Source organism: Cetorhinus maximus, chromosome 33 (genome assembly GCF_964194155.1).
Source record: "Cetorhinus maximus chromosome 33, sCetMax3.hap1.1, whole genome shotgun sequence".
Lineage (NCBI taxonomy): Eukaryota > Metazoa > Chordata > Chondrichthyes > Lamniformes > Cetorhinidae > Cetorhinus > Cetorhinus maximus.
Genome location: NC_135911.1, coordinates 6,890,950 through 6,963,038, shown reverse-complemented (window position 1 = coordinate 6,963,038; position 72,089 = coordinate 6,890,950). Strand labels below are relative to the sequence as shown.

Sequence of the window (72,089 nt, the reverse complement as noted above, 5' to 3'; positions counted from 1 at the left end):
ATGAGCACCGCCATAACAAAGGGGCCCTCTGGCACTGGCAGCCACAGAGAGGTCATCACACTGAAGCAGTACTAACCTAGGGGATCTGATGCAGGACACAGTGGTGTGCGGAGATCAGAGAAGTTGGCATGTTCTCCTTAGAACAGGGAAGGAGTTTTAATAGATTTGAATAATCGTTCAAAATCATGAATGGTTTTGATAGAATAAATTAGAATCGATTGTTATGACTGGCAGGAGGGTGGGTCACCGTGGAACACCGATTTATGATAATTGGCTAAGGAAAAATAACGGGAACTGCAGATTTTTGCGCATTGGTTTGTTGTGATCGGAAATACACTGCCTGAAAGGGCGGGGAAGGCAGATTCAATAATAACTTTGAAAAGGGAATCAGATAGCTGCTTGAGACAGGGAAATTTGCAGGGCTATGGAGAAAGAACTGATGGGACTGATAGGATAGTCATACACGGTCTGGTTCATTGCTGTTTTGTGGAGATTCTAGTGTTTGTACGATTCACTGAGATGGGATGAACTTTCCAGAAACTTCCTTTTGCATGCCAAACACTTCCTATTCAGGGGAAAAAAAAGCTCAGCAACTCAAGGGCATTGTCAAGTGTAATGTTAACCTTGACATATAAAGCTAATATCATTGATCATGTCCGCAGTGGTTGTGTGACCATTACCTGTGGAAGTGCTCACTACACCGTTGCACAGGTTGCCCTCACAGCATTCCAGCGTATTCAGCATTATGGAAAACTCTACCAAATTTAGCATGCGGCAGATATTCTCAGAAACGCATCCTTTGGTAATAAAATTCAGCCCAATCGGTACTAGAAAGAGACAGAAAAGAGATACGCCTCAGTAGAGCAGATCCTTATTTTTTAAAAAGTGGTCCATCATCCAGATGTGGAAGTCACTGAAGGACAGCGATAAACTAGATGAAACATTATGACAATTCAGTACCTTCACTGTCACTTTTAATGTCACCAGCATTTCATTCTTAGATTCATTTTTACCGCAATTCAAACCCTCAGTTTGCCTTTCGAGGGATTTGAACCATGGCCCAGATATGTCAGCTTGTTTTTTGGAATGTTCACAAACTAACCAGTGCACTCCCTTGCCCACCAAGTAGTCCCCAGAAGGACAGCCAGTTAACTGGGGATGTTGACTTACAGCCAATGTTCAGTTTAAGGTGTGCGTGTGCATCGGAGAGAGGCAATCTGTGATTGGAGGAACTATGAGCTCGGAAAGAAGGGAATCTGTGATTGGACGAGCTGTGAGCTCGCGCTGGGGGAATCTGTGATTGGGGCAGCTGCGAGCTCGAGAGGCAGGGAATCTGTGATTGGAGGAGCTGTGAGCGCAGGAGAGAGGGAATAGGTGATTGGAGGAGCTGTGAGCTCGGGAGAGAGGGAATCTGTGATTGGAGGAGCTGTGAGCAAGGGTGGAAATGGGTGTGGGGGGCGGGGGGGGTAAGAGGAGGGGAAGCGTGAAAGGCAGGTGAGGTGGGAATGGGGAGGTGGAGGTGAGGTCTGCCCAGAAGTGTGCAACGCACTGGGGCAATGGTGGGAGTCTAGAGCTGGACAAGGGCACCGAGCTTCCAATGGACTCAGCTTCAGGGGGTGAGAGTCGGTTAAAAATCATCGATCAAGATGCGCGGGTAGTGGGAGAGCCTAGGAATAATTCCATTGTAGCTGGAGACTGAGGGTGACATGAAGGGCTGAGCTAGATCAAACTGACAAGGCCCAGGGAGTTTCTGGTTGGCAGCCCTGGGTTAGAGCGGGATCACAAGAGCCCCTCCCTTTCAGCAGCCCTCAATGGTCACGGTCTCAATCTGGACCTGAAAGACCCAGAGCAGCCCACATCAACTGCAGTTTACAAACCCAGTGGATATGGCCATCATGGCTCGATAAACACACACACACAGAGTCTGGGATAAAGGTGATCAATGGATTTAGTCTGAATAAGCACCTTACTGCTTTCAGACAGGCTATGGCGAAATAGCCGGGGGACCGGGAATCCTGGACAGCTTTCAAAAAGCCAGCATAGGTACAATGGGTCGAATTGCCTCCTCTCCTGATGTGTTGAGCATGATTCTCTTTACCAGAAAAGAATTCCCTTCAAACTGACAAGAGTGGGACAGGCCTGAATTTCGAAGGGGAAGTTAAATGGTGTATCTTAGCAATGGAAGAGAATAGTTAAACATACACAAAATCTGCTGGCCTGCCGCTTCTATGCAGCGGCTCTCTGCTCCCGTGCACTTCACTCTTTGTTGGCTGTTACTGCAGGACTCGGACGAGTTGTTATAACATCCGATACATTCCAGTCCATTCAGTGTGGTATTGGCGGGCTCTGAAACACAAAACAAATAAAAGGCAATATTCATTGGATGGAACCAATCTTGTCATTCCCCTCAGAACCCCCTTCATAAAATTTCAGTTTAACAATCCCATCTGATTCGCTTGAAATCGGCCACCTGCGTCAGTCCCCGCCTGATATTCCTTTCCAGTTGGCTGCAATGCTACAAATTTCAAACTCACGACCACTACCATCTCGATGGGCAAGGGCAGCAGATAGATGGGAACACCACCACCTGGAAGTTCCCCCTCCAAGTCACTCACCCATCCTGACTTGGAAATATATCGGCCGCTCCTTCACTGTCGCTGGGTCAAAATCCTGGAACTCCCTCTTTACCAGCACCGTGGGTGCACCTACGCCACATGGGCTGCAGGGGTTCAAGAAGGCAGCTCACCCACCACCTTCTGAAGGGCAACTAGGAATGGGCAATAAATGCTGGCCCAGTCAACGAAGCCCACATCCCGTGAATGAATTTTAAAAATTTAAACAGGGGCAGGCGCGGATTTGGGGGTAAATTCGAATCTGACTCGCCCATCTTGCCCGACGGCCCAAGATAAAGTCTACCCCAGCCATATCGGCTAGGAATTCCTTAATGCGGGGTGGTGAGGATTCAGATGGAGCAACAGTGCGCCATGAATTATTACCCAGTTCTCACACGGGCCAAATGCCCTCTGTGGGGCCTGGAGCAAGGATGGATATGGGGGAACTCTGGCTGACCTCAATGAACGGTGATTTTTAAGGGCGTTGCACTAAACTGTGTCCATCAACCGGTCAATCCAGGTCATGACAGATCGTGTATTCATGACGACAGCTGATAAGTTATACATAGTGCCATAATACAGTAAAACCAACCATGACTTTTACAGGCGAGTTATCGAACATAATGCAGAACCCAGCCACAGAGAAATTTGACCAAAAGCGTGATCAAAGGGATAGGTTTTCAACGACGTGAGAGAGGTATTGGTGGGGCGAAGTGGGGGATGGGGCGGGAAGGGGAGTTGGTGAGCGCGGGAGGCGCGTTGGGCTGGAAACCCCATCGTTTCGGGACCTGGAAACTGATAAAAAAAATCAAGGCAACGCATTGCCACGTTCATTAAATGCATCCCCTCGGATGCGAATCAGAATATCAGGCGCTGTGACCTTACCTGCGACTATCTGATCATTACAGCGGGCAGACTGACAGAAACTGCTCCTCCGGGAGATGAACACCACTCCACTGTTGAAAGAGCAGTCTTCCAAGGAACTGCGGCACTGTTGTTTAATTCGACTCTTCGTTTTTCCCTCTGTGAAGATGCAATTGGAACTTGACACCTTATTATTCAAGATTCAGGCTTTGATCAATGTGATTTTTGTGGATAGTAATTCAGCTCAGCACAGCACATACCCCGGGCGATGGGGAGGCGGTGGCCTAGTGGTGTTGTCACTGGACTGGCAATCCAGGGATCCTGGGTAATATTCTGGGGACCCGGGTTCGAAGCCTAATGATGACTATGAAACCATTGCCGATTGTTGTGAAAGCTCATTTGGTTCACTAATGCTCAATGGGGAAGGAAGTCTTCTGTGCTAACTTGTTACGGGCTTCAGGTTACTCCAAACCCACAGCAACGTGGTTGACTCTTAAAATGCCCTCTTGAACAAGGGCAATTAGGGTCAGCAATAAATGCCGGCCTAGCCAGCGACCCCCACATCTCATGAACGAATGAAGAAGAGACCATTCGTCAATTCCTGGCCTTTGTCCAGGTGTGTATCTAGTTCTGTGTCTCGCTCTCCTTGAAGCAAAGAACAGTGAAGGGTAGGAGAAGGTCTTTCAGCCCATTGAGTCTGCTCTGGCTCTTTCCTGAAGCAATCTCACTGATCACACTCTCACCAACACCACCCAACCCGCCATATCACTGCAATGTTTTTCTCTATTCAATAGTATACCAATGATTAGAAGGGAGGTGAGGGTTATTTTGCCCCAGAGGTTGGCAGAGTGCATGGAACTCACTGTCTGAAAGAGTGACAAAAAGGCAGAAACTCTTACCTACTCGGATATGCACATCAAGCTCAACAGTGGGATTGGGTACAGGTATGTGAGTCTGAAAGGGTTCCTTCAGTCGGGTAATTTTCGAAATTTTTTCCTTTGTTGCATTTTCCTATTTATTTTACTTAGACCCGTATGCTCCGATTACCAATCCTTGTGGTGCTGGAAAGAATTTCCCCTTCCTTAACCAACGACATTCACATCTCCCCCGATAACAAGGTCACATTATATCCCTTTAAACCACCAATACATTCGTTTCATGGAATGTGTCCCCCTCATAATCCTCACTGGGTGTTGGGTTACAATTCACTCAGGGAGTCCGGGTTGTTGGGGTAATAGGCACTTTTACATGCATGTTTTAAACTGGTGTTATGGAGATCTATGGTAGAGGCTCGAACTCTCTTTCCATCCTTGGCTGACCAATGCTCCAACTTTTGCCTCGTCTGTGGGATGGATTTGCAGATGGATACTCAACCCTGTTTGGGCCACATTATGAATCAACCTCCCTTGGCCATCAAGTCCTGGGGTGGGTCTGAATCCCAGAGTTAGGGACACTACCCACTGCGCCACAAGACCTCCTAAATCCTGCCTCAAGTGACTACACTCACCACTGATGGGTGAGAAGCCAAGGAAGAACGATCAAAAAGAATAATGAGGATCGCCATTTTCACTCAATTTGGAATGGGTTTGTTGAAAAGCAGCATTACCGACAGTGCTTGTAGTTGAAATTGTCTGGCAGCTTGTGGTCCCAGGCTTGCAAGAAACTTCTGATAAGCTGCAGAAGCCCGAATTTGCAGAGCAGGAGAAACAGTTCAGAGATCACACTGGAAAACGAGAGATTGAGACAAATTCAATGATTTTCTGAATTTCAATTTGAGGAGATATTAATTGAGGCACATTATTCATATTGTTCCATAGAACATACAGAAATTACAGTGCAGAAAGAGGCCATTCAGCCCATCGTGTCTTCATGGCCAAAAATAGAGAAAAAGTAAAGTAGCCGCTCATTTTAATCCCACTTACCAGCACATGGTCCAAAGCCTTGCAGCATTTTGAATGCAGATCCAGGTTACTTTTAAACGAGTTGAGCATTGCAGCCTCAACCACCAACTTAGGCAGTGAACTCCAGATGCCCACCACCTTCTGGGTGAAAAAGGTTTTTTCCTCCTGTCCCCTCTAATCCTTCTGCCAGCCACCTTAAATCTATATCCCCTGATAATTGACCTCTTAGCTAGGGGAAACAAATATTCCCTTACTACCCTATCTTGGCCTCTCATAATCTTGTGCACCTCAATTAGGTCCCTCCTTAGCCTCCTCTGTTCTAAGATAAGCAAACTTATCCTATCCAATATCTCCTCATAGCTGCAACTTTCAAGCCCTGACAATATTCTTGTAAATCTCCTCTGTACTCTTGAGGCTTAGAAGCTGGAGGCTTATCACACTTGTCAAATCTTAGAATGCCTTTTCTTACACACAACCTCATCTCCTTTATACAAGTTTCTCTTTTTTTTTAATGTAAATCCTATTGTCCCAATGTGACGTTTCAACTTTACTTCTCTAATTATAAAAATCTTTCAAAGTACCAATTTTATCAGTAAGCTTTGGGAAAAATAAACAGACTGTTTGGCTGCTTCTGGCTAAGTATAACATTTCACTGCCTCTTTTGAAATTCAAACTACTCTGGTTTATCTGAAAATGCAAATGCTCTTTTCCAACTCGTATTCTAAATCTTCAGCGAAGTTAACTTATTTGGCATTTCAAACCGAGCTTCACTTCTGATACATCAAAGCCTTCATATCAGCTGTCTTTAATTCAATTAAGTCACACGCAGGTACGCATACACATACACCCACTATCCAGACCCACTTCCTACTTTACAATAAATTGCAATGCAATTATGAAAATTAATATATTTTCCTGACACTGTACTGCGCTGACCAGAACTGGACACAAAATTTCAACCATGGCCTAATCATCATTTGATACAGTTCCATAATTACATCCCTGCTTTTGTATTCAATACTTCACCCGTTAAAGGGAAGCATTCCATATGCTTTCTTGACCACCTTGTCCACCTGCCCTGCCACATTCAAGGACCTGTGGACATGAACTCCAAGGTCTCTCACTTCCTCAACTCCCCTCACAAACTTCCCGTTTATTAAGTATTCCCCTGCTATGTTTGCCCTCCCCAAATGCCTTAACTCTCACTTTTCCTGCTTGACTTCCATTTGCCACTTCCACACCCACGCAGCCAAATCATTCATATCTTTCTGGAGTCGATAACTATCCTAGCTGGCCAATTTTTGTGTCAACCGAAAATTTTCCAATCATGCCTCTGACATCAAAGTCTAACCTTTGGTCTATTCTCTCCTTTTTGCTGCAATGGCTTGCACTTTCATATAACAGGCCCGTGCTTGCTGATCATAATCTCAATAAACACTACATTTACCCGCGTATCCAGGGGAGCTTGATAGATTTAATAAAATCTAAGTATTGCGGATGCTAGGAACCTGAAAATAAAACGACCGCACTGGAAAAGCTCAGCTGGTAGCATCTGTGGAGAAAGAAACGAGTTAACAGAGTTAACTGAAATATTTACATTTCGAGTATGTATGGCTCTTCCTCAGAGCTAAAGAGAATTATAAATGTGATGTGATGGGTTTTATACTGTCTAAGAGGGATTGGAGCAGGTGGAGCAAGATACGGGATCAGGGATAGGTGGGAGCTAAGGAGAGATTGATAAAGATGTCATGGACACAAGACAAAGGGATTGTAAATGGTAGTAGTAAAGAGTAAGGAAGGTGCTGATCGGGGCATAAAGGTAAGCCAGCAGAATGTGTTAATAGCAGAACAAGAGTCAGCACTCTGTGAAAACACAACATAGAAATAAGGGACAGGTGGGCCTATAAGGGGAGGGGGAGGTTGGGGAAAAACGATTAAAAAATTGTTAAAACAGGTAATTAAAAACAAGTTTGATAGATTGACTGAAGAAACAGTGGGCTGTTTCTCTGTAGTTGAATTCCATCTCAACTTCAAAAAGTTTCAAGTGAATTTTACACTCAACTGAATTTATTTTAACAAGTTAACCGGCGAATGGTAAACACACATGTCGACAACAGCAGACAGCAGCAGAGCCTAGTCTAGAATGCGAGCAGGAGAGTAGGTTAAGACTGAGTGGGACAGTAATGGGTCTGGGGAGTGAGAGGGTGGGATTGGACTAAGTGGGTATGAAAGGGTTCTGGGGAGTGAGCAGGAGAATGGGATTAGACTGGGTTGGACATCAGGGCGTCTGGGGATTGAGGAGGTTGGGATTAGATGACAGTGAGTTATAAACATGTCTGTTTCATTACAGTACACACCTCAAAAACTGAAACCCAACTGGTTAACAAACTGATTCAAGGAAGACAAGCTGCTGCCATTCAGCGCCCTGGGCTACATGTAGCGACATAGCGAACTGTTTAATGCCTTCAGGGAAGATAGAGTTTGGGGTATCAGCTCAGTTTCACACACACAACGATAACTAATAGAACAGAAACCATCTTACCCACAGCAGTGCATGTACTGACAATGACAATGGCAAAAAACAGCTTCATTTTGTGTCTAGGTGTTAGAGCCTCTATAGATCAGGAGCTGCTGTCTGTATCAGTGAACTGCTCTCTTTCAGTTTACTGAGCAGGATAAAATACTCAAAGTTGCCAATCTCAACCAGTCATCATCGCTCAAGTATATATCCTGTGTTTATTGTTTACCTAAAGGACCGAGTCAGGTTTTACATGTTTTTAAAAACTCGTGAACATTCCTGTCCAACTACATTGCAAAAACATTCATCTCTCACACTCCCTCTGAACTTTCCATGATACTCTGAGTTAAGGATCAGAAATTTAACCATGGAATTGCGGCCAGCGAGTGCGAAAAATGGCAATAACAGATTAGTGGCTCCATTCACACACTGCAGAATATACCAGCTTGGTGGTCACACTGCCCGATATACCAGCATGGGGTGGGTTACAAAACAACAGGGCATTAGTGTGGGAAAATTAACGACGGATAGGGTGGGGGTGGGTGATCAGGAAGGTGGAATTGGGTTCAGTGGGACATGAGAGTTCACGGGTTGGGAACAGGAGTGTGGGGATGGTCTAGGTGGGATATGATAGGGATGGGGATTGAGTGGCAGACTGGGATTAGGCTAGGTGGAATATTAAGGGATTTGTTGAGTGAGCAGGAGAGTGGGATTAGACTGGATAGTTTATTAAAGGATTTGGGGAGTGAGCAGGAGGGTGGGATTAGACTGGGTGCGATATTGAAGTGTGTGGGGAGTGAACCAGATAATGGGATTAGACTAGATGGGGTATTAAAAGTTGCAGTGAGTGAGCATCAGGTTGGGATTAGACTGGGTGGGTAAGAATGAGTTCTGGGGAGTGAGCAGGAGAGTGCGTTTAGACTGGGTGGATTATTAAAGTGTATAGAGAGTGAGCAGGGGAGTGGGAATAGGCTGGGTGGGTATTAAAGTGTATGGGTAGTGATCAGGAGAATGGTATTAGATTGGATGGGATATTCATAGGTTCTAGGGAGTGAGCAGGAGAGTGGGAGTGGGCTGGGGGGTTATTAAAGGGTTTGGGGAATGAGGAGAGTGGGATTAGACTCAGTAGAGTATTAAAGTCTATAGAGAGAGGGCAGGAGAGTGGGATTAGACTTGTTGGGTATTACAGGGTTTGTGGAGTGAACAGAAGAGTGGGATTAGACTTGCTGGGTATTACAGGGTTTGGGAGTTGAGTAGGAGAATGGGATTATACTGGGTGGAATATTAACAGGTTTGGGGGAGTGAACAGAAGAGTGGGATTAGACTGGGTGGGATATTAACAGATTTGGGAAGTGAACAAGTGAGTGGGATTAGACTGGGTGGGATATTAACAGGTTTGGGAAGTGAACAGAGATTAGATTGGGTGGGGTATTAACAAGGTTTGGGGGAGTAAACAGGAAAGTGGGATAAGACTGGGTGGGATATTAAAGGGTTTGGGGAATGAGTTGGAGAGTGGGATTAGACTGGGTGGGGTATTAAAAGGTTTGGGGATTGAGCAGGAGAGTAGGATTAGACTGGGTGGGATGTTAAAGGGTTTGGGGATTGAGCAGTAGAGTGAGATTAGACTACATTGTACATTAAAGTGAACAGGGTGTGAGAAATCGAGTGTAATTAACCTGGGTGCGATATTAAAGTGTTTTGGGGAATGAGCAGGAGAGTGGGATTAGACCGGGTGGGATATTAAACTGTATTCGGAATATGGGGTATAACGAGGTAGAATGTTAAAAACTGTGGAAATTGAACCGGAAAATAGAATGGCAGTCTCAGTGATGAAAGCACTAACAAAGGCCTGTTGTTGTAAATAGCCCTTGCTGGAGCATTTTTATTTTGGGAAATACCTTTTATGGATCACTTGTTGTGAATCTTAAACCTGTATGTTAAGATGTTTTTCACATCTCCTTTTATTTTATGCAAATACACCAATTCCAAGAAATCTCAGACGTGATCGAGAGGCACTAGTTCATACAGCATTGAGACTATTATCCACCAGTCACCTCCCCTCTTTTACCCACATTACATTAGTTTGTCTATTTTTACCTGCTGCGGTTAACAGTATCTCACAGGTTTACACGAGGTTCTCCTGAAAGGCACGTTGTTACAATAATAACTACGCAGAAGGAGCGGTGTCGATTTTCCACATTCCACTACCAAGAATCCTTGAAGTAACAGCACATTTGAAAAATCCCTCAAAATCTGCAGTCTCATCACAATTCCTTCCCCCAGCACAACTCTGAATGAAAATAAAGGAACAGAATCCAGACTTAGATGAATCACAAACCCAAAACCTTTCATGTATCTAGGCTTAAGTGCGTAGCATTGTGTATTTGTGTGTATATGTTTATCTTTGTTTGACTGTGTATGTGTGTGAATTTGTGATAGTGCGTGTGCCTGCACGTATGCCTGTATGTGTGTGGATTTGTCTCTGCGTGTCTGTTTGTGTCAATGTGTGTTTAGGAACACGAGAGTTGGCAATGTTGTGCGTCGATGTCTGTGTGTGCATCTGCATGCGCGTGTGCATGTTCTTTTTGTGTTTGTCAGTGTGTGGATGAGTATTTGGATTTATTTGTGTGTGTGTGTGTGTGTGTTTATATCTATGTGTCTTTGTGTGTCTCTGTGTGTGGATGTGTATATTTCTGTGCGAGTGTGTGCTTGTGTGTATGAGTCTGTCTCTGCGTGTGTGTACGTGTCTTAAGGCTCGTGGTGTAGAGTCTCAGTGCATATACTTGGGTATTTCCTCTTTCATGGTTTTGTGCATTACGGTGTGTTTGTGTGTCTGGTTGTGTGCCTGTATGTGTGTATGGGTGCGTGTGAGCATTTGTGAGTACATGTGTTCTTGTGTTTCCATTTGTTTGGGTCTGTTATGTATGTGTCCGTGTGTGTGTGTATCTTTGACCGGGGGGTGGGTGGTGGTGAATTCATGTCTGCATTTGTGTCTGTATGTGGGTGTGTGTCCATATCTCCAGCTTTTGTTTTCCCAGAATCTGGTTCATTGTTGTCCAGTTGTCTGGTTTATGATTCATCTTTACCTGATAATTAAATGGCCACTTCCCCATCCTTGCATCTCTCTAACACTATGCTCAGCACAACTGAAATTAAAACAGAAAATGCTGGACGCACTCAGCAGCTCAGAGAGCAAGATGTGAAAAATACTTCGCAAGTCAGTGATAATTTAAACTGAAAGAGTGAAAAACCAGCTGTCATTTCACGGCGAGGCTGCTTTGTACTGCAGAGGGAGACCAATTTCATTCAAAACTCACACACTTGCACAGATTGAAAATCAGGTTTAAAGTTCCAGCTTGATGTTGTCCTCTATCGCCATCTGCAGGTTACACTCTGTATCACGTCGAATTATTCCCTTTTACCCACTGTATACTGCACAAGTAGATAAGCTGACATTAAACTAAAATTAAAGAATATTAATCGATTAACCCAATAGCATGTAATATTTTTTTAAACTGGAACGAATAGAGGGCTTCATCATTTAATATCATGTGACTCTGCTTACTTTCATTTGACAGAGAAAGGCACCATTGGAGGTAAGACAGCATCGAGGTAACATACTAATGAGGGCGGTGTTGTGCGGCAGTGCCGAGCTCTGTCACCTGAGGGCGGTGTTGTGCGGCATTGCCGAGCTCTGTCACCTGAGGACGGTGTTGTGCGGCAGTGCCGAGCTCTGTCACCTGTGGGCGGTGTTGTGCGGCAGTGCCAAGCTCTGACACTTGAGGGCGGTGTTGTGCGGCAGTGCCGAGCTCTGTCACCTGAGGGCGGTGTTGTGCGGCAGTGCCGAGCAATGTCACCTGAGGGCGGTGTTGTGCGGCAGTGCCGAGCTCTGACACTTGAGGGCGGTGTTGTGCGGCAGTGCCGAGCTCTGTCACCTGAGGGCGGTGTTGTGCGGCAGTGCCGAGCTCTGTCACCTGTGGGCGGTGTTGTGCGGCAGTGCCAAGCTCTGACACTTGAGGGCGGTGTTGTGCGGCAGTGCCGAGCTCTGTCACCTGAGGGCGGTGTTGTGTGCCATTGCCGAGCTCTGTCACCTGAGGGCGGTGTTGTGCGGCAGTGCCGAGCAATGTCACCTGAGGGCGGTGTTGTGTGCCATTGCCGAGCTCTGTCACCTGAGGGCGGTGTTGTGAGGCAGTACCGAGTTCGGTCACCTGAGGGCGGTGTTGTGCGGCAGTGCCGAGCTCTGTCACCTGAGGGCGGTGTTGTGCGGCAGTGCCGAACTCTGACACCTGAGGGCGGTGTTGTGCGGCAGTGCCGAACTCTGACACCTGATGGCGGTGTTGTGCGGCAGTGCCGAACTCTGACACTTGAGGGCGGTGTTCTGCGGCAGTACGGAGCTCTGTTTCCTGAGGGCGGTCTTGTGCGGCAGTGCTGAGCTCTGACACTTGAGGGCGGTGTTGTGCGGCAGTGCCGAACTCTGACACCTGAGGGCGGTGTTGTGCGGCAGTGCCGAACTCTGACACCTGATGGCGGTGTTGTGCGGCAGTGCCGAACTCTGACACTTGAGGGCGGTGTTGTGCGGCAGTACCGCACTCGATGGAGATGCTCTTCTGCAATACCTGGCGATGCCACCAGTTGTCAGGAGATTTCATTTGGGCCATTCAGTCCCTCCAGCCTGTGACAGAGGAACAGGAGGAGGCCATTCAGCCCCTCCAGCCTGTCACACAGGAACAGGAGGAGGCAATTCAGCCCCTCCAGCCTGTCACACAGGAACAGGATGAAGCCATTCAGCCCCTTGAGACTGTTACACAGGAACAGGAGGAGGCCATTCAGCCCCTCCAGCCTGTTACACAGGAACAGAAGGAGGCCATTCAGCCCCTCCAGCCTGTCACACAGGAACAGGAGGAGGCCATTCAGCCCTCTGACCCTGTTACACAGGAACAGAAGGAGGCCATTCTGTCCCTTGAGCCTCTTACACAGGAACAGGAGGAGGCCATTCAGCCCCTTAACGACTTAAAACTCTTATATTCTAAATGAAACTTCAAATATCAGTGCAGGAAGTAAAGGGATCTTGAAGGCTCCACCCCCAGGGACAATCAAACTGCCGAAAGGTCACATTTCCCCTGCTCCTATCTGTCAATGCTGGGTACCCCCCCTTTTCTCTCTCTCTCTCTCTCTCTCCAGCACAAGCAGCTCTTGTAACTTAGACCAATTCATTTTGTTAAGTTACAGAAAATTCAGTAGCAGACCTTTCGGGTCTCAATCATCCTTCTACATTTTCAGGAAAATCTCCTCATCCCACACGGGACATTATACACTCCCAATTCATCTCTCGCTCCCCCAAGGCTTCCTTGACTGCCCTCCTCAAACTCCCTGTGCAGGGCTGTCGCCTTCTCCCGCCCGATCTGGGACGTCCCCAGGTTTCGCCCAGTCTCCACTCCTAGACTGCAGGGGTAATCTTCCCCAGATACCCCCTGGGCATTTAGCCTTCACCAGTATGTGGGTATCAAGGGGGTGCATTGCATGGAAATCTTGCATTTCCCGCAGTTTGGTCCAGAAATCTGGGTTGTTTTGCCGGGTTTTAAGTCTCATCAGTTCTTTAAGCAAAACCTGCTTCTCCCCGGGGCTGAATGGTACCTGCTTAACTTCCCCCGAAATGTTCATCCTCTCCCATTCCCCAGCCCCCTTTCTCCATAGGGGCCGTGGGGTTCAATGTGCACAGTGGGGCGGTTGCTTCACATGAGGGCGGAACTGCCTCAGCTTCTTCATAGGTTTCTCCTTTGGAGTTTCCCCCCTCTTGCTCAGTGTCACTGCAGACTGCTGCTGCTGCCGCCACTGCTCTGATCTGTCCTGGATCTGACTTTGTTTCTCTCTCTCTCTAATCGACTGGAATTTAGTATTAACCCTTCTGCACAACTGTAGGTGCAGTGTGATCATAACCATCATCCCTTTCTATTCCTTATCCTTTTTTTTTGATCTATCCACCACTGTTTTTGTTCTCCGGGGGTTCCCTGTGGATTCCACCCCCTCCTTCTGCATTTTAGTGATTATTTTTGACTGTTGTTCCGCTATGAACCTGGTAATGGAGTCCGCGGTTCCCCAGTCGGGTTCCTTGGCGCTATTCTGTTTCCCTGATGGCATCCTATCCCTATTTTCCGTATATCTCTGCGCGGTATGTTCGCACAGTCTTAACAACTTAGTTATCTGAGGTACGTATGTGCGGTTTAACTGGGTTCCGGCCTCCCTGCGCGGCTTCGGCTAAGGTTATATTTCAAACTGTAACCATTCCAGCACGGCTCTGCCTCCTCTTACTGGGTAATGATTCCGGCCTCCCTGCGCGGCTTTGGCACCACTTGCCTGCCTGCCCGGCTCCCCCTATTACCCCTGGTGCCTCCTATCTCCTGTCCTGAGTCCTCCTCTTGATTCTTTGATACTTGACCGGACCGTTCTCGGGTAGGCTTACTGCACTAACTACGGGTGGTAAATAAATACACTCACCCACTTTGCAGAGACGTCCCGAGGATCCGATCCATGTATCCTGCCGACTACGCCAAATTGTTGTGGTGTCTTTGATGAACGGACCATAGGAGACTCAGGTACAGGTTACGATCGTTTATTCGAGAAATTGCAAGGAGGGCACCATCTCAATGCAGCTTGAGACAGCACTCTGCTAAACTACAAGTGTTCACCATATTTATACATTATTAGTCACGTACAAGAACAGTTTCCAGACTCCGATCTCGTCAACATATAGGTTTACATTAAACAGACAAGTCTCTGGTACGAAGGTACATGCATCATCTGACCCTACCTTCACCCAGGCAGAGACCTGCCCTCCTATCTAAACTGGGATTATCTGTCCTTCCCCTATCTGTTGAAGAACACACTATGTTATTGCCATCCTCTGACTCCAGTCTAACTCCCAGGACCTTGCTGGTGATTGCAAACCCTGAGGATGTACAAAGTTTGAGAGTGTATAACGTTCATCTGGTTTAACTGTTTAATTGGTGATTTACTGATTTGCGCTGGCCTGCCTATAGATTCTAATTTAAGTAATTCATTCCCTTATAATGAATTATCATAAATTACCATAAATTCTCATTTACTTTCTTCCCCCTAACAAGGCCATTCAGCCCCTTGAGCCTGTTACACAGGAACAGGAGGTGTCCATTCAGCCCCTTGAACCTGTTATGCAGGAACAGGAGGCCATTCAGCCCCCTTGAGCCTGTTACACAGGAACAAGAGGAGGCCATTCAGCCCCTTCTGCCTGTTACACAGGAACAGGAGGTGGCCATTCAGCCCCTCCAGCCTGTTATGAAGAAATAAGAGGAGGCATTTAGCCCCAATAGCCTGTGATAGAGGAACAGGAGGAGACCATACAGCCCTGTGAGCCTCTTGCAGAGGAACAGCAGGCGGTCGGTCAGCCCCATAACCATGTAACACGGGAAGAGGAAGAGGTTGTTTCGACTCGAATCTATTCCATCATCTGATTAGAATATGGCTGACCTGTATATTTGTGGGAGTGGGAAATGGGCCTCACACCCGCTCTCTCTCCCCCAACACCCTCCCCCCACAATTAAAATAATGACAAATCACATTGGTGTTTTTTTACATTTTATTGAAAGGTGAAATATAGACAGAAATGGCTGGAGAGAGAGAGAGAGAGAGAGAGAAAGCTGGAGAGACAGAGACTGGGGGCTGCTCTCCACCCCCCAGCCCCACCATAAACCCCCCACCTCGGATTGACATTAAACTGAATTGAAATGGCTGCTGCCCCTTCCATTGAACCCTGGAAATGCCATGGCCCTGCCTGTCTAACACACACAGACATGGCTCTGCAATGAGAAGCAGCCTTTACACAGGCTCAGGATTTTCATTCCAGGCTCTCTCTCTCTCTCTCTCTCTCTCTTTCTTTCTCTCTCTCTCTCCCTGTCTCTCTCTCTCCCTCTCCCTCTCTCTCTCTCTCTCTCCCTCTCTCTCTGTCTCTCTCCCTCTCTCTCTCTCTCTCTCTCTCCGACTGCTTCACCCTCCATCAACCCCGTTTCTGAAGTGTGGTCACTGCTGAGTTTCAGGAAAGGCTGGCGGCCTCTGGGTTTTACTTACACAGCAGGATCCCACGACTTTCCCTATCTCCACACCTGCTGTGACTCCCTCTCTCTCCCCCTCCACCCCCCTCACCCCCCCACTGTTCCGTGTGAATTCCCCAGTCTGGGATCAGCCCCTCAGTTCCCCCCCAGCCCTGCCCCCTGAAAGGGCTGAAATTCCAACTGGGAAGCAGCTGGATTCTCTCAGGAGACATTTTAAAATCACAGCCTTGGGATTTCAGTCGGTGTCAAATCCCACTTTCTGGAAGGCAGTGACTGGGAGCTGGACAGTGACTGCACACGGGGAGACCCCTCTCTCTCTCCCCCGACCCCCAGACCCTGTGTCTTTTAAGCCCCCCACCCACCCCAACTCTGCACTGTTTTGTTATCTCTCCCCCTCTTTCCCCTGACCTCTCCTTTCTCTCTCTCTCTCTTGTGTGGGAAAAGGGCACAGGCCACTGTGCGCACAGCAAGATTCCAGCAGCAGCAATGTGAACATTTCCAGATGTGAAATAGTCCTCCCCACCCCCCAACCTATCCCACCCCCCCACCACCCCCAATCCTCACACCTAATGCAAACCCCCTTCCCCATCCCACCGGACCCCACCCCTGCCCACCGTGTGTGTGTTTTCCCCAAGTCTGGAGACATCCCTTCAGACCCCAGAAAGGATTAAACTCCCTCTTGTAACTGAGGAAGCTTTTTAAACAGATCACCGAGCTGGGATTTCTCTCTGAAAATCACACTTTGTGGGAGGGTGTGAGTGGGAGCCGGGCAGTGGCTATACACGGGAGACCCTACCCCACTGATCCTGTGTCTCTTCACCCCCTCCCCACACCCTTTAACTCTTGCTGTTTTGCTCTCTCTCCCTCTCTGTTCCCATCACTATCTCTCTCTCCGTCCATTCAGGAGGATGGAGAGAGAGAGAAATCGACAAACAGAAGCTGCATAAACTGAATTAAAATGCTTCCCCCTGTTCCCCCATCAGTCTCCAGAATGTGCTAAACTCCCTCTTTCGGTTTGGGAAGGGGCTGTTCATTCCTTTGGGACACTTTTTAAAATCACCGTCCCAGGATTTATTTTTACATGTCATTCTATCTCAGAGGATGTGAGTGGAGGCGGCCAGTGACTACACACTGGAGACCCTCAGACCCTGTCTCTCTTTCCCACACCCCTCCACACTCCCTCCTGTTTTTACACCTCCACTCACCTCAGCTCCCCTCTCTCTCTGTTTCAATCACTCCCTCCCTTTTCTCTCTCTGCTCCCGTCTCTCACATTCAGGGTTAAGATGGATGCTCCTATCTAGGCCCTTGTCCCTGTCCCCTCTTTCTCCATCCCTCTTCCTCGCTCGTTCTCTCTGTCCATCTTTCTTTTTTCCTTCCCTCTGCCTCATGTACTCTGCATTGAAATGAGAGATGAAATGTTCCTGTCTCCCCATTTAAAATATAATGACAAATCACATTGCTGTTTCTAGGCAGTTTATATTGATTAAAGGTTTAAATGGACACAAAGAAAGCTGGAGAGAGAGAAAGAGAAAGAGAGAGAGGGAGAAAAGCTGCTGAGGGAGATAGACACACAAAAAATCACAGTTAAATCTAAAGTCAGAATCTTAGTAAACTGAACAGTAATGGCCCCTGTGAATCTGATTTAACAGATTCCACTTCATCGCACTGTCTCCCCACCTGTCTTATTTTGGAATTATAACAAGCTTTTAAACAGCTTCAGATTTCAGATTTTAACCTCCTCTTTGTCACACACCAAAGGGTTAATGTGTTTGTGACTAATCGCAAGGCCAGGATATTTTAAGCCCAGGGTTTCAAAATCCAGCACCCCATCATCTAACAGAAACCGCTTCATCGATGAACCAAACACCAGGGTCCCTCCGAGATTAAAATTAAACCTCGGGGTCATAAAGAGACACAACTCACGTGGGTGGGTCAGGGGGTGTGGAACAGGCCTGAGTCCATCCATCCAAGCTGGGGAAAAGCTCCTGCCCATGGATTCATAGTCACATTGCAGTCTTCAAACTCCAAATTCCTGGGGAAAAGAGAGTGGGAAGAGAATTGACTAAAACACAAAGCAAGAACATTTCTAAACAAAATAGCACAGCAAGAGCCCAGGATTCCATCCACCCCACTTCACAGTTACACAATCTCTCAGCCACATCCAAATACAAAAGTATCCCAGTTATAAACCAAAGGCTAAAACAGATTGAGAGACAGTTCCCTTCCCCTGTTTCTCTCTGTATCTCTCTTCCTATCTCACTCACATCTCTGTCCCCCTCACACTCTCCCTCTCTCTCTGTCTCTCAGAGATGAAAATTAAACCTCGATCGGGGCAATAAACAGACACAACTCACGGGGGTGAAGCCTGTGGACCAGGCCTCAGTCTATCCCCCTCTGGAAGAAGCTCCTGTCCTTGTCCTTGTCCCAGAATTTCCCTCTTTGGATCTTCACCTTCCAGTTTTCAGAATACAAATTTCTCAAGAGAAAAAGAGAGAAAATTGGTTAAAATGACAAAAGCAAGGACATTTTTTAAAAGCACAATATAGTACAGCAAGATCCCAGAGTTTCCACTCTCAAGTCAATCTCTCAGCAACTTCCCAACACAAACAAATCACAGTTCGAAAGCAGATTGAGACACACAGAAACACACACACACACATTGAACCAGAGTGGGGAGTGTGTTCACTCTCTCCAGAGAGAGAGGGTGTACAAGGAGTTTGTTGGTTTGGGAATATCCTGACCCACATTTATCCTGAGTTATCCAGACTTCACCCCCTGATTCTCAGACATGTTTGGATTGTCTCTCAGTCTCTCCCCTAGGAGCCCTGTCCATTGAGGTGTTAACCCCAGGACAGGACACCTTGCTGATCCTGTCCATTGAGACGTTAATCCCAGGACAGGCATGGTTTCAACAAGGGTTAATTTTAAACCTTGATTTCTTTCCCCTGTTGGTTATGTTCCTCCAGTTCCAAACCCTGGTCTCACACAAACACCTAAAACACTCTCAGTAACCCCCGCTCCCCCCAAGAAACATAGGGAGCGGACAGAGAATGGGGTTTTTTACTGAGATTGTTCCTGTGCACGTTTTACTGACCTCACAGTGGATTGTACAGTGAGTGTGCATGTGTGTCTGTCTGTGTGTGTGTGTGTGTGTGTGTGTGTGTCTTTGTGTGTGTCTCTGCGTGTGTGTGTCTCTCTGTGTGTATGTGAGTGTCTCTGTGTGTGTGTCTCTGTGTGTGTGTGTGTGTCTGTGTGTGTGTGTGTGTCTCTGTGTGTGTGTGTGTGTGTGTCTCTGTGTGTGTGTGTCTCTCTGTGTGTATGTGAGTGTCTCTGTGTGTGTGTCTCTGTGTGTGTGTGTGTGTCTCTGTGTGTGTGTGTGTCTCTGTGTGTGTGTGTGTGTGTGTGTCTCTGTGTGTATGTCTCTGCGTGTGTGTGTGTGTCTGTGTGTGTGTGTGAGTGTGTGTCTTTGTGTGTGTCTCTGCATGTGTGTCTCTGCGTGTGTGTATGTGTCTCTGCCTGTGTGTGTGTGTCTCTGCGTGTGTGTCTGCGTGTGAGTGAGTGTGTCCATGTGTGAAATCCTGACATTATCATTTAGAACTGATTAATTTAGATTCAATTAAAACTGTGCAGTATCCTCTCCCCAGCTGCTTTCAGTTAACCCACATGATTGCTGTTGTTTGGGATCTTCCTGTGCTGTCACTCCTTGATTTCTCCTCTGTTTGATTTCGCTTGGGAGAATCCACCCGTCTCTCCCTCTCACCCCATCACTCTCTCCATCCCACCCATCTCTCCCTCCCTCTCACTGCAACTCTCTCCATCCCACTCATCTCTCTCCCCTCACAGAATCACACAGTGCAGAAGAGGCCCTTCGGCCCATCGAGTCTGCGCCGACACGTGTGAGAAACACCTGACCTACCTACCTAATCCCATTTACCAGCACTTGGCCCATAGCCTTGAATGTTATGATGTGTCAGGTGCTCAGCCAGGTACTTTTTAAAGGATGTGAGGCAACCCGCCTCCACCACCCTCCCAGGCAGCGCATTCCAGACCGTCACCACCCTCTGGGTAAAAATATTTTTCCTCACATCCCCCCTAAACCTCCTGCCCCTCACCTTGAACTTGTGTCCCCTCGTGACTGACCCTTCAACTAAGGGGAACAGCTGCTTCCTATCCACCCTGTCCATGTCCCTCATAATCATGTACACCTCAATCAGGTCGCCCCCTCAGTCTCCTCTGCTCCAACAAAAACAACCCAACTCTATCCAACCTCTCTTCATAACTTAAGTGTTTCAGCCCAGGCAACATCCTGGTGAATCTCCTCTGCACCTCCTCCAGTGCAATCACATCCTTCCTATAAAGTGGCGACCAGAACTGCACACAGTACACCAGCTGTGGCCTCACTATGGTTTTATACAATTCCAACATGACCTCCCTACTCTCGCCCCATCTCTCTCACCCCAACTGCCCATCCATTCCACCCATCTCTCTCCCCCTCTCGCCCCATCTCTCTCACCCCAACTCTCTCTCCCTCTCACCCCATCTCCCTCCCCCTCTCTCAGTTCTCCCTTTTACACACATATAGAGAAACACATACATTCTCTCATGCACACACTCACACAGATATATTCTCTCTCACACACACACTGCACACACAAACAAACAGTCACACTCACAAGGGTATTTTCGCTCTCACATGCACACACATTCTCTCTCTTACATATAGTGATTCTCTCTCTTGCTCTTGCTCTCTCACACACACACACTGCACACACAAACAGTCACACTCACAAGGGTATTTTAACTCTCACATGCACACACATTCTCTCTCTTACATATAGCGATTCTCTCTCTTGCTCTTGCTCTCTCACACACATACACACACATTCTCTCTGTCTCACCTCTCTGTCAGTCACACACACATGCACAGATATATTTTTTCTCATACACGCACACAAACACATACATTCTCTATCACACACACACTCATACAGATATATTCTTTCTCATATACACTCTTTCTTTCTCACACACACTCACACAGGCATATTCTTTCTCATACACACACACAGAAACACACAATCACACTCACACAACTACATTCTCTCACACACACACAGATTCTCTCTCTTACAGACACACAGTCATACTCACAAAGATATATCTTCCCTCTCACACACACATTCTCTCTCTCACTCACACACACACACACACACAGATATATTCTCTCTGTGACACACACATTTTCTCTCTCTCTCTCACGCACAAACATTCTCTCTCTCACACACAAACACATTCTCTCTCTCTTACACACACAAACACACCCACACAGATATATGCCCACGCACACAAACAAGCACACATTCTTTCTCTCACACAAACACACCCACACAGATATCTTCTCTCTCACGCGCACACACATTCTCTCTCTTACAGACACCAATGCTCTCTTTTTTTCTCTCTCATACACACAGTCACACACAAACAGTCAAACTCACCAAGATGCATTCTTCCTCTCGCGCACACACACACACATTCTCTCACATTCTCTCTCTCTCACACACAGAGGATCACTCACACATATTTTCTCTCTCACACACAAACATAGACACACGCAGATATATTCTTTCTCATACTCCGACGCACACACAGTCACACTCGCAGATACATTCCCCCTTACACACACATTCTCCCTCTCTCTCCCTCTGTCTCTCAGACACACACACTACAGATATATTCTTTCTTATATGCGAAGACACACATCCACACACAGACACATCCTCACACAATGACACTCACACACAGATATATTCTTTCTTTCACTCACTCACACAGATATATTCTTTCTCATGCACACACACAATCACACTCACACACATTCTCTCTCTCTCTCTCACACACACACACTCTCATGGACATATTCTTTCTCATACACAAACACACACAGTCACACTCACACAGATATATTCTCTCACACGCACACAGTTTCTCTCTTACAGACATAAATTCTCTCTCTCACACATACAGGCACACACACACAAACATGCTCACACACAGTCACACTCAAAAAATTACTCTCCCTCATGTACAAAAACATTCTCTCTCTCTGTCTCTCAGATACACACACACACACCACAGGTATATTCTTTCTTATGCACAAAGACACACACACACACACACACACACACACACACAGAGACACATCCTCACACAGTGACACTCACACACACATATATTCTCTTTCACACACTCACACAGATATATTCTTTCTCATACACACACACACACACACTCACACTCAGAGATACATTCTCTCTCACACACATACACACATTCTCTCTCTTACAGACACCAATTCTCTCTCTTTCTCTCTCTCACACACAGTCAGATGCACATTCTCTCACACAAATACACCCACACACATTCTTTCTCATACATACACACACGTGCGCACACACACAGTCACCCACACATTATGTCTCTCCCTCTCTCTCACTCACACACACACATTCTTTCTCATACATACACACACACACACGTGCGCACACACACAGTCACCCACACATCATGTCTCTCCCTCTCTCTCACTCACACACACATTCTCTCTCACACACACACACGTGCACAGATATATTCTCTCATACACGCAGACACACACATGTACCCTCATACACAGTCACACTCACAGAGATGTATTCTCTTTCTCACACACAAACACACACACAAACTCACACAGATATATTATTTCTCATACACGCCACATACAGACACACACATTCTCTCCCTCTCTCACATACACACTCCCAGAGGCATATTTTTTCTTATTCACAAACACACAGTCACACTCACACAGATATATTCTCTCTCATGCACACACATTCTCTTACAGACACCAATTCTCTCTATCGCTCTCTCATACACACAGTCACACACACAGTCAAACTTACCAAGATATATTCTACCTCTCGCACCCATACACACACATTCTCTCTCTCTCTCTGTCTCACACACGCACACACACACACACACATTTTCTCTCTCTCCCCCTCTTGTTGTTGTGTGTGTCTCAGTGTCAGCTTCAGCTTCAATCTCGAATAAGCTTTCCTCTTTGCTCCATTGTAGGTTCCAGCACTTCCACATCACAAGTTGGGGAAGGGGTCTCCCTCCATTTTTAAGTTGTAGAAGGGATCTCCCTCCTACACACACGCGCGCACACACACACACATACCCACTGCCACACACATACCCACTGCCACAAACACCCACTGCCACACACACACAGTCACACTCACAGATATATTCTCCCTCATGCACACATACACACACATACACACCCTCATACACACACACAGACACACACACACAAACAAACACCCTCACACGCACACACAATAACACTCACAGATATATTCTGCCCCACACACACACACACACACACATCCTGTCTCTCAGGCACAGGCACACACATTCTCTCTCACTCACACACGCTCGCACAGATATATTCTTTCTCATACACACAGATGCGCGCACACACACACGACACACATACCTTCACGCACACAGTCACACTCACACAGATATATTCTCTTTTTCACACACACTCACGCACATTCTCTCTCTCACACACACTCACACTGATATATTCTTTCTCATACACACACAATCTCATACACAGATATATTCTCTCTCACACACACACACATTCTCTCTCTTACAGACACCAATTCTCTCTCTCACACACATACACACAGAGACACACAGAAACACTCTCACACAGTCACACTCGCAAAGATATATTCTCCCTCTCACACACATACACACATTTTCTCTCTCTCCCACAAGCGGGCACACTCACTCACATATTTTCTCTCTCACACACACCAACACAGGCACACAAACATATATTCTTTCTCATACTCCAGCACACACACAGTTACACTCACAGATACATTCTCCCTCACACATATGTTCTCTCTCTCTCTCTCTCTCTCTCAGACACAAACACACATACACCACAGATGTATTCTTTCTTATACACACACACACACACACAGACACATCCTCACACAGTGACACTCACACACAGATATATTCTCTCTTTCACACACTCACACAGATATATTCTTTCTCATGCGCGTGCACACACGCACACACACAGTCATACTCACACAGATATATTCTCTATCACACGCGTACACATTCTCCCTCTTACAGACACCAATTCTCTCTCTTTCACTCTCTCTCACACACAGACACTCACACACACTCACAGATATGTTCTCTCTCACACACACAAACACAAGCACATTCTCTCACACAAACACACCCACACAGATATTTTCTCATACATAGACACGCAAACATACACACATGCACACACTCAGTCACACTCACACACATTCTCTCCCTCTCTCTCTCACACGCAGACACACACACACATTCTCACACACACATGCACAGATGTATTTTCTCATATATTTCACAGGAACACACACCCTCACACAGATACATTCTCTCTCACATGTACAGACATTCTCTTACAGACACCAATTTTTCTCTCTCTCTCACGCAGACAGACAGACACAAATACCCTCATACACACGTTGTCACACTCAAAGATATATTTTCCCTCTCGCACACATACACACACATTCTCTCTCTCTCTCACACATATACACACCATTCATATATACACACATTCTCTCTCACACACATATGTGCAAAGATATATTCTCTCATACACACAGACACACACACAAACACCCTCACACACACTCACACTCACAGAGATATATTCTTTCTCATACACAAACTCACACTCACACAGACATATTCTTTTTCATACACACTACACACACACACACACACAAATTCTCTCCCTCTCTCACACACACACTCTCACAGACATATTCTTTCTCATACACAAACACACACAGTCACACTCATACAGATATATTCTCTCTTACACGTGCACACATTCTCTCTCTTACTCTCCCTCCCTCTCTCCCTCTCTCTCTCACACACACACACACACGCACAATCACATTCACGGATATATTCTCTCTCACACACACACACACACACAGTCTCTCTCTCTTAGACACACACACACTGGCACAGATATATTGTTTCTCATACACGTGCACACACAGGCACCCACACACCCCCTCGCACACACATTCACACAGATATTTTCTTTCTCACACACGCACATTCTCTCTCTCTCACACACACCCTCACAGATATATCCTTTTTCATACATACACACCCACACACACAGTCACACACACACATTCTCTCACACGCACACACATTCTCTCTCTTACAGACACCAATTCTCTCTCTCTCACACACAAGGAGACACATACACAGACACACACACAAACACCCTCGCATGCACGCACACACACACAGCCACACTCACAAAGATATATTCTCCCTCTTGCACACAAACACACACATTATCTCTCTCTCGCACACACACACATGCACACGTGGGCACACTTACACAGATATATGCTCTCTCACACACACATTCTCTCCCTCACACAAACAGACCCACACAAATATATTCTTTCTCATACTAAGACACACTCACACAGTCACACTCACACAGATATGTTCTCTCTCTGACACACACAAACATGCACACATTTTATTTGCTCTTTCACACACACACACACACATTCTCTCTCCCTCACACACTCACACAGATATATTCTTTCTCATGCATACACACACACACACACACACATTCTCTCTTTCTCTCACACACACTCACACAAGTATATTCTTTCACACACGCACCCAAACACACACACATATTCTCTCTCACACGCACACACATTCTCTCTCTTACAGACACCAATTCTCTCTCTCTCACACATACACACAGAGACACACACAAACACCCTCATGCGCACGCACACACACACATATATATACACACATACATATACACACACACAGTCACACTCACACAGATATATTCTCTCTTTGACACACACACATTCTCTCTCTCACACAAACACACCCACACAGATATATTCTTTCTCATACATAGACACACACACAGTCTCTCTCTAACACAAACACACACACACTTGCACAGACATATTCTTTCTTATAGACACAAGCACACACACACACATGCCGTCAAACACACAGTCACACAAATATGTTCTCTGACACACACAAACACACACACATACTCTCTCACACAAACACACCTAGGCAGATATATTCTTTCTCATACATAGACACACACACACACACACCCACAGTCACACTCATACAGATATATTCCCTCTCTCTCTCACACACACATACACTCTCTCACTCTATGCTTTCATATATGCAGGCACATACACACACACACCCTCACAGACAGTTACACTCACACAGATATATTCTGTCTTTCACACACATATACACACACACACACACACATACATTCTCTCTCTCACATATGTGGGCACACACACACAGATATATTCTCTCTCTCACACAAACACAGACACATACAGATAGATTCTTTCTCATACAGAGACAAACACACACCCTCACAGACAGTTACACTCACACAGATATATTCTGTCTTTCACACACATACACATATACACACACATACAAACACACACATTCTCTCCCTCTCTCTCTCTCTCTACCTCACACACACAGATATATTTACTCACTCACTTATTCTCTCACTCACTCACTCTCATACTCTGTCCCTCACTCACTCACACTTCACTTCTCCCTCCATTCCAAAGATGGAGACTGGATCTCCCTCCATGTTAAAGACGTAAAAGGGATCTCCCTCCATTTTAAAGATGTAAAAGGGATCTCCCTCCATTTTAAAGATGGAAAAGGGATCTCCCTCCATTTTAAAGATGGAAAAGGGATCTCCCTCCATTTTAAAGATGGAAAAGGGATCTCCCTCCATTTTAAAGATGGAAAAGGGATCTCCCTCCATTTCTCAGACTCACTCACATTCACACCTTCCCACACACACACACTCACACAAACTCTGCCTCACTCTGGTGTTCACACTCTCTCTAACACACTCCCTCTCACACTCTCTCACTCACTCTCACACTCTGCCCCTCACTCACTCATGCTTCAGTTCTCCGTCCATTTTAAAGATGGAGATGGAATCTCCCTCCATTTTAAAGATGGGGAAGGGATCACACTCCTGCCCTGGGAGTGTTTGGTGGGGACAGTGTAGAGGGAGCTTTACTCTGTATCTAATCCTGTGCTGTACCTGTCCTGGGAGTGTTTGATGGGGACAGTGTAGAGGGAGCTTTACTCTGTATCTAACCCTGTGCTGTACCTGTCCTGGGAGTGTTTGATGGGGACAGTGTAGAGGGAGCTTTAATCTGTATCTAACCCCATGCTGTACCTGTCCTGGGAGTGTTTAATGGGGACAGTGTAGAGGGAGCTTTACTCTGTATCTAACCCCATGCTGTACCTGTCCTGGGAGTGTTTGATGGGGACAGTGTAGAGGGAGCTTTACTCTGTATCTAATCCCGTGCTGTACCTGTCCTGGGAGTGTTTGATGGGGACAGTGTAGAGGGACCTTTACTTGTGTATCTAACCCCGTGCTGTACCTGCCCTGGGAGTGTTTGATGTGGACAGTGTAGAGGGAGCTTTACTCTGTATCCAACCCCGTGCTGAACCTGTCCTGGGAGTGTTTGATGGGGACAGTGTAGAGGGAGCTTTACTCTGTACCTAATCCCGTGCTGTACCTGTCCTGGGAGTGTTTGATGGGGACAGTGTAGAGGGAGCTTTACTCTGTATCTAACCCCGTGCTGTACCTGTCCTGGGAGTGTTTGATGGGGACAGTGTAGGGGGAGATATACTTTGTACCTAACCCCGTGATGTCCCTGTCCTGGGAGTGTTTGATGGGGACAGTGTAGAGGGAGATTTATTCAGTATCTAACCCTGTGATGTACGACCTCTGGGATTGTATAATGGGACCGTGTAGATGTGGAGAATTATTCCTTTAAGTGCATATTCCAGTGTTTTTAAATATGATGAGGGTTTCTGCCTCTCTCACCCTTTCAGGCCGTGAGTTCCAGTTCCCCACCAGCCTCTGGGTGAAAATATTACTCCCCAATTCCTCTCCCATCCTGCCACCATTTACATTCAATCTATAGTTACCGACCTCTCTGCCAGGGGAAATGGGCATTGCCATCCACTCCATCTAGGCCCCTGACCATTTTATACAACTCCATTATTTGGGATCTTGTGAGGGTGCAGAGGAGATTGAAATGAAACAGATGGACACACGACAGTTAACTTCAATGCTGAGAAGTGTGAAGTGATGCATTTTGGACAAAAGACTGAGGAGAGGCCGTATAAACTAAATGGGACCAGGTTAAAATGGGTGCGGAGAGATCTGGGGTTCAGTTTCATTTTTATATCTTAAAGATTCAATTTGGGGCTCAGAATCTGTCGGCTGAAGCTACTTTTCTCATCCTGAGAAACTGTTAACTATGGTGTTGGGGAATGTGACAAAAGCTGACATTCCTGCATAGTGGAATTGTGAGTTCTCTTTAGACAGACAGACAAGGTTGTTTGAATGGAGATTCCGGGTTTGGTTGATTGCAGAAGCTGTGGATTGTGTCTCTTTGCAGAAGCTGTTCACAGGAAATGTCCCTAAAGAATGAAATGGTTTCCCAATGTCTGACTGACTTTCCAAGTCTTCAGACACTTGGAGCAGGGCAGAGAGATTGTAATTTACAAAACATGCAATGTCAGAGAATCACAGAATTGAAGTTGCGAGGCCCTCTTCTATTTCACAATGTGAATTTTTATTTTTTAATCTGTTAAGCTGGGCTAGTGATTCAGAAAGCAGCAGGTTCCAATCCCACACTTTGCTGTTGTGATTTTGAATTCTGAATTTTCTAAAATTGAATCTGGAATGAATAAAGCTCCAGGGTGGAATGGTTCACGTTCTGTCTGCTGCTGCAAAGCCCGTGTGTGTGTGTCTCAGCTTCTCTGTATTTATTAACGATTTAAGGTAACGGGATAGAATGCCACAAGTTTGCCAAAGCGCACAAAGAGAGGCAGCATTGTCAGCATTGTAGCCGGAAGCTCCACATGACAAAGAGAAATGAATGTCTTAAGTGAATGGGCAAAATAGAGAAAGATGGATTGGAATAGATTCCTTTATAAATGGTGAGAAGCTGGGAACAGTGGAGGTCCAAAGAGACTTGGGAGTCCCTGTCCATTTGTTTCAGTGTATATTTATCAGAATGATACCTGGACAGCAAGGGTTAAATTACAGAGAGGTGTAATAACACAGACGAGGGTTATTTTCCCTGGAAATTCGACGGATCAATGTTTTCAGGAGAACAATGGAAACTGATAGGGTAGATAGAGAGAAACACTTCTTGCGGTTTCTGGAGACTAGGACTAAGTTCACAGTCTAAATTTTTTACTTCAGTCAGAATCCTTTTCAAAGATGACATAAAGAAATAATAGTGATCAGAAAAGGCTCCGAGATAGAGTCTTAGAATATTGGAGCACTGGAGGAGGCCATTCGGCCCATCCAGATGAGCTGGCTCTTTTGATGAGGAATCCAATGAGGCCTCAGTCATGCCTGATACAAGTTCAACATAACCTCCTTGCTCTTGTACTCTATGCCCCTATCAATAATTGTTGCTCCATGGTTATTGACCTCTCTTTCTCTCTCTCTCTCTCTCTCTCTCTCTGGGAATCTGTAAAAAAAAAAATTTAGAAACATCAGCCAACCATTTTAAGATTCTTCACAGTGGCCATTTTCTCCCCAAATCCCTGTCACATCGGAGCAAGATTTACTCTTGTACACCACATATCTGGCAATGAAAAACAATTGCAAACAGCAGTTGATTCTAAGTCATTTGTTAATGTTTAAATCTGATGTTGATAGATTTTTGGTAGCTAAAAGTGTAAAGCGATATAAAGTAAGATCACAGATCAGCCATGATCTCATAGAATGTCAGAACAGGGTTGAGGGATTAAATTGAATTCCCCATCTTCCCATGTGCTATGACCAATATCCTTCTTTCACTCTCTGTCACTCGGTCCCCCTCTCGATTGGTGTCTCACTCTCTCTCTTTCACACTTGCTCAGCCTGTGACTTCTCTTCGTCTCTCCCCTTCCCTCTGTCTCTCTCTGGGAATCTGTAAAATATCCACAAATGTCACTCAGCCATTTTAGGTTTGTTTACAGTGGCCATTTTATGTGAGCACAGCACTGACACATTAATGACAGATTTGTCTTCTCACTAAGGTATCATTAGTACTTTAAACGTGACAGAGACACAGATGTGCAGACACAAACGAGAATTGTATTCCCTGGAATATCGAACGATCGGGGCAACTTGATCAAAGTTCTCAGGAGAATAATGGAAAGTGATAGTTAGATAGAGAGAAATGCTCACTGGTTGTGATCCTAGGACTAGGGCCGTAGTCTAAAAATTGAACAATAGTCTGAACCCCTTTCAAGAGTGAAATTAAACACTTCTTCACACAAGGGGATGTAGAATTCTGTAAATGGCCCCTCCCTATCTCCTCCTGTCCCACCATCCTCCGATATCAGTTTTCCTTTAACTCGTGCTCTCTGAGCATCCCCAATTTCAATCGTTTCACCATTGGTGGCTGTGCCTTCAACTTCCTGGGCTCTAACTCTGGAATTCCTTCCCTAAAACTCTCTGTCTTAATACCTCCCTTTCCTCCATTGAGACACTTACTAACACCAACCCCTTTTGACCATAACTTTGGGCATGTGTCTCCAAACTCTCCAATGCCTTGGGGTTAAATTTTTCATGATAAAACTCTGGTGAAGCATCTTGGGACAATTCCATCCCAGGTGCTATATAAATGCAAGTTGTTGTTTGTGTGTGTCTCAGTGTCAGCTTCTGCTTCAGCTTCAATCTCGAATAAGCTTTCCTCTTTGCTCCATTGTAGGTTCCAGCGCTTCCACATCACAAGTTGGGGAAGGGATCTCCCTCCAATTTAAAGTTGGGGAAGGGATCTCCCTCCATTTTAAAGATAGAGAAGGGATCTCTCTTCATTTTCAAAATGGAGAATATATCTCCCTCCATTTCAAAGATGGAGAAGGGAACTCCCTCCCCCATGCAATAGTTAAGTTTAAGAGATTGGAGTACAGGAGTATGGAAGTCTTGCTGCAAGTGTTTTGCTGAGACCACGCCTGAAATACGGAGGAGAGTTTTCATCCCCAGACATAGGGAAGGTAACAGATATGTGACATATGGCAATTATTCTCTCCTGTGTGTGTGTGTGTGTGTGTGTGTCTGATCAGACGCTGCAATTGTTGTTACACTCAATACACACACATACTTTTTCCCTGTAACTCTGTCCAGGCTCATCATGATTTTGAATCTCTCTCTCATCAGGTACCATATCCTAAGATGGCCTTGGCCTTCCATGTCTTGCTCCATGGTTATGCTTGACAAGGTACTGCAGTGGTTTGCTATTGCCTTCTGCAGGTTCTGGCTGACCAGGAGTCTCTCCCACTCTTACCGCCTGCCATCAGACGTATTGGAAGGATTTCCAGGCGGATCATCGACCTGTCTGTCCACGTTATGAACACACCTTCCATGGCCATCAAGTCCTGAAGTGGGACTCGAACCCAGAGCTACTGGCTCAGAGGTAGGGGCACTAACCAGTGTGTCACAAAACCCCCACCAAGATCTTGTATACTTCCATCAATTATCCCCTCAGCCATCTTTTCACCAAGGAAAACAGTCCCAACTTCTTCAAGCTATCTCCGTATCTGAAGTTCCTCATCCCTGGAACCATTCCCGTGAACCTCTTCTGCTCTCTGTTCAGTGGCTTCACATCCTTCCTAAAGTGTGGCACCCAGAACAGGACACAATACTCCAGCTGAGGCCTAACTCATGCCTGATACAAGTTCAACAGAACCTCCTTGCTCTTGTACTCTATGCCCCTATGAATAATCGATGATCCCTGGTTTTTAACCTCTTTTAATTATCCCCCTCTCTCTCTCTCTCTCTGGGAATCTGTAAAATACATCCACAAACATCAGTCAGTCATTTTAAGTTCCTTCACAGTGGCCATTTTCTCCCCAAATCCCTGTATCATCGGAGCAAGACTTACTCTTGTACCCCAATTCACTGGCAATAAAAAACAACTCACCATTTGCCTTCCCACTTGTTGGCTGCACCAGCAGGTTAACTTTCTGTGATTTGTGTACAAGAACTGCCAAATCCTTCTGGACAACAATGTTGAATAGCTTCTCACCATTTCAAAAAGGTTCTGTTGTTCTATTCTTCCTCCCAAAGAGAAGCACGTTTTTCCACATGATATTCCATCTGCCACTTCCTTACCCACTCAGTGAACCCGTCCATATCCCCTAATGCAACCTCTTTGGTCTTTCTTGAGTTGGATGATCAGCCATAATCATAATGAATGGTGGAGCAGGCTTGAAGGGCCGAATGGCCTACAACTGCTCCTAGTTTCTTTGTTTAAGAGTTTCCTTGTTTGATTCTCCCTGGTCCGATAGATTCCTGGTGCTTATCCTCCACATGAGCAGTCATCTTAATCCCGTGTGCCTGTCCTGCTGCCAAACACAGCATCCGACTACAATAAGGCAGGTGGTACAGGAATGTCTGAGTGACTGAGACAGGGTGAGTCTTGATCCTGACCCGGCTGTCTGACTCTTCCCATGTGCTCTGGCCAATAACCTTCTTTCACTTTCTTCCTGTCTCTCTCTCGCCTTGTCTCTCTTTTTGTCTTGTCCCGTTCTCTGTTGCTCTCTATCCATCTCTCTCTTCCCCTGTTTGGTACTGTGTGTCTCAGTGTCTCCATAGCTGTGTAGAGGGAGCTTTACTCTGTATCTAACCCCGTGCTGTACCTGTCCTGGGAGTGTTTGATGAGGACGTTGTAGAGGGAGCTTTACTCTGTATCTAACCCCGTGCTGTACCTGTCCTGGGAGTGTTTGATGGGGACAGTGTAGAGGGAGCTTTACTCTGTATCTAACCCCGTGCTGTACCTGCCCTGGGAGTGTTTGATGGGGACAGTGTAGAGGGAGCTTTACTCTGTATCTAACCCCGTGCTGTACCTGCCCTGGGAGTGTTTGATGGGGACAGTGTAGAGGGAGCTTTACTCTGTATCTAACCCCGTGCTGTACCTGCCCTGGGAGTGTTTGATGGGGACAGTGTAGAGGGAGCTTTACTCTGTATCTAACCCCGTGCTGTACCTGCCCTGGGAGTGTTTGATGGGGACAGTGTAGTGGTAGCTTCACTCTGTATCTAACCCCATGCTGTACCTGTCCTGGGTGTGTTTGATGGGGACAGTGTAGAAGAAAAACACATATAGCCAGAAACTACATAACACATGAACACACAGAGACAGAAACATGCTGAGTCAATGGCTGATGTTTAAATCCAAAATTGACACTTTCAAAATCCCTTTCTCAGTCCAAATCACCTTGTGAAGGGGCAGATGTGGATGGAGCTTTCATCACTAACTCATAAAGATATATTTCTAAAATTCTCTCGAGCCTTGGTGAGACCTCACCTGGAGAATCATGAGCTGTTTTGGTCTCCTTATCTAAGGAAGGATACACTTGGCATTGAGGGAGTGCAGCAAAGGTTCACTAGACTCATCCCTGGGATGGTGGGATTGTCTTATGAGGAGAGATTGAGGAAACTGGGCCTGTATTCTGCGGGCTTCCAAAGAAGGAGAAGTGATCCCATTGAAGCTTAGACAATTCTTACAGGATGTGACAGGGTTGATGTGGGTAGGATGTTTCCCCTGGCTGGGGAGTCTAGAACCAGGGGACACAATCTCAGAATAAGGGGCAGGCCATTTCAGACTGAGATGAGGAGGAATTTCGTCACTCAGAGGGTGGTGAATCTTTGGAATTCTCTACCCCAGAGGTAGTGGAAGCTCAGTCATTGGCAATGTTCAAGGGAGAAATCTTTAGATTTCTGGAGACTAATGACATCAGGAATATGGGGATGTGGGGAAAATGGTGGAGCGGTAGATGATCAGCCTTAATCAGTTTGAATGGTAGAGCAGGTTTGATGGACCGAATGGCCTCCTCATGTTCCTATGCTCCCATGTGACAGAAATGCACACAAACGCATACACACACATACACACACACACACACACACACACACAGTTTTGCTGTATTTATTAACCATTTCAGACGATGTGATGGAATGCTCCATATCCTAGTTTGCGAATGACACAATAAATTAGACAGCATTGGAAGCAGTGCAGCTGGAAGCATCAAATTACAAAGAGACATGAATATCTTGTGAATGGACTAAACTGTGCTGGATGGACTTCATTGTAGGTAAACGTAAGATAATGCACTTTGTATTGAAAATGGATAGAACAGTGCACTGAATAAATGATGAAACTAGAAACTGTGGAAGTTCCAAGAGACTTCGGGGTCCATGTCCATTTGAGTGCAGCATAGGTTTCACAGAATGATTCCTGGACACCAAGGGTTAAAAGCAGGGATGTGCTGCTGAGGCTTTATAAGGCTCTGGTCAGACCACATTTAGAATACTGTGAGCAATTTTGGGCCGCGTAGCTCAGGAAGGATGTGCTGGCCCTGGAGAGGGTCCAGAGGAGGTTCACGAGAATGATCCCAGGAATGAAAGGCTTAACGTATGAGGAAGGTTTAAGGACTCTGGGTCTATACTCGATGGAGTTTAGAAGGATGAGGGGGGATCTGATTGAAACTTACAGAATACTGAAAGGCCTGGATAGAGTGGACGTGGGGAAGATGTTTCCATTAGTAGGAGAGACTAGGACCCGAGGTCACAGCCTCAGAGTAAAGGGAAGACCTTTTAGAACAGAGATGAGGAGAGACTTCTTTAGCCAGAGAGTGGTGAATCTATGGAATTCATTGCCACAGAAGGCTGTGGAGGCCAGGTCATTGAGTGTATTTCAGACTGAGATAGATAGGTTTTTGATTGGTAAGGGGATCAAAGGTTATGGGGAGAAGGCGGGAGAATGGGGTTGAGAAACTTATCTCGATGGGCCGAATGGCCTAATTTCTGCTCCTATGTCTTATGGTCAAATTACAATTTGTGATCACACTGTTGTATTGCTGGAATTGAGAAGGATCAGGGCTATTTGATCAGAGTGATCAGGGGGAACCAGTGGCAAATTTGTCAAAGTTTTAAGAGGAAATGATGGGCTATTAGTTTGGAGGTGTCTCCCGCAGGCTGCAATTGATGTTGAGTCACGGGCTGATTTTTAAATCTAAGATTGGCCTTATCTTCACATGCCTGTCAGCACATCACAGTAAAATGTACAAATATTTCATAGCTGGATTCACACAATACAGACAGCAATGTGTGTTATATTTTGGAAATGCTGCAAATGTTGTTAAGCTCAGTATGCAGGGTACCTTCATGTTACAATGTAATTCTGATAACTTCCACCTCACAGGGTCAAAATTTCTCTCTGATGTGATTGAATCATAACTTCAAATAGTTCAGTTTCACTGTTTAAAATAAGCAGTCACTTTTCTTAAAGTTTCAGTTTGGGGCTCAGTGGAATGTAGTTTCTACAGTCAAGTGTTATCAATTGTACTGGGAAAAGATATGAAGCAGTTAGAATTCAGACATTCCTGCATTCTGGAAATGTGTGTGATCTTTTCAAAGTAGGAAATGGGGTTGATGAATCAAGGTGCAGTTTTTTTGTGAACTGCATTAGATTGCTTCTGTAGCAGTTTCACAGGAGTTTACATTTTCATGAGAAAGGAATGATTAACCAATGTCTATAATTCAAATACTTCAGGCAAGTGAAAAAACAGGAGAAAGGGAGAATACACAAATGCTGGGACAGAGAGTAAACTGTATGAGGAAGGTTATAAGTATCTGCATGTTTAATGTGAAGCCCTGAGCTAATGATTGATATATACAAGAGTTTAAATCCCAAACTGAGATACTGTGAAATTTGAGTTCTGTTCATCCAAACAACAAAAATGAATATCTGCAATTAAAAATTCCTTGGACAGAGCGGAGGGAATTTTACTCTGTATCTAACCCCATACTGTATCTGGCTTGGGAGTGTTCACACACATTTCCAGGATTGGCGGAAATGTGGGAGCGTATCTGTGTGAGTGTGTGCGTCTGTGTGTGTGTGTGGGGAGTGTTCGATGAACAGTGCAGTCTAAGTTTCACTCTGAAACGCCAGAATTTAGGTTAAGGGGTGATTTGATCAAACACTTCCAAGATAATAATGGAAAGAAATTAGGCTCATAAACAACTTTTTTCTGCTGGTTGGGGAGTCTAGGAATTGGGGGCATTGGATTTGAGACTGTGTTTAGAATTTTACACTTTTAGGACTGAAAATAAGAAACACTTTTCCACACCAGGTGTGGTATGACTTTGGAACAATCATCTGCAAATGGCAACTGATGCTAAGGCACTTGTTAAAGTTTAAACCGGAGGTTGATAGATTTTTGTTAGCCAAATGTGTAAAGCGATGTAGAGTTAGATCACAGAGCAGCCATGATCTCATAGAATGTCAGAACAGGGCTGAGGGATTAAATTGTCTCCCCCTCTTCCCATGTGTTATGACAAATTTCCCTCTTTCTCTCTCTGTCACTCGGTCCCCCTCTCGATTGGTGTCTCTCTCTCTCTCTTTCACACTTGCTCAGCCTGTGACTTCTCTTAGTCTCTCCCCTTCCCTCTGTCTCTCTCTGGGAATCTGTAAAATATCCACAAATGTCACTCAGCCATTTTAGGTTTGTTTACAGTGGCCATTTTATGTGAGCACAGCACTGACACATTAATGACAGATTTGTCTTCTCACTAAGGTCTCATTAGTACTTTAAATGTGACAGAGACACAGATGTGCAGACACAAACGAGAATTGTATTCCCTGGAATATCGAACGATCGGGGCAACTTGATCAAAGTTCTCAGGAGAATAATGGAAAGTGATAGTTAGATAGAGAGAAATGCTCACTGGTTGTGATCCTAGGACTAGGGTCGTAGTCTAAATATTTAACAATAGTCTGAACCCCTTTCAAGAGTGAAATTAAGAAACACTTCTTCACACAAGGGGATGTAGAATTCTGTAAATGGCCCCTCCCTATCTCCTCCTGTCCCACCATCCTCCGATATCAGTTTTCCTTTAACTCGTGCTCTCTGAGCATCCCCAATTTCAATCGTTTCACCATTGGTGGCCGTGCCTTCAACTTCCTGGGCTCTAACTCTGGAATTCCTTCCCTAAAACTCTTCGTCTTAATACCTCCCTTTCCTCCATTGAGACACTTACTAACACCAACCCCTTTTGACCATAACTTTGGGCATGTGTCTCCAAACTCTCCAATGCCTCGGGGTTAAATTTTTCATGATAAAACTCTGGTGAAGCATCTTGAGACAATTCCGTTCCGGGTGCTATATAAATGCAAGTTGTTGTTGTGTGTCTCAGTGTCAGCTTCTGCTTCAGCTTCAATCTCGAATAAGCTTTCCTCTTTGCTCCATTGTAGGTTCCAGCACTTCCACATCACAAGTTGGGGAAGGGATCTCCTTCCATTTTCAAGATGAAGAAGGGATCTCCCTCCATTTTAAAGATGGAGGAGGGATCTCCCTCCATTTTAAAGATGGAGGAGGGATCTCGCACCATTTTAAAGATGGAGTAGGGATCTCCCTCCATTTTAAAGATGGAGGAGGGTGTATCTTGTGCCCCACATCCTGACTACTGTTCAGAGGCCTGTACATAACTCCTATTATGGTTTTTTTACCTTTGCGGCTTCTCAACTCTACCCACACAGATTCTACATCATCTGACCCTACATCATTTCTTGCTATCGATTTAATTTCATTTCTTACAAACAAAGCAACCCCACCCCTCTGCCAACCTGCCTATCTTTTCCATAGGATGTATATCCTTGGATATTTGGCTCCCAGTCCTGATCCCCTTGCAGCCATGTCTCCATAATGCCCACCACATCATACCTGCCAATTTCAATCTGCGCCACAAGCTCATTTACCTTATTTTGTATACTGCGTTCATTCAGATACAACACCTTCAGTCCTGTATTTCCCATCCCCTTTCTCATTGTCGTCCCTTTATCTGATGTGCTTGAAGTTAGATTCCTTGCCCTTTCCAAACACTCTGTCCTATTTTGTGTTCTGGAGACTTTAATAGCCTCTCCTGGCCTCTCCTTTCTTTTCAGTTTTTTCATAATCTTCCATGAAGTTAAATCCCCACACACTAACCTGCTGCTTTGTTTCCCATTAGTCATACTTCTTGGAGTTTTACCCTTCCCTCCCCCCTCACTTTCTAGTTTAAAGTCCTGTTGACCACCCTATTTACCCTTTTCGCTAGAACATTGGCCCCAGATCGGTTCAGGTGGAGACCGTCCCAACGGTACAGATCCCACCTGTTCCAATACTGATACCAGTGCCCCACGAAATGGAACCACTCTTTCCCGCACCACTCCTTTAGCCACGTGTTTACTTCCCTTACTCTCGCGTCCCTATGCCCATTTGCACGTGGCTCGGGTAGTAATCCGGAGATTATAACCCTTGAGGAACCTGTTTTTTAATTTAGTTCCTAGTTCCTGATAATCCCCAAACAGGTCCTCTTTCCTAGTCTTACCTATGTTATTTGTCCCGACATGGACCACAACAACTGGATCCTCCCCCTCCCTCTCCAATATCCTTTCAAGCCGGTCAGAGGTGTCCCTCACCCTGGCACCGGGCAGGCAACATACCATGCAGGAATCTCGATCCTGCTTACAAAGATTGCTGAATGTGTGTGTGTGTGATTATGACAGTGTCACACTCCAATTGGTCAGAGGACCAGCGCTCCTGCTTGGTCCTCCAGTGCTGTCCCCTTCTTCTGTTGGGATTGAGGCTGCCACCAATGACCGGAGATATTGTGAGCGCGAGCATGTGCAGCGTGGGTATGAAGCTGGACTCGGGTGGACGTGTGGAAATTCACAGCAGGTGAGAAAACCGCTGGAGGCGTGGAAGGGTTGGAGCCGATGGGAAGACTTCATAAAGACCTGGCGTAGACCCCAAACCCTGAATAAGAAGCCGTTGGTCCCGTGTTGGCACCAAGCGGGCGGCAGCTGCCAGGTTTCTTTGGGTGACAGGCCCGGGTTAAAGGCTGCCATCTCTATAGGGGCAGTGTGCAGCATGGTGCATGTGCAGCCGCCATCTTTATAGGGGCAATGTGCAGCCGCCATTTTTATAGGGGCAGTGTGCAGCATGGTGCATGTGCGGCCGCCATCTTTATAGGGGCAGTGTGCAGCATGGTGCATGTGCGGCCGCCATCTTTATAGTGGCAGTGTGCAACATGGTGCATGTGCGGCCGCCATCTTTATAGGGGCAATGTGCAGCATAGTGCATGTGCGGCCACCATCTTTAGAAAGGCTGCAAACCTAGATTAATAACCCACAGGGGGCGATGAATATAGAGATAGAGTTTGGTGTGAAATCAGTGGGTTGCTTTAAAACATGAGGTCAGGTTTGCAGTCAACAGCAACAGCTATGTCTATATAGCGGAAAAGGGGACATAGATGGCTTCTGGAAGTGGAGGAAAATGGTTCTGAGGACACAAAACCACTCCTGGAGAAGTTAGACATTGATCTAAAGGATATTTACTGTCATCCCAGTGCACTTAACAGGAAAATTATCAAACAAAGTGTGACAATAAGGAAATATTAGGGCCGATGACCAAAAGATTGGGAAAAGAGGTGGTTTTACGGAGTGTCTTAAAGGAGGAAAATGAGGTAGCGAGGTGGAGAGGTTTAGGGAGGGAATCCCTTGGGGCAAAGGCACGGCCACCAATGGTGGAGTGTTTATAATAGGGAATTCACAAGAGGCCAGAATTCGAGGAGCGCAGATATCTCGGAGGGTTGTGGGGCCAGAGGAGATTGCAGAGATTGGGAGGGGTGAGGCCATGGAGGGATTTGAAAAAAAGGATAGGGTTTTTTTAAAATCAAGATGTTGTTTGCCTGGGAGCCAATGCGCATCAGGGAGCACAGGGATGATAGGGGAAACGGGACTTGCTGTGAGTTAAGGCACAGACAGCAAACTTTTGGCTGGCCTCAAGTTTACGGTGGGGGGTAAAATGTGGGAGACCAGCCAGGAGTGTGTTGGAATAGTCGAGTCCAGAGGTAACGAAGGCATGGATGAGGGTTTCAGCAGCTGACGAGCTGAGACAGGAGAAGTCAGATGATATTACGGAGGTCAAAATAGGCGGTCTTAGTGATGGCAAGGATATGAGGTCGGAAGCTCATTTTGGGATCAGATGTGACACCAGGGTTGTGAACAGACTGGCTTAATCTCAGGGAGATTGCCAGGGAGAGGGGTGGAGTCGGTAGCTTGGGAATGGAGATTGGAGTTCGGTCCGAAAATAGTGGCTTCAGTCTTCTCGATCTTTAATTGAAGTTAATTAGTCAGCTGGAGGAGAACCAGAAACCAAAATGGGCCAGCAGATTGATGCATCGCTTCACTTAGTTAGAGAGGGAGAGAAAGTAGGAAGGAAACTCTGGGAGTTTGGAGAAACCACCTTCAGGATCATTCATTAAATCTCCACACAGTAAGTTCTGGCTAATGTCTGCATTTCTGTATGGTCAGTCAGGGTGTTTAAAAATTAATGGCAAAACACTGCGGATGCTGGAAATCAGATGCAAAAACAGTGGATCCAATTCTTCAATATTAGAGGGAGGCAATGGTGTAGTGGTATTGTCGCTGGACTAGCAAACCAGAAACCTAGGTTAATGCTCTAGGGAGCCTGGGTTTGAATCCCACTACAGCAGATGATGGAATATGAATTCAATTTTTTTTAAAATCTGGAATTAAAACTCTAATGATTGTTGTCAAAACCCATCTGGTTCACTAATGCCCTTTAGGGGAGGAAATCTGCCATCCTTACCCGGTCTGGCCTATATGTGACCCCAGACCCACAGCAATGTGGTTGACTCTTAAATGCCCTCTGAACAATGGCAATTAGAGATGGGCAATAAATGCTGGCCTAGCCAGCGATGCCCACATCCCATGAATGAATTTTTAAAAATGTGTTGACTTTGTCTTTCTCTCTGCCCTTTTCCAGCCTTATTTTTTGTATATTCCCCATGCTTAATATGAACAGTTTGTCAGAGAAAGTCTTGCTGTCTCAGGTTGTTTATGGAGAATTAGATAGAGAGAGAAAAACAGACATTTGGTCAAGACAGAACCCACAACAAAGACCGGTTTGAGACCTACTCAGCTGGGATAACATCTGTCATTGAAGCAAAAAGCAAAGTCTACCTGATGCACAATATAATCCCAACAGCTGGAACACAGCCTGACTTCAGAGTAACCAAGACAATCGTGCAACAGACAGGGAAAAATTGCACAAATAAATATTGGATCAACCTATGTCAGGATATCCAAACTGCTTGTGACAATGGAAACCTATAAGCTATGGATGATGGGATCAAGAGGGTGCTTGGTAGGGTCCTACCCATTACCAAAGTTCCCCCTTTGAAATCAGCAGATGGTGAGGTACTCACTGACAGATGTAAGCAGATGTCCCACTGGTTTTAAACACTGGTCTGAGCTGTACCCCCATGAGACGGATATTTCATTGATGCTCTCCCACAGCTTCCTGTCGTGGATGAGTTAGATGAATAACCCTCATCACTTGAGCTCAAGACCAGTGATTGCTTAGCAAGCAGAAAGGCACCCAGCAAGGGTGGAATTCCAACCGGACTGCTTAAGGGTGCAAAATCCTTTCCCCTGCCGCATCTTATTGACCACCTCCTCCTCTGTTGGAAGGGAAGATCCATTCCACAGGATGTGTGTAACGCAAAAATCATTGTATTATGCAAAAACAGCAGAGATTGCAACAATTACAGGAGCATCTTGCCCTTTAGGTGACTCTAGGAAGGCCTTCACATAAAAGGTAAAAGCAAAAAACTGCGGATGCTGGAAATCCAAAACAAAAACACCTGGAAAAACTCAGCAGGTCTGACAGCATCTGCGGAGAGGAACACAGTTAACGTTTTGAGTCCGTATGACTCTTCAACAGAACTAAGGAAAAATAGAAAAGAGATGAAATATAAGCTGGTTTAAAGTGGGGGTGGGACAAGAAGAGCTGGATAGAGGGCCAGTGATAGGTGGAGATAACCAAAATATGTCACAGACAAAAGGACAAAGAGGTGTTGAAGGTGGTGATATTATCTAAGGAATGTGCTAATTAAGGGTAGAAAGCAGGACGAGCAAGGGACAGATAGCCCTAGTGGGGGTGGGGTGGGGTGAAGGGATCGAAATAGGCTAAAAGGTAGAGATAGAACAATGGATGGAAATACATTTAAAAATATGGAAATAGGTGCGAAAAGAAAAATCTATATAAATTATTGGAAAAAATGGGGGGGGCGTCGGAAAGGGGGTGGGGATGGAGGAGAGAGTTCATGATCTAAAATTGTTGAACTCAATATTCAGTCTGGAAGGCTGTAAAATGCCTTCACATAAAAGATTCAATCTACTTGTGGACTGAGTACATCCAGAAACACAGTGATTTCCATGCTGGCAGATCCACAGTGATCCCTCTCCATATGCCGGCTACAAGAGAAGAGTAGGGAACAGGATACTATTTTAATTAAACAGATTGCACTAAATTAACAAAGCAGGGACAAATTAAAAAGCAGCCCTTAAAGGGATACTGCAAAATAAAAGCAGAATCTTAAAGGAAACTTACAAAATTAAAATGTGATTAAAGGGGTCAATAAAACACCCCAGCCCCAGCGCTGCCTACTGGGCACAAAAGACCTCAATCATGCCAGCAAGCTCCTTCGTCAGGGACACCCAGCTGTGAACGTAACTGCGGAAGAGGAGCAGACAGTCAGGAGGAAACAGGATATACCCCTTCGGCTGACTTTCGTAGCTCTCACTAAAGCATTCAACACCACCAGCAGGGCAGGACTGTACAAGATGTTGCGGAAAATTGGCTGTCATAAAGCTCCTCATTCTCTCTGTACCACTGTATTTAGTCCACTCCTTTATTCCTCTCTCTTTGTGCTGTGTGTGTGCGTACGTGTTCTGGAAACTCATTCAAACCTTGCCGGGCTGTGAGACTGAAACCCCAGTTGATAGGTGAGAGACATGCGTGTGTGTCTCAAACTCTGTGCTACACCCTTCAGTGCTGCAACCCATCGGAAGCCACAAACCAGAATTCATTGTCAGCAGCTCCCACTGCAACTGACTATTGAGGTTAACGAAGGAAGCAGCAACTGACTGTCAGCATTCGCTGTCATTACCCCTCGGAAACCGAGTTCAACTTCAGGATGTTGGGCTGGCGCAGATGATTCTGATATAGACAGGGTGGCTCACCCTGTAACTGCAGAGCCTGGCAATGACTGAAATCAGTGAAACCTTCAATGCTCACACTCCCACATCACTGTTAAAAATCTCATTAAAAAATTACGCCTTGTTCAATCAGATCTAATTGGGTTTTAACTGCAATGTGTTTAACAAAATTTGATGAACAACAGAACCTAAGAATATAATTTTTTATTGGTAGAGTGCTGCTAAATGATAAATTCGATTCAAGTTAAATTTCTTCAATTCTTTTTAGTTTTTTTTTCCAACTATTTTAATTTCTACCTTCACACCCCTTATGTCTGTCCCAATCTTTAATTTGCTCAATGTGAAAAATGTTAAAAGTGATCTTATTTTACAAGAACATAAGAAATAGGCGCAGGAGTAGACCATTCTGCCCCTCAAACCTGTTCCCACCAGTCAATAAGATCATGGCTGACCTGACTCTGTATTTTGTATGCACAGGCAGAGTAAAGCACCTTACTAATAATCACCCCGGTCGATCATTGCGAATGAGCCCCAGGTTCTTTCTTACTTTGTTAGTGAGTGATGAGTCTTGGGAATTGGAATTTGGGTGGGGGGTTGGGGGTAAGTGGAGGACCTGGAGCTGTTTGGGTAATAGTCTTGCCTCCTTGCGATTTAACTCCTGATCAACACCGCCACAACTGTAGCACCAAAGGGGGAGGTAGAAAGCACTCTCAGAAGAATTTGGTCCACAGGGTTTTGACCAATTTGGCACTGGCAGGGATGAGTTTGTAATAACCAGGCAAGGCTACAATGGCCATATCAAGAACCATGTCCACATATGAAGGGGATTCCATCTCTTTCTGTTGCTTCTTCAGGGAGTCTATCTGTTGCTCGATTTCCTTCGCACGGCCATGGAATCCTTCTTCTAGCAGCTTCTTCTGCTCCAGGAGCCTTTGTTTCAGGACCTTCTCGTGTTCTTGGTGCAAGCTTCTCCGGTCCTGCTCCAGCTTCTCTTTCAGATGGGCCACGTTCTCCTCCATCGCCTGCTTCTCATCCTCCCGAAGCTGCTCAGCAGCTCGTTTCTCCTCCTCCCTCCCTTTCCGTTCTTGCTCTGCCACTTCTGCCCTCTCCCGTTCGGCTGGTCAAAGAGAACATGAGGAGTTACAGTTAATTTAACAATGCAGCAAGAGGCCATTCAGCCCTACCCATCCCCGATCGGGTTTAAGTTCCGCGCGAGCCTCCTCCCACCTTACCTCAGTTCACTGAAGGGGAGGCCATTCAGCCCCTCGTGCCTGTACCACCACTCAATCAGATCATGGCTGATCTGGATCTGAACTCCCATCTACCCACCCTGGTTTTTTTTTATTCATTCATGGGATGTGGGTGCCGCTGGCTGGGCCAGCATTTATTGCCCATCCCTAATTGCCCTTGAGAAAGTGGTAGTGAGCTGCCATCTTGACCTGCTGCGGTGCATCCCACAGTGTACACCCACAGCGCTGTTAGGGAGGGAGTTCCAGGATTTTCACCCAGTGACAGTGAAGGAACGGCCGATATATTTCCAAGTCAGGATGGTGAGTGACTTGAACGGGAACTTCTAGGTGGTGGTGTTCCCATGTACCTGCTGCCCTTGTCCTTCTAGCTGTTACCGATCGAGGGTTTGGAAGGTGCTGCCTGAGGAGCCTTGGTGAGTTTCTACAGTGCATCTTGTAGATGGTACACACTGCTGCCACTGTGCGTTGGTGGTGGAGGGAGTGAATGTTTGTGGCTGTGGTGCCAATCAAGCAGGCTGGATGGTGTCAAGCTTCTTGAGTGCTGTGAGAGCTGCACTCATACAGGCAAGTGGAGAGTATACCACCACACTCCTGACTTGTGCCTTGTAGATGGTGGACGGGCTTTGGGGAGTCAGGAGGTGAGTTACTCGCTGCAGGATTCCTAGCCTCTGACCTGCTCTTGAAGCCACAGTATTTATATGGTTCCATAACCCTTAATCTCCTTAACCGATAAAAATCTGTCAATCGCAGTTTTGACATTTTCAGCTGACCCCTTCCAGCCTCAACAGCTTTTTTGGGGAGAGAGAATTCCAGATTTCCACTCCCCTTTGTGTGAAGAAGTGCTTCTTGACATCACCCCTGAACGGTCTGGCTCTAGTGTTAAGGTTCTGCCCCCTTGTTCTGGATTAACGCCCTCTGCCCACACCCCCTGACCCAACTAAAGGAAATAGTTTCTCTCTAGCAACCCTATTGAATCCCATAATCATCTTAAACGTCTCAATTAAACAGCCTTAATCTTCTATACTCAAGGGAATACACGCCTAGATGTACAATCTGTCTTCATAATCTTAACAGTCGGATTCCAACCCTTCTGGCTAATCCAGTTTCCACTTAAATGTATCTATAATATTCACATCCACCATTCCTTGTGTAGTGAGTTCCACATCGTTACCAGCCTCTGGGTAAAGACATTTCTCCTGAATTGCACCAGAATACAGCGATCCACTTGTTTAAAGTGTGTTCTAAAAGCACATTTTAGCGTTGTCTGTAAATGCAGGAACTTACCCGAACAGCATAACCCTCTGTTCTTGCTTTAGTGCAGTTACTGCACAAGCACCAACAACCACAGTGTAGTTGTGCATGCTCACAATGTTCTTGCTTAACACTTCCCATCACTTCCCTCTGCTGCCCTTTGCCATGGGAGAGGAAAGCAGCAAGCAGGAAGATTGTGACCGGGAAGTTGTGTGGGTGAGTGAGGAGAGGGAGATGGTGAGCAGTAGAGCGGGTGTTTGGAGGTTGAAACAGCGAGCGGGAGGGCTAGAGTGGAGGGGGGTGGAAACAGCAAGTGGGAAGGCTGGGTGTGAAGGAGGTGGCGAGTGGGAGGGAGGCGACAAGTGTGAGGGTTGGGGGAAGGGGACGGTCAGAGGGAGGGTTGGGGGAAGGAGGCAGCGAGCAGGATGGTTGGGAGCAGGAGGGTCAGAGAGAGGCGTGGTGAGGGAGAGGGTTGGGGGAAGGAGGCGGCAAGTGGGAGGGTAGTGAGAGGGAACCGCTGAGAGAGCGTGTCGTGGAGGAACCTGGTGAGCGGGAGGGTCAGAGGAGGGAGGCGGTGAGCAGGAGAGTCGGGTTAGGGAGGCAGTGAGCGGGAGGGCTGGGGGAGAGAGGCGGTGAGTAGGAGGGTTGGGTTAGGGAGACAGTGAGCGGGACGGTTGGCGGAGGAGAGAGGCGGTGAGCAGGAGGGTCAGGGGAGAGTGATGGTCAGCGGGAGGGTCGGGGAGAGAGATGGTGAGCGGGAGGGTCGGGGAGAGAGATGGTGAGCGGGAGGGTCGGGGAGAGTGATGGTGAGCGGGAGGGTCGGGGAGAGTGATGGTGAGCGGGAGGGTCGGGGAGAGAGATGGTGAGCGGGAGGGTCCGGGAGAGTGATGGTGAGCGGGAGGGTCGGGGAGAGTGATGGTGAGCGGGAGGGTCGGGGAGAGAGATGGTGAGCGGGAGGGTCGGGGAGAGTGATGGTGATCGGGAGGGTCGGGGAGAGTGATGGTGAGCGGGAGGGTCGGGGAGAGTGATGGTGAGCGGGAGGGTCGGGGAGAGAGATGGTGATCGGGAGGGTCGGGGAGAGAGATGGTGAGCGGGAGGGTCGGGGAGAGAGAGATGGTGAGCGGGAGGGTCGGGGAGAGAGATGGTGAGCGGGAGGGTCAGGGAGAGAGAGATGGTGAGCTGGAGGGTCAGGGAGAGAGAGATGGTGAGCGGGAGGGTCGGGGAGAGAGATGGTGAGCGGGAGAGTCGGGGAGAGAGATGGTGAGCGGGAGAGTCGGGGAGAGAGATGGTGAGCAGGAGAGTTGGGGAGAGAGATGGTGAGCGGGAGGGTCAGGGAGGAAGGCATTGAGCGGGAGGGAGATGAGTGGGAAGACTAGTGATTATAATAGTAGTAAGTAAAAAGAGGATTGTTGGTCCAGTTAGTTCAATGCAACCAATCGGTTTTTGTTGCAGAAATTCCAGGTCAGGACCATAACATGTTGGTTTCTTTTGGGAAAGTGATTTTTGCTTAGCAAACCTAATGTGTTCTTAAAATCTGATGTGCTAAATGAGAGGCAGCTGTTTGAATCCTGCTGTAAAGAGAGATACACTGCTGAAGATTTGCATCTTGCACTTATCAGAACAAACACAATAATGCCAAATTTCAAATGACGACAACAATTTATACTACATGAGGAAAGTGTGCTGATTGCTGGGGCAAGCAGACTCTGATTGGCCAAGGCATTGCCATGAAAAAAGCAATGGGGAACTATAGGCTCCCCAGGTAATTCACAAAGCTTGAACAGATTCCTTTTGTTTGCAGAGTATGGGCCCCTGCAATAGCTACGGTAATAACCAATATAAGACATGAAGTCAAGCTCATAACATGGATCATTTACACTTGCTAGAAGCAACACACATTCACACACAGGTCCAGCTCTCTGCCAACAAAAGGAATATGTTTGAGTCTTGCACCTTTTGTGAATTATCCAGGAGGTTGGGAGCCTATAGTTCCACATTGCTTTCAGCCAATGGAAGTGCTGATTGGCTGCCAGTTTTCTTGGGTTTTGGGGGACTGTACCTGCAAGCTCCTTCTCCCTGGCTGTCATGTTCTTATCAAAAAGCCGAAGATGCTCTGACATTTGCTGCTTCTTTTCCAGAAAATCTTGAAGAACTTGTTCAGCCTGTGGAGGGAATGGGTTCATGCGTTTTTGGAGAAGATTTTCACCCTTCAACAGTTAACAGTGGAGCAATGAAAATCAGGGACACAGGAAAGGTAAGAATTGGAGCGGCACACGTTCTCTGAGGGTTGTAGGGACTGGCAGAGGCTACAGAGATAGGGAGGGTTGTAGGGGTTGGAGGAGGTTACAGAGATAGGGAGGGTTGTAGGGACTGGCAGAGGCTACAGGGATAGGGAGGGTTGGAGGGTCTGGATGATGTTACAGAGATAGGGAGGTTTGTAGGGGCTGAAAGAGATTACACAGATAGGGTTGTAGGAGCTGGAGAAGGTTACAGAGATAGGTTTCCAGGGGCTGGAGGAGGTTACAGAAATGGAGAGAGTTGTAGGGGCTGGAGGAGGTTACAGAGATAGGGAAGTTTGTAGGGGCTGGAGGAGATTACAGAGATAGGGAGGCTCGTAGGGGCTGGAGGAGGTTACAGAGATAAGGAGGGTTGGAGGGGCTGGAGGAGGTTACAGAGATAGGGAGGGTTGTAGGGGTTGGAGGAGGTTACAGAGATAGGGAGAGTTTTAGGGGCTAGAGGAGGTTACAGAGATAGAAAGGGATGAGGGCTCAGGATGGATGGGCTCCTCTTAGTCAACTTCAAATGCTTCAGGACTACAACTCAAATCAGCCAGAAAAATTCCCAGCATTAAATTATACCTGGACTCCTTTCCCCGTTTTGGCTCGATATCCCTCAACCAGCTCTGCCAGATCCTTCACATATTCTGTGTATCCTCCTGGCTTTGCATAAGACCCTGTCTGCATCTTTTCTTTAATCACAGCTCCAAGACCCGATATGATGGCGCTCGAGATGTCCACAGATTCTTTCCTGTTCTTCTCACACATGTTGGTGTAGATCTTAGCCACTGAACTCTGTGAAAGAACAAGGACACAAGGTACTTAACTGAGTCACAGTCTTATCTAACCAAGAATTAAGTTAGGTCAATGGAGTTGGGATATTGATCAACCAGGATCTCACTGAATGATGGAACTGACTAGAGGGGCTGCCTGGCCTCCTCCTGTTCCTATTTTCCTATGTTTTGCCCATCCTCCAGTAGCAATGAATTAAATGGATAAAACATTCCCAGTTGATAAACTCTCCCATTGGTCAGTTACAACAAGACAATGCTGGAATGAGAAGAAATTATTGAGCAGCAGGTTCCACTGAACCACATAGTGGCCAGGGTCTGTCACTACACTGTGTCAGTTGACATAGGAAATTTGACTGGGAAATGTTGACACAGGAATTTACAATGGAAAGTATTGTCTCTAATCCTTCGCCGAAAATTGCAACAGAAGATAAGGCTTGTGGAGAAAAACGTTTTTCCGGATATCTGGATATATTTTTACCAAAATTGATCAACTGATCTTTCCAATTTATCAGCATATTCTAGGGAGGACCTCAAGACTTTGTAGGGTGTACACAGATTTACTGGAGTGATTCCAGAGAAGGTTAAGGGGAGATTTAATAAAGGTGTTCAAAATCATGAAGGGTTTTGATAAGAGGAAATGAGGGGAAACTGTTTCCATTAGCAGGAGAGCAAATGAGGAGACATTTCTTTTAAAACAGTGAGATATTGTGATGTGGAATGCACTGCCTGAAAAGGCGATTCAGTTGGCACTTTCGAAAGGGAATTGGATAAATACTTGAAGGGGGAAATTAGCAGGGCTAAGGGGAAAAGAGTCAGGGGGGTGGGGGTGGGGGGAGTGGAATTAATTGGATAGCTATTTCAAAAGAGCCAGCAAAGGCACAATGGGCTGAATGGCCTATTTCAATGCTGAGTCTATGAGGGGTATTGACAGAAGGGATGCTGGTGTCTGCAGCACCTACACAACTGAACTCACCATGAATTCCCGCTGATATTTCTGCCCTTCGTCCTTGAAGCATCGTTTCATGAAGAGCTGCAGGGCCCGGGACTGACACTGATTGTGGATCGCCGATAGCTCCTCCGCAGTCCCTGTCGGGAGACTGACCTGTTCTTCCATCCACCCCTCATAGGCCTTGGTCGCCTCGCTGACCGCGGCCGTGTTCTCAATCTCCGCCAACATGTGGACCGTGCTCTCGAGGCACGGGACATTCCCACTGCGGATAGAGTCCACGTAGGTGCGGGCCAGATTTCCCAGCACTGAGGGAGAGAGGCACAGGGGCAGCTCAGTATTGACATTAAAAAGACACATGGAGTCTCTCCTGGACGTACATTGGTGTCTGTTCCATTAAACAATAAGAACCGGCAATTTGAGATTGGAGCGATCGAACGGCCGGGAATCTTTCTTTAGCTGCAGGAGCTGGGAGGGTCAGCGGGAATTTGACAGACTCCCAAAGTGTGTCTCTCTTTCAAAACCTCTGACACCTTCGGCATTCACCTCACACACTGCTTAAGGGTGTCCACACAGAAGTCCCATGTCATCAAAGCCTCCATGGTGGTGGGAGAGGAGGAGGAGGAGAAGGATGCTTAGAGGAACAAGGAAGAGGGTGAGGGGAAGGAGGAGGAAGGTGAGGGAAAGGAAGAGGAGGAGGGAAGAGGGTGGTCAAACGGAAGGGTCAGGATGAAAGACGGAGGACGTGTGCAAGGGTGAGCGGGAGGGGAAGGTGATGGGGCGATGTAGGAGACGAGAGCAGGGGAGTGAGTGGCGGTGCGAGGAGTGAGGAGTGGGTTTGACAGGCTGCCTGATTTTGGCATGAGTGAAGATCCCAGTTCCTGTAACGGAGGAAACTTGCTAATGGAAGTTGCACGCAGGGGCACAAGCTGGAAAACCCTCCCCCAACACCCCCCATGGTCTATCTGCCATCCCCACTGTTTATCACCAGCCTATTACCTGTGACCCAGAAGGAAGAACTTCTTCCACTGAATTACAGACACAAGGGGCGAAGAACTCAATGAACTGTCAGGAATAGCTGTGATGATCAATATGTCATCAGCAGAGCCTCTGTAATTAACCCTGAGATGATGGTAGATGGTCAGTGTTATTTACCCAATATGGGAGACTGCTCCTTACAAGGGTATACATGGTGGCAACTGCCCTAGTAACAGTAACCCACACTGTCCCTCACTCTCAAACAACTCCCATCACTGCCCTCTCTCTCTTTACCTTTATATACTGAGGAGAGAGTCCATACACTAATCTTGTATTCCTGACCATATCGAAAGTTAAAGGGGGTAATTTGATTGAGATATATAGGATTTAGAAAGGGATTTATGGGGTTGATTGAGAGAAACCTTTTCCCCTGGTGAGGGGAATCTAAGCCATGACCTAAAAATCAGAGCCAGGCATTCAGGAGGGAAGTTTGGAGAACACTTCTTCAAAGAAATTGTGGTAGAAATACAGAGCTCACCATTACATAAAACAGTAGGTATAAGCTCAATTAATCGTTTTAAATCTGATTTAGAATTTTGCGAGGCAGGATTATAAAAGGATTATGGAGCAAAATTAGGTGGGTGATAAGATACAGATCAGCTGTGACCTTAGAAAATGTCAGAATAGGCTGGAGGGGCTGAATGGCCTCCTCCTGTCCCTAAATATCCAAACCATTGTCCTTTCAGGGGGTGCAAAAGAGATTAACTAGAATGGCTTCAGGGATGAGGGAGCTCAGTTAACGTGGAGAGTTTGGGATTGTTCTCCTTAGAGCAGAGAAGGTTGAGGGGAGGTTGAATAGCGATTTTCAAAATCATTCAAGGTTTTGGCAGAGTAAGTACATAGAAACTGTTTCCCATGGCATGAGGGCGGGAAAGAAGAACCAGATGGAGAAATGAGGAAACACTTTTTGACGCAGTGAGTTGTTGTGACCTGGAAGGCGCTGCCTGAGAGGGCGGTGGAAGCAGATTCAACAGGAACTTTCAAAAGGGAATTGGATAAATACTTGATGAAGAAAATTTTGAAGGGTTGTGGGAAAAGACTGGTGCAGTGAGATTAATTGGATTGCTCTTTCAAAGAGTCAGCACGGGCATGATGGGCCAAATGGCCTCCATTGTGCTGTAAGATTCGTTGATATTTATAAAGTGTGGACAGTATAGGTGGTTGGATTGTCCTAATATCAGTGAGGCAAACTGACCCTCACCTTCACACACAGGATTTCTCTCCTTTCTTATGGTGAACTCTCCATATCAATCACACTGTCCTGAACTACAAACTCTGGCACTTACATCTCCCGGTAACTGTATGACCTCCTTTCAGTCTCTTTATCTGCGCTGTGCTGTAAACATACTCCAGAAATTCCTGGGCCTGTTTCACAAAGGCTGGATACAGGCTGGAGTCTGGAAGCTGATCCATATTTTTCATCACCTCCTTCTCGGCTGGTCGGTCAAACACAAAACACTTGCGAGTGGGGAAATAATTCCTGATACATTCCCTGGGCAGGTTGTAGTCCTGAATTTTCTTGCTGGTGCCTGAGAGGAAAGGAAACACATTAAAAAATAAATCAGATCTTAACACATTAAAACCAAACGCATACTGATCAGGATTGTCAGTCGTAGCTCAGTGGGTAAAACTCTCACCTCAGGGTCAGAAAGTCATGGGCTCCACACATTGTCCAGAGGCCAGAGCCCAGAATCTAGCCTGACACTCCCCACTGCCAGTATTAAAGGGAAAGCTGCACTGTCACAGGCTCAGTGCTGAGGGAGCGCCTTACTGCCAGAGGGTCAGTGCTGAGGGAGCGCCGCACTGTCGGAGGGTCAGCGCTGAGGGAGCGCCGCGCTGTCGGAGGCTCAGCGCTGAGGGAGCGCCGCGCTGTCGGAGGCTCAGCGCTGAGGGAGCGCCGCGCTGTCGGAGGCTCAGCGCTGAGGGAGCGCCGCGCTGTCGGAGGGTCAGCGCTGAGGGAGCGCCGCGCTGTCGGAGGGTCAGCGCTGAGGGAGCGCCGCGCTGTCGGAGGGTCAGCGCTGAGGGAGCGCCGCACTGTCGGAGGACTAGTACTGAGGGAGCGCCGCACTGTCGGAGAGTCAGTCCTGAAGTGGTGCTGCACTGTCGGAGGGTCATTACTGAGGGAGCTATGCACAGTTGCAGTAGCAGCCCTAATGGAGCCCTACGAGGTCAGAGCGACAGTACTGAGGGAGTGCCACACTGCCAGAGGTGCCATTTTTTATATGAGACGTTAAACTGAGGCCCTGTCTGCGATCAGAGGCATCTGCAAAAGGTCCCGCTGCCACTATTTAGATGGAGAACCGGGCAGTTCTCCCTGGTGTCCATAGCCAATACTTATATAATAAGATAGGGACCAATCAATCCAGTAAAAAAATTCTGGATTGTAGGCGTTGCCATAAGACCATAAGACATAGGAGCAGAAATTAGGCCAATCGGCCCATTGAGTCTGCTCCGCCATTCAATCATGGCTGATAAGTTTCTCAACCCCATCCTCCCACCTTCATCCCGTAACCTTTGATCCCCTTACCAATCAAGAACCTATCTATCTCGGTCTTAAATACGTTCAATGACCTGGCCTCCACAGCCTTCTGTGGCAATGAATTCCATAGATATCACTTTAAGGGAATATGCAATAAAGCAGCTTGTGACCAACAGCTAGAAGAGTGTGAGTGTGAGTGAGTGTGAATGTCCCCAAATTGCAGCTGCGCGAGCAATCGTTGCTGAATCCATAAAGTTGATCTGTCTGCTGAGTCATCCTGTAATGTATCTCCAAATAAACCGAACCTATGTATAGTTTACCAATCCTGGTGTGAGATTGGCGAGATTGTGGAGGGCACACACAGAAACACAACATGATGGCAGCGATGTTCAGTTGAAGGTGGAGCCACAGGCAAGATTTGGTACAATATGGAGGCCGTCTGTACAATGAAACCCCAGGAGGCAGAGTCCCTGTATGGATGGCACTTTGCAGAATAGGCAGTAGCTGATTGTGCAATTAGCCCGATTGGTGGTTAATGGGAGCAACAAGTCGGTTTTGAATTGAGCAGTAAAATCTGAAGGGCCCTCGTCACCTCCGGTGCCATTCCTGTGCCAAAAGAGAAAGGCACGCAAAATGGGGGCGGGGGGAAAGAAGCTAAACTGCAGCCAAAAAGAGGGAAGAGAATAAAAGAAACCATAGTAGCTGCGTTGTGAATCTCTGCACGGAGTAGAGAGGTTACAAATCCCCCTCCACATCGGGAGTGTCCGTAAAAGATAGGGAACATCAGGAAGATGACCACCAAATTCCCCAGCATGAATCGGAAGGCCACAGGTGTCCTCTCCGAGTTTCGGCTTTTCAGACAGAGGATGGAACTCTGCTTTTTGGATTTATTCCAGAGAAACCACACCAAAAGCTATGTTGCAGAAAGAGACCATTCAGCCCATCCTGTCTGCGCCGGCCATATAAAGAGAAAAAAGAAACTAGCCGCTCGTTTTTCTTTCCAGTCCCTGGTCCGTAGCTTTGCAGGTTCCAGCGCTTCAGATGCAGGACCAGGTTCCTTTTAAATGAGTTCAGCATTTCAGCCTCAACCACCAACTTAGGCAGTGATACCCACCACCCTCTGGGTGAAAAAGATTTTCCTCCTGTCCCCTCTAATCCTTCTACCAACCACCTTCAATCTATGCCCCCTGGTAATTGACCCCTCGGCGAGGGGGAACAAGTCTTTCCTGTCTACCCTATCTCGGCCCCTCATAACCTTGTACACCTCAATTAGGTCACCCCTCAGCCTCCTCTGTTCTCGGGAAAACAGAGCCCAGCCCCAGCCTATCCAATCTCTCCGCATAGCTGCAATTTTCCAGCCCTGGCAACATTCCTGTAAACCTCCTCTGTACAATTATGCCCTTCCTGTAATGTGGTGACCAGAACTGTACACAAAATTCCAGCTGTGGCCTAACCAGCATTTTATACAGTTCCAGAATCACATCCCTGCTTTTGTATTCAATACCTCGCACAATAAAGGAAAGCATCCCATATGCTTTCTTACCACCTTGTCCACCTGTCCTGCCACCTTCAGAGAACTGTGGATACAGACTCCAAGGTCTCCCACTTCCTCTACACCTCCCAATATCCTCCCACTTATTGAGCACCCCCTTGCTTTGTTTGCCCTCCCCTAATGCACTGCCCACATATTTCTCTGGACTGAATTCCATTTGCCATTTTACCCACTCAACCAAACCATTGTTATCATTCTGGAGACAAGAGTTATCCTCTTCACCACCAACTACACAGCCAATTTCTCTGTCATCTACAAATTTACCAATCATGCCTCCAACACTTAAGTCAAATCAGTAAAAGATACAACAAACAGCACTGGGCCCTGTGGAACACCACTGAAAACCGCTTCCTACTCGCAAAAACATTCATCGACCATTAACCTTGTTTCCCGTCACTGAGCCAATTTTGGATCCAACTTGCTACCTTCCCCTGTATCCCATGGAATCTTACTTTTCTGACCAGTCTGCCACATAGGACTTTGTCAAATGCCTTCCTGAAATCCATGTAGACAACATCCACTGCACTACCCTCATCAATCCTCCTTGTTACTTCCTCAAAACATTCTACAAAATTAGTAAGACAGGATCTTCCCCCAACAAAACCATGCTGACTATCCCTGATCAATCTCTGCCTTTCTAAGTGACAGTATATCCTGTCTCTCAGAATTGATTCTAATAATTTGCCCACCACTGAAGTCAGGCTGACCGGCCAATAATTTTCTGGCCTATCCCTCGCACCCTTTTTAAATATTGGAAAATTGTTCACAGACCTCCAATCCTCTGGTAACTCACCTGTATCTAGTGAGGATTGGAAAATTATCCTCACCTTTAACAGCCTGGGATACAATCCATCCGGCCCTGGTGATTTATCCACCTTCAAGGATGCCAGTCCCTCCAGTACTTCCCCTCTCACTATGCTTATTGTATCTAATATTTCACACTCCTCCTCTTTAACTGGAATGTCTGCATCGTCCCTCTCCTTGGTGAAGACAGAAACAAAATACTCATCCAGAACCCTGTCCACACATTCAGCATCAATGCACATGTACCATGTACATCTCTGAAAGGCCCCACATTTTCCTTAGTTATCCTCTTGCTCTTAATGTACTGGTAAAACATCTTTGGCTTTTCTTGATTTTACCTGACAATATTTTTTCACACCCACTGTTTGCTTTCCTAATTTCCTTTTTTGCTTCACTCCTGTACTTTCTATACTCCTCTAGGCTTAAAAATTAGGGACCGCACTTTTGGGACAGAGATGAGGAGAATTTTTTTCACTCAGAGGGTTGTGCGACTTTGGAACTCTCTGCCTCAGAAGGCGGTGGAGGCTGGGAACAAAAAAAGACATTCATTGAATATCATTCCCTTGCCTAACGAGAATCTAAGGTTATCAGGGGGTAGATGGGAATGTGGAATTAGCAATGCAAACAGATTGGCCATGATCTTATTAAATGGCGGAGCCGGCTCAATGCGCTGAATGGCCTCTATCTGTTCCTATTTCATACGTTCGCATGACCCAGCTGCTGAGCCATACTGTACCGTATCTTCAAATAAACCGACCCCCCATATAGTTTACCAGTCCTGGTGTGAGAATGGTCAGTTTGTGCAAAGCGGACATAGAATCACAACAGTAGGATGGGATGAAGAGAGGGTTGGGGAAAAGGCTCATGTGAAGCATAAACAGTTTGGATTCAGTGAGTCTACAGTTTGAAAACAGGATAATGGAATTCTGTGTAACTTTAGGAGGCGGTGGGAGACAGGGATACTGAACTATTGGAATGGTCTATAACTCAGGATAACACTGGTGGGTCCTCTGGTCACTTGGTTGCTGCTTGTTCCACACTCACCCTGCTTCAGTTTGAGACCGTTGTCCAGGTATTCATCCGCTGTGACCTTTCTGCCTTCCAACTCCAAATCCAGGGTGAAGTCGCGAATGGACCAGACAAAGGCCGGGAAGAAGCGGGCAAACTCCATGCACTCATCGTCCCCGCCCCCTGATTTCACTTTGATGAGCTCGGTCAGTTCGGTGATGTAGCTGAGCAGCAGCTAAGGAATGGGGTTCACAGTGGGGTAACAGAGTCTAGCAGTCATCAGACCAGAGCACAGGGTGATGTAGCTGAGTAGCAGCTAAGGAATGGGGTTCACAGGTGGGTAACAGAGTCTAGCAGCCGTCAGACCAGAGCACAGGGTGATGTAGCTGTCTGATCCGAGCTGGAAGGTGTGAGTGAACACGTATTGAAAAACTGACTCCTCTCAGATAAGCAATAGGACAGAAACGTGTTTGCTCCAGGAAAGGGTTAATTTATTATTGAGAATCTAGTTGGGTTTTTCATCAATTCCCAAAGGTTGGTATCGTTGGCAAGGCTGGTGTTTATTGCCCATCCCTAGTTACCCTCAGAAAGTGGTGGAGGACCACGTTCATGGAACACAGCCATTGGCTCGATGGGTCACTTCAGAAGGCAGTTCAGATTCACCCACTTTGATTTGGGACTGGAGTCACAAATACATTCAGGCCAGGTAAGCAGGTCCTGTTTCCTTCCCTAGTGGATCATCAGTGAATTGACTGGGATGGTTCCAGCTCCAGTTCGACTGGAGAAAAGCAGACGTGTGATCTGACAGCACAGGAACCCCAGTGAGCTGGAACCTGTCTGAACCTGAGGGATTGACCAGTTTTAACCTGAGCACTGGCTGGTGCAAAGGTTCAGAAACCCAGAGGGGTTTTGATAATTGGGAAGATCAAGGTTGGCAGATGAAATTGAATGCAGAGAAGTATGAAGCGATTCATTCTGGTGCAAATAACAATGAGAGGCAATATAAAATAAAGGGTACAATTCTAAAGATGGTGTGGGAGCAGAGGGACCTGGGGGTATATGTGCATAAATCAGTGAATGTGGCAGGGAAGGTTGAGAGTGCGATTTATGAAACAAGGGATCAACAACACTCAAGAAGCTCAACACCATCCAGGACAAAGCAGCCCCTCTCGATTGGCACCCCATCCACACACATTCACTCCCTCCACCACCGGCGCACAGTAGCAGCAGTGTGTACCATCTACAAGATGCACTGCAGGGACTCATCAGCACTCCATATACAGCACCTTCCAAGCTCACAACTGTTGCCATCTAGAAGGACAAGGGCAGCAGACACACGGGGACACCACCACCTGGAAGTTCCGCTCCAAACCACACACCATCCTGACTTGGAAATATATCGGTTGTTCCTTCACTGTCGCTGGGTCAAAATCCTGGAACTCCCTCCCTAACAGCGCTGTGGGTGTACCTACACCACATGGACTTCAGCGGTTCAAGAAGGCAGCTCACCACCACCTTCTCAAGGGGCAGTTAGGGAAGGGTGATAAATGCTGGCCTGGTCAGCGATGCCCACATCCCATGAATGAATAAGATAAATGTGCAAAGGATACTGCAGCTTCCCGACTGCATACTGATCGATGGTGCCCATGCTGTTGTACACCAACATACTGCTCAACAGCACGGCAAGCGCAAAGATCCAAGAATCATTCTTTTCATCACCCTGGAGAGAGATGGAACAGTTAAAAGCAGTGCTGAATCATTTCACACAATTCCCTCACTTTATTGAACAGCTGCAACACCTGGGACAATACTTTGTTATAAGCCAAAATGTAAATCAGCTCATAACATGACACCTTCTCCTGTTTCTGTGTAACAACCTCAAGGGGCTGAATAGTCTTCTGTTCCTGTGTGCCATGCTCAAGGGGCTCAATGGTCTTCTCTTGCTTCTGTGTAACTGGTTCAAGGGACTGAATGGCCTCTCCCTGTTGATGTGTAACAGGTTTTTGGGCCTCAATGGCCTCCTCATGTTTCTGTGCGCCAGGCTCATGGGGCTGAATGGGCCTCCTCCTGTTCCTGTGTGACGGGCTCAAGGGGCTGAATGGCCTCCTCATGTTCCTGTGTAATAGGCCCAAGGGGCTGAATGGCCTCCTCCTGTTCCTGTGAAACAGGCTCAAGGGGCTGAATGGTCTTCCCCTGTTCCTGTGTAACAGGCTCAAGGGGCTGAATGGCCTCCTCCTGTTCTGATGCTCCAGTGCAAGTTGCAGAGCAAAGCATGCTGACCAATCAGTTCATTAATCTCAAACCGTTGACCCTCCCCCACTTCACTCCCTGCCCTGGAATGTCGAGTGTATACTTCCGTTAACAGAATGGCGTCAGTGATCCCTGAAACGCAGTCATGGACTGAGAGATAGAATGACCCACCTTCTCCACATCCCCCAGTCCTTCAGTGTCCAGTAATATGAGGCGGTGGTCGGGATTTCGTGGGTGAGGCACACACATCATCCAGATCCCCTTGGTGTGGGACTGAATGGTGGATCCCAACGAGAAACCTGGTTTGCATTGGGGAAGAGCAGAAGACAATTACTGATTCACAGAATCACAGCCTGACATATTCAGTCCATCATTCCGCACGGCCCCAAAGGTCAAAACCATTGGGATGGAAAGAGAGAGAGAGAGAGAGATAGAGACAGAGAGAGGTATAGAAAGAGAAAGAGGAGGAGAGGGGAGTGAGGGAGGAGAAGGAACGAGAAGGAATGAGAAAGAGAAAGGAGTGAGAGAAGGTGAAAGATAGAGGTTGAAAGAGAGAGGGTGAAATGCAGAAAGAGAAAGAGGCAGAAAGAGACAGGGAGAGAGCGAGAGGTTAACCAGAGCACAGATGGGGCCACAATAGAGGAAACGAGGTACAGAGATGAAGATGGGAATCTATACAAGGTCAGTTTGTTCATGTTGTGAAGAGGAAGAGACAAAGGCTGGTCATGTCCGTGTCTGTGATTCTCACAGGGTAGTGACTAAGGCATTTCTGAACTTTGGAGTTTTGTACCTCTCTGTCTCCCCGCCAGTTTGTTCATGAGGTAGGATTTGCCAGTCCGGTACAGCCCCACTATGGCCACCACCACCGCCGGCTGGCTGATCTCTGACAAGATGTTCAGGGCCTCTTGGTTGACCTGGAGTTCACCAGACGCGCTGTTCTCAATCAAACACACGGGCTCCTCCACGTTGTACACAGCACGACCTGCGCTTGGGTTCATGAGGGGGACAATCCTTTCCACCTAATGCACAGAGAAAATTACAACACATTCACTTTCCAGCTCCTAATGGGAGGAAAGATGAATGGGAAAGATTGTTAGGACGTGACCAGGTAGTTAAGGGCAGGAGGTATTGGGTCAACATTACAACAAAATTAGAATTTGGGAATGAGCGAGGAAAGTTGAGGTGAAGAAAAGTCCTCCACATATGGAGCACGCCTAATGTCCTCGAGATATCCCAATGTGCTCCACAGCCAATGAACTACTTTAGAAATGTCGTCACTGTTGTAACATAGGGAAACATTGCAACCAATTTGTACATAGCAAGCTTCCAAATAGAGAAATAATATTAATGGTCAGGTCAGCGGTTTTTGGAGGATGGACATCCTGTTGGTTAACATGCAGAATTATCTGTACTTTCAGTCGATATTAATAAATTAATTCTTAATGGCTTCCAATCCTGTACAATTTGGATGAATCTTCTCTGCTGGTTCTCTCCAGCACAGGTCAGTAAATTGATACCTTGGCACGTTTGACTTGTTTCGTTCCTTTTCCAGCAGTTACTTGGTCCAGTTGCACATTCGGCTTCCTACACAGGACGATGTCACAGAGATTCTCCAGGATAATCATTTGGCCGTTGCACATACAGTTCACACAGATTTCAACCAATCTGGCCAACACTGAAACAGATTTGAACATAAGTCACAATCTCTCCAGGGACGAGCACAACACTCAAGAAGCGTGACATCAACTGGGGCAAAGCAGTCTGGTCAGCACCCCCCCCACCCACCCCCCGCCCCCGTAAACATTCCCTCCCCCCACCACCGTCGCACAGGGGCAGCAGTGTGCACAATCTCCAAGATGCACTGCAGCAACTCGCCAAGGCTTCCAGACCCATGACCTCTAACAGCCAGAAGAGCAAGGGCAGCAGATGCAAACTTCAAAGTTCCCCTCCCAGTCACGCACCATCCTGACTTGGAACTATATCACTCTTCCTTCACCATCACTGGATCAAAATCCTGAGATTTCCCTCCCTAACAGCAGTGTAGGTGTACCTACACCATATGGACTGCAGCGGTTCAAGAAGGTGGCTCACCACCACCTTCTCAAGGGCAATTAGGAATGGGCAACAAATGCTGGTCTAGCCAGCAACAGGCACATCCCGAGAATGAACTAGTAAAAATTACTATGTTTAAAATTTTACTGAACGCCCTAACATCTCCCAGGAGTAGTGAAGTTTAAATCTATCCTTTTACATTTTATTTAATAGAAATGGGTCATCTCGAGTTAACTAATCTGCTTGCATCAGCATTCCCTGTTTCCCTGAGTTATATTTGTCTGCATCATCTGTTAGCAGTCTTTGAATTAATTAAATTTTGTTGCCATTGGAAAAACTTCCTTTCGTTCCCCCTGACCTCCTTTCCATCACTTCACACGCCAACAGTTATACAGCACATTTATGTCCCCTGATGCCTCACAAGTCCATTTCCTGAAAAAAAACGAACACTGCACCATGTAACCTGATGTTAGAACAGGTGACCAACAGCTTGATCAAAGGCCCAACTCGTAAGGAGAATCTGAAAAGTGGGGTAAGAGAGAAGATGGAGGGGATTAGGGAGGGAATTCCAGAGCTTGGGGTCCAGGCAACTGAAGGCATGGCCGCCAATGGTGGAGTGATGGAAATCGGTGGATGCTCAAGAGGCCAGAATCGGGGCAGTGCAGCGATCTCGGAGGATTGGAGAACTGGGAGAAAGAAGTGGAGATAGGGAGAGGTGAGGAGGCCTGGAAGGGACTGAACGCCAGGATGAGCATGTTGACATGGGGCTGTTGTTAGGTCGGAAGCCGGTGGAGGTCAGTGAGCACAGGGGGCGATGGGCGGATGGGCGAATGGAATTTGGTTCGAGTTAGGATACGGGGCAGCAGAATTTCAGATCAGCTCAGGTTTCTGATGGTGGGAGGTGGGAGATTGGCCTGGGGAACTTTGGAATAGACGAGCCCGTGAGGTAACAAAACCGCGGATGACACCTGACCCAGGGGTCGAGCAAGGGGGAACGTACTCTGCCCATTAACCTTGTGGCCTCCCACGATTCTTTTCACTTCGCTGTTGTGAACATGGCCCCTCAGTCTTTCCGCCTGCATCTGGAATTCCCGGTCCAACTTCCCCTCCAGAACCTCGTCCATTCTCTTTCCATCAGCATCCGGACACGGGTGGCAGAATTCAAAACATTTCTGTCGGTGAAATAGTTTCTTGAGGCAGCGTCTGACCGAACAGTCATCAGTATCTGCGAAATACAAGTGGGGATGTGTCTGTAATTCAGAGGCCAAATCAAAACAAGGTGACTCCAAGGTCCAAATGGCCCACACCTGCTCCTACTTACAATGTTCCTATTGGGGACTTGACAGGACAGATGTGAGGGAAATGTCTCTCCCTGGCTGGGGGAACATGAGGTCACAGTCTCAGAATAGGGGGTCGGCCATTTAGGACTGAGGTGAGGAGAAATTTCTTCATGCCGAGAGTTGTGAAGCTTGGAATGCTCTAGGCCAGAGAGCTGTGGAGGCTCAGTCATTGAGTATATTCAAGCAGAGGTTGACAGATTTTTGGGTACTAATGGAATGAAAGGGATATAGGATTCGTGCAGGAGAGGTGAAGCGGAGGCAGAAGGTCAGCCACGATCTTATTCAATGACGGAGCAAGCTTGAAGGGCCGAATGGTCCACTGCAGCTCCTATGCAACAGAATCAAGGGGCTGAATGGACTCCTCAAGTTCCTGCATTACAGGCTTGAGGGGCTGAACGGACTCCTGTTCCTGTGGAATAGACTCGAGGGGCCGAATGGCCACCTCCTAAATTCAGCAGGAGAAGTCCATTTGGTCCATTGCGTCTGTGCCAGTACTAGCTACCCAGCAGGAAGCATCTAGCCCAGTCCCATTCCTCTGCATAGTATCGACATCCATTTTATATTCTCCCTTTTCAAATCCTTTCCCAATTCCCTTTTGAATATTTTACAGTCTTTGCTCCAACACCCTCTTGTGATAAAACATCCCAAATTATAATCATCCACTTCAATCTTCACCGTTTGATCTCCTGGTGATGATGAGTTACCCATTCACCAATAAGAGAATGCGATCTATTAGGATTTGCCCTCTGTACGCCAGGCATCCCCCCCCATCCATGGGGTTGTCAGTGGTTTAATGCCACCAGCCTTCAGGCAAGATGTCAGGAATCAGAGACGGTGGATAATGCAAAAACAGGGATTGTGGATGAAGATATGGTTCAATCTGATTCTTTCTGTCGCTGGTCACATTTCGGCCTGGTGTCAAAGCATGGGATCCCATTTCGGATGGAAAGGTCCCACTCCAGCTACATGAACCCCAAACTCCAGGCTGACAGAATCAGTGCAAGTGCTGAGGGGGTGCTGCACTGCCGGAGGGACAGTACTGAAAGAGTGCTGCACTGCCGGAGGGACAGTACTGAAGGAGTGCTGCACTGCCGGAGGGACAGTACGGAAGGAGTGCTGCACTGCCGGAGGGACAGTACGGAAGGAGTGCTGCACTGCCGGAGGGACAGTACAGAAGGAGTGCTGCACTGCCGGAGGGACAGAACTGAGGGAGTGCTGCACTGCCGGAGGGACAGAACTGAGGGAGTGCTGCACTGCCGGAGGGACAGAACTGAGGGAGTGCTGTACTGCCGGAGGGACAGAACTGAGGGAGTGCTGCACTGCCGGAGGGACAGTACTGAGGGAGTGCTGCACTGCCGGAGGGACAGAGCTGAGGGAGTGCTGCACTGCCGGAGGGACAGAACTGAGGGAGTGCTGCACTGCCGGAGGGACAGTGCTGAGGGAGCGCTGCACTGCCGGAGGGACAGCGCTGAGGGAGCGCTGCACTGCCAGAGGGACAGCGCTGAGGGAGCGCTGCACTGCCAGAGGGACAGCGCTGAGGGAGCGCTGCACTGCCGGAGGGACAGCGCTGAGGGAGCGCTGCACTGCCGGAGGGACAGCGCTGAGGGAGCGCTGCACTGCCGGAGGGACAGCGCTGAGGGAGCGCTGCACTGCCGGAGGGACAGAACCGAGGGAGTGCTGCACTGCCGGAGGGACAGTGCTGAGGGAGCGCTGCACTGTCAGAGGGTCGGCCTTGAGGAAGCACTGCACTGTCAGAGGGTCACTACTGTGGGAGTGCTGCATTGTCGGAGGGTCAGTACTGAGAGAGTGCTGCACTGTCAGAGGGTCAGTACTGAGAGAGAACCACGCTGTCAGAGGAGCCGTCTTTCGAGATGTTAAAGCTGAGTGCCCATCTGCCCTCTCAGGTGCACGTAGATGATCTGATGGGCTCTATTTTGACGGAGAGCAGTGGGTGGTCACTCCGCTGTGCTTGGTCAATAATTATCCATGAACCAACATCATTAAAATGGATGTTCTGGTCATTATCATGTTGCTCCCTGTGGGACCTTGCTGTGTGTAAATTGGCTGCCACTTTTCCCACATTATGACAGTGGCTACACTTTGAAAGTATTCCAATAGTTCTGAAGTGCTTTGCCAGGGGTGGGGTGTTCTGAGGACTATGAGAGGTCCTATATAAATGTAAATTCTCATTGTTTGTTACTTGATGCTTATAGCTCAGTTTCTCTCGATTCTCACAGTGTTTACCTTGCCTGATGGTCAGATTAGATAGCAGGTAATCGTCTGCAGTCAGTCTGAAGCCACCTATCCAAAGATTTAGCTCGGAGTCCCGAACACACCAGAGAAACTCGGGGAATTCCCCCTCCTCACCGGCATCAGAAGGCATCTGAACATAGCGCGAGATCTTGGTGATGAAGCTGATGGTGATTAAGGAATGAGACAAAAGGCTGCCATCCTATATGTACTGTCCACCACCTTATTACACATGGTTAAAGTATTACATTCCCCAACCATCTGCATAATGTTAAGTTAGGACACTATTTTACATAGAATTTACAGCATGTAAACGTGTCTACACCTCTTACGTTGTCTACGTTTTACATTGACCACCCAAATATTGGGAACAAGGTTAACGAAACGAATAATTATCAACCTTGAAACTTCGCACCGCCTGTGTTCGACCCGGGCAGTATTTACATTGATACTCACGCCCCAATAAAATAAAATCCTGGCCATGTTCACACCATGCTTCAAGCAGCTTTACTTGGAATAAAGTGGAGATGCCTCAATGAGTACCCAGAGGGCAGAGGCTGAAAATGGGAGTGACGATCAGAGTAAAACATGACCAAGTCCAACCAAACCAATCAGGCTAAAAAAGCACATAGGATTACACAGAAGCTTCAGCGCAGAAACAGGTCATTTGAAACAGAAGGTGTTTATGCTCCACACAAATTGAACATGAAACTAATGTAATTAAAAGAAATCTCATTATTAATACTTTAATTTTGATCCCTAAAATCCAGGGCAGAGGGGTTGGGGCAAAGGTGTTCATGTTGTTCGGATAAAGGGGTCAAGGAGAAACAGAGAGAGAGGCAGATAGAGACTTACACATAAAGAGATGGATGGATAGAGAAACACACAGAGAAAGATAGAGAAGGGCAGAAACAGAAGGGGAGACTTAGAAAGAGATTATGAGAAAAACAAAGAGATTGAGAGAGACAAACTCAGAGGGACAGAGAGTTAGGGAGACAGGCAGCAATAAAGGTGTAACCAAATAATTATAGTGAAAGGTTGAGAGATATAAATGAGTCAGTGAGCGAGAGAGAGACTAGGAGAGTGACAAAGAAAGAGTTTAAATCGGGTTATGGAAAATTGAGTGGAGGGGTCATTTTTGACTGTTGTGACTGAGTTACAACTTCCTCAAAAAGACTGAAAGCTCTTCCTCTTTAAACCATCTTCAAATTAAACCCAAACCACCCACAAAACGAACCATTCCCAAAACTGAAGCGGACACAAACCCAAACTTACCCAAATCCGAACCCAATAAAACTGATCCTCAAAAAGCAATGAAAAGGATACTGCAGTTTGTCCAGGGCCTGTTGGTCGACACCGCCTTTACTGTTATACATGAAGATGCTGCTGATAATCAGAGCGAGGACACAAATCCTGGTCTCTGTGCTGTCATCTCCCTGGAGGAGAGAGATAGAGAGACTGGGTAAGGGGAGAGAGGGAGAGAGACCGAGAGACACCGGGGGAGGGGAGGCAAGGAGAGGGACTGGGGAAATGGAGGCAGGGAGAGAGATCGGGGAAAGGGAGAGATGGAGAGATTGAGGAAGGTGAGAGATGGAGAGATTGGGGAAGGCGAGAAAAGGAGAGATTGGGTAATGTGAGAGATGGAGAGGAACATAGGAATATCAGAAAATGGGAAATAGGAGCATGAGTAGGTCATTCAGCCGCTCAAGCCTGCTCCACAATTCAGTTGGACCATGGGCTAATCTTCTACCTCAATGCCATTTCCCCACATTATCCCCAAATCCCTTGATGTCTTTGATATCTAGAAATCTATCGATCTCTGTGTTGAACATACTCAATGACTGAGCATCCACAGCCCTCTGTGGTCGAGAATTCCAAAGATTCACCACCCTCTGAGTGAAGAAATTCCTCCTCATCTCAATCTTAAATGGCCTGCCCCTTGTTCTGGGACTGTGTCCCCAGGTTCGAGACCCCCAGTCAGGGGAAACGTGCTTCCTGCATCTACCCTTGTTTAGCCCTGTAAGAATGCTGTAAGCTTCAATGAGATCACCTCTCATTCTTCTAAACTTGAGAGAATACAGTCCTCGTCTCCTCAGTCTGTCCTCATAAGACAATCCCGCCATCCCAGGAATCAGTCTGGTGAACCTCCTCTGCACTCCCTCTATGGCAAGTATATCCTTCCTTAGATTAGTGGACCAAAACTGAACACTGTTAGGGGGGAATAAAGGGGTTCAGTAAGAATTTATTGTAAGGGAATGATACTGTTGGAATCTCCAAGCAACCAGTGCCTGCAAGTACATAAACAGTGAAAAAGCACCAGATGAACCTCATACACTCTCAAACTTTGTACACCCTCAGGGTTTGCAATCACCAGCTAAGCCCTGGGAGTCAGACTGGAGACTTAGGTTGTAAAAAACAACTAAGATTGAGCCTGTTTACAGCAGATATGGAAAGAACAGATGGTCCTAGTTTAGGGAGGAGGGAAGGTCTCTGCCTGGGTGAAAATAGGGACATACGTTGCACGCACCTGTTACCAGAGATGTCTGTTCAATGTAAACCTATATGTTGACAAGATTGGGAATCTGGAAACTGTTCTTGTACGTGACCAATAATGTATAAATATGTTGAACACTTGTAGTTTAGCAGAGTGCTATCAAAAGCTGCATTGAGATGGTTCTCCCCTTGCAATTGCTCGAATAAATGATCGTGACCTGTACCTGAGACTCCTGTGGTCCATTTGTCAAAGTGACCACAACAACACAATACTCTGAGTGCGCTCTCACCAAGGCTCTATACAACTGCAGCAAGACTTCTTTACTCCTGTACTCAAATCCCCTTGCAATAAAGGCCAACATATCATTAGCCTTCCTAATTGTTTGCTGCACAGTTACTCATGGTCTCGGACACCCAAGACCTTTTAGACATCAACACTTCCCAATCTCTCACCATTAAAGATTTCTGTTTTTCTTACCAAAATGGATAACTTCACATTTTTTCCACATTATATTCCATCCGGCACATTGTTGCCCACCCCCTTTACCTGTTTAAATCCCCTTGCAGCCTCTTTGCATCCTCCTCACAACTCATATTGACACCTGGTTTTGTGTCATCTGCAAACTTGGAAACATTATATTTGATTTTGATTGTGAACAGCTGGGGCCTAAGCACTGATGTTTGTGGTACTCCATCATCACGGCCTGCCAACCTGAGAATAACCCTTTTATTCCTACGCTCTGTTTTCTGTCCGTTAACCAATTCTCAATCCATGCCAGTATATTCCCCCCAATCCCTTCTGCTCTAATTTTGTTTACCAATCTCTTGTGTGGGACCTTATCGGACGTCTTCTGAAAACCCAAATACACCACATCCACCAGTTCCCCCTTATCTATTCTGCAAGTTACACACTCAAAAAAAACTTCAGCGGGTTGGTCAAATATGATTTCCCTTCCATAAATCCATCTTGAAATCCGATCATTATTTTCCAAGTGTCCAGTTAGCACATCCTTTATATTGGTTTCTAGCATTCCCCCTACCACTGATGTCAGACTAACAGGTCTGTAGTTCCCTATTTTCACTCTCCCTCCTTTCTTAAATAGTGGGATTTAATTTGCTACCTTCCAATCTACAGGAACTGTTCCAGAATCTATAGAATTTTGGAGAACGATCATCAATGCAGCCATTATCTCGACACCCACCTCTTTCCATATGCTGGGATGTAGGTCATCAGGTCCAAGGGATTTACCAGCTTGCAGTCCCAACTATTTCTCCAGTACTACTTTTTATTACCCATACTAATTTCCTTCCGTTCCTCATTCTCGCTAGTCCCTTGGTTCTCCAGTATTTCTGGGAGTTTTTTTTTGTATTTTCCTCCATGTAGACAGATGTAAAGCATTTGTTTAATTTCTCTGCCATTTCCTTATTCCCCAGTATAAATTCTCCTGCCTCTGCCTGTATCGAGATAGGGGAAGCAGAGAGATGGAGAGGTTGTAAAAGGGGAAGAGATGGAGAGATTTGGGGAAGGAGGATAAGGTAAGAGAAGGGGAAGAACTGGAGATGAATGAGAGTTTGAGGGTTCCAAGTACTTCTTCACAGGAAGATGCTGTCTCTGCTGAGCAGACTCTTTGACCTTTTGTATCCTCCCTCCCTCCATCCAAAACTCTGTTTAATTATTGACCTCACATCCTAATTTCAACACTGCTTCCTCCTGCTGACTGAAAGCCGGGTGAATTGTATCTTCACCTGCGAACACATGTGTCAATCAGCCCAGTGGGTGAGGGGAGCTGTTCGACTGTGGGGGGCATCATCCGGATACAATTTTCAAGCCCCACAGATGCTTCCTGACTTGCTGAGCGCTTCCCAGGATCATAGGACCACAGAAGGAGGCCATTCGGCCCATCGTGCCTCTGTTGGTGCTTTGAAAGAGCGATCCAATTAGTCCCACTCGCCCTGCTCTTTCCCCAAAGCCCTGCGAAATTGAACTGCTGCAAATATTTATCCAGTTTCCCTTTTGAAAGTCCCTATTGAATCCAACGCCCTTTCAGGCAGCGCCTTCCAGATCACAACAACTCGCTGCGTAAAATACATTTCTGCTGTTTGGCCCTTTTACCGGTTATCTTCAAATTGAGTACCAACTTTCCTGCCAGTGGAGATAGTTCCTCCTTATTTACTCTCTTGACACCCCTTGCGATTCTGTACACATTTCTGCTAACTCTGCCCCTTAACCTTCTCTGCTCTAAGGAGAACAGTCTCTCCACAATAACGAGTGCCTCATCCCTGGAATGATTCTGGTAAGTCCCCTCCACACACTCTCCGGACTCGGACTCGATACTCCAGTTGAGCCAGAGCCAGTGTTTAATAAAGGTTTAGCGTGCACCTCGCTTTTGTAATCTGTGCCTCTATGAATAAAGCTCATGTGCCCTTATTGACTGTCTTTCCAACTATTTTTTTCATTTATTCATTGGATGTGGGCGTCGCTGGCTGGGCCAGCATTTATTGCCCTTGTTCAGAGGGCATTTAAGAGTCAGCCACATTGCTGGTGGGTCTGGAGACACATGTAGGCCAGACCAGGTGAAGATGGCAGATTTCCTTCCCTAAAGGGGCATAAGCAAACCAGGTGGGTTTTTACACCTTGGTTTCATGGTCATCATTAAACGTTTTAATTGCATTAAACATTCACTATCTGTCATAGTGGGATTCGAACCCAAGTCCGCGGAGTCATCCCCTGGCTCTCTGGAATACTAGTCCAGTGACAATACCGCTTTGCCATCATCTCTCCCTTAAATTGCCTTCAATGATTTGCATACATACACTCCCAGGTCTCTCTATTCCTGCACCTCCTTCAAACATGCACCAGTTTGTTCCTATTGTCTCTCCTCACTCTTCCTAGCAAAGCGCCTCACTTCACAATTCCTGTTTTTATTGACAATAGCTGACTCATTTCATTCTTAAATGTGCCCCATTTCCACCCGTTACCTGTTCCTTTGTTTCCAATCCATCGACATCCAGAATAACCAGACGCTGATCACCTCGATGAGGGTGAGGGAGACACCACATCCACATTCTCCGGCCGGGGGGCTTGTTCCCAGGGCCCACTGGGAATCCTGTGTGTATGGACAAAGAACAAACTTGCATTGATGAGGCTAAATTTTTTTTCAATTATTTGTTCACGGGACATGGGTGTCGCTGGTTAGGCCAGCGTCTATTGCCCATTCCTAATTGCCCTCATTCAGAGGGCAGCTAAGAGTCAACCACATCAGAAGCATGGACCCCATCCTGGTCTGGAGTCACACATAGGCCAGACCTGGTAAGGACTGCAAAGTTCCTTGCCTAAAGGGGCATTAATGAACCAGATGGGTTTTTATGACAATCAGCAATGGTATCACAGTCCATACTTTTGATGTCAGATTTCTATTAAATTCAGATTTCATCATCTAGCCCCGGTGGGATTTGAACCCAGGTCCCCACAGTATTACCCTGGATCTCTGGAACTGTAGTCCACTGACAATGCCACTATACCACAGGCTGTATAGCCAGGCTTGTGATCCCTGGAGCGTAGAAAGATTGACAATAGAGTCAATTTAATTTAATCGAGGTGTTTCAGAAGATTCAGGGAGTTGATAGGGAAAAGAGTGAGAAAACAATATTTTGGATTGTGTGTGTGGGGGAGGGGGTGGGGGGGGGTGGCAATGCACAGAACAAGGGGCCAGAACTTTACAATTACAGCCAGACTCTTCATGAATGATGTCAGTCATAACCTCTCTCAGTCATTCTGCTTTCTCTCTATCCCATGGTGACACAGACTGATGCTACCACCTTCATGGGGCATCACAGACAGCTCTGCAGCCAATCAAATGCAGTTGCTGAGTTTTACATAAAAACGTGGTGGCTGGGTAATGCACAGCAAGATTCCACTAACATCAATTGAAATAAGCGGCCAGTGAATCTGGTTGGTGTTTGGTTGAAGGATCAATGGTATCCTGGGCACCAGGGAAGAGAGATAACCCTCCCCCCATTTCCCTCACCACCTCCATGTGCAGCTCTTGTGGTGCACAGGATGGTGTCCCTGCCTCCGAACCCAGAAGCTTCGGTTTCCAGTCTCACTCCAGGAGTTGATGATCAAGGAAGGTTAATTATCAACCTGCAGATTGTTGCGGGTCGTCTATGCAGAGGGGTAAGAGCAGGAGAGTCACCTGGTCAGCTGCGCTCAATACAGAGTGAAGTGGAGGAGGTTACAGAGATGGTGAGGGCTGGAGGAGGTTATAGGGAAGGTTGTAGAGGCTGGAGGAAGTTACAGAGATGAGGAAGCTACAGAGGGGCCACAGGGAGGCCATGAATGCCTTTGAGCATGAGGACGAGAATTTTAAAAGTTCAGGTGTTGCCGGACCAAGAGCCAAGATAAGAACTTACCTTTCCTCTGATTGGCCAGCCTGTTCATCAGGTAGGACTTCCCAGTGTTTGGGGGCCCTAGTATCGTCACCACCAGGACAGACTGGGTAATAGCTGAGAGGATTTTCATTGCCTCTGGATTCAGCCTCAGGGATCCTGAGGGAGAGATCTCCAGGAGGTGTATGGGCCTCTCCATATATCCATCAGGCTCCATTCCAAACAGTTCTCAGATACCTGCAACCAAAACACAAGAGCTCACAAGAAATTAGGAGCAGGGGTAGGGCATTTGGCCCATTAAACCTGCTCTGCCATTCAATAAGTTTGTGGCTGATCTGACTGTGGTCTTAACTGCACTTTCCTGGCTGCCCACCATAACCCTTGACTCTATTGTTGATCAAAAATCTGTCAAACTCAGTCTTGAATATACCCAATGACACAACTTCCACTGCTTTCTGGGCAAGGGAATTCCAAAGATTAACGACCTCCTGAGAGAAGAAATTCCTCCTCATCTCTGTCTTAAACGGGAGATGCATTATTTTTTAAACTGTGCCGCCTGATTTTAAGGTTTCCCTCCCTGAGAGGGAAACACCCTCTCAGCATTTGGAGTTGGTCAAGAATCATTCCAC

The 72,089-nt window shown here is 46.7% G+C and overlaps 2 protein-coding genes across 7 annotated transcripts in view; both read right to left on the bottom strand.

Moving 5' to 3' along the window:
* The window catches only part of LOC144671545 (uncharacterized), a 10,792-nt gene extending 5,598 nt beyond the window's left edge, over positions 1-5,194 (bottom strand). Inside the window, exons 1-4 of the mRNA XM_078533498.1 lie at positions 5,083-5,194; positions 3,498-3,635; positions 2,203-2,346; positions 681-827 (exon numbers count right to left, since the gene is read on the bottom strand). Of these exons, the coding sequence (XP_078389624.1) occupies positions 681-771 (91 nt within the window). The 5' untranslated portion in view covers positions 772-827; positions 2,203-2,346; positions 3,498-3,635; positions 5,083-5,194. The remainder of the gene's footprint in view (positions 1-680; positions 828-2,202; positions 2,347-3,497; positions 3,636-5,082) is intronic.
* Positions 5,195-43,476: 38,282 nt separating this feature from the next.
* LOC144671641 (guanylate-binding protein 2-like) lies at positions 43,477-71,717 on the bottom strand. Of its 6 annotated transcripts, XM_078533638.1 has the most exons (15): positions 71,485-71,717; positions 70,051-70,178; positions 65,905-66,014; positions 64,573-64,742; positions 61,989-62,213; positions 60,454-60,611; positions 59,727-59,955; positions 59,108-59,235; positions 58,297-58,406; positions 56,723-56,910; positions 52,130-52,372; positions 49,833-50,113; positions 48,648-48,860; positions 47,849-47,951; positions 43,477-44,405 (listed from the first exon to the last, which is right to left on the bottom strand). In XM_078533638.1, exons 1-15 carry the CDS (start codon positions 71,675-71,677, stop codon positions 43,999-44,001), a joined length of 2,886 nt encoding a protein of 961 aa, XP_078389764.1. In that variant the 5' UTR covers positions 71,678-71,717; the 3' UTR covers positions 43,477-43,998. The 6 variants fall into 6 exon arrangements, with proteins under 6 accessions (XP_078389764.1, XP_078389765.1, XP_078389766.1 ...); XM_078533639.1 differs by lacking the exon at positions 60,454-60,611 and having other exon boundaries at positions 62,002-62,213; XM_078533640.1 differs by lacking the exon at positions 61,989-62,213.
* Between the last annotated feature and the right edge of the window lie 372 nt (positions 71,718-72,089).

Excerpts from the sequence above, each read along its gene's own strand:
- LOC144671641 (XM_078533638.1), bottom strand. The coding sequence starts at position 71,677 with ATGGAGCCTGATGGATATATGGAGAGGCCCATACACCTCCTGGAGATC. Across the intron at positions 47,952-48,647 it reads AAACGGGGAAAGGAGTCCAG|GCTGAACAAGTTCTTCAAGA; the intron begins GTATAATTTAAT and ends TTCCCTCCACAG. Across the intron at positions 44,406-47,848 it reads CAGGGAGAAGGAGCTTGCAG|CCGAACGGGAGAGGGCAGAA; the intron begins GTACAGTCCCCC and ends CTCTTTGACCAG.